The following is a 68,147-nucleotide window of genomic DNA, read 5'->3' as shown; positions in this document are numbered from 1 at the left end:
TGGGTGGGCTGGTTCAACCTCTTGGCCCCTCACTCTCAGTGGGGTTGGCCAAATGCCCTCAATCCAAACTCTCAAGAGAAATGAATCATAGCTACATTTGGTTCTTTCGCTGGGACTCTCTCTCTCTCTGATAATGCCATGCCTCTAGAGAGAAAAGTATTAGATTTTGACGCAGACCTGGGTTCAAATCCCAGCCTTGCTGTTTAGAGTGGTCCGGCCTTGGGCACTTTTTTGCATGTTCTCAAGCTTCAGTATCCAGCTCTGCAAAGGATTACTGAGAAGAGTAAGAGGCTTTTGTAACCGGAAGCACCCAGTGCCCTGGTCATGGAATGCAGGAGGCTCTCCGGACAGGGAAAAGCATCAAGAGGTCTTTATTTATTTATTTATTTTTATTTTTAAGATTTTATTTATTTGTTTTAGACACAGAGAGAGAAAGAGAGAGAGAGAGAGTTAGGGGAGGGGGCAGAGTAGAAGAGGGAGAGAGAATCTGAAGCAGACCGCACACTGAGTCAGAGTCCGACATGGGGCTTACTCCCCCAACTGCAAGATCATGACCTGAGCTGACACCAAGATTCAGACACTTAACCTACTGAGCCATCCAAGTGCCCCTCTTCATTCCATGGTTTTGTTTTTTTTAAAGATTTTATTTATTTATTTGACAGACAGAGATCACAAGTAGGCAGAGACGTAGGCAGAGAGAGGGGGAAGCAGGCTGCCCACTGAGCAGAGAGCCTGATGCGGGGCTCGATCCCAGGATCCTGAGATCATGACCTGAGCCCAAGGCAGAGGTTTTAACCCACTGAGCCATCCAGGCACCCCTTCATTCCATGTTTTGACCCACTTAGTTCTGGTGGAGCAGACACACCAGACACCATAGCCCCAACCTTCAGACTGCCTAGCACAGTGCTGACGTACAAGGCAGGTACCCAAGCAATGAGTGCTGAACAACACAGCTGTAAAACCAGCTGTTGGATGCAAAATGACCACCTTGAACTGTTACCAGTTTTGGAGGTCAGATCACTCTGGTTATCCTGTGCCAGCCATGGCACACCCAGCCGGCCTCATTCGTCAGCACCTCACTCTGCTCTTGGGGACGGGAGACACCACCCCTCTGTAAGGAGTTCACAAAACACATTAGTGCAGAACTGTATGGATTGAATTATGTTCCCATCCGAGTCAGATGTCCAAGCCCTGACCCTTAGCACCTCAGAATGTGGTTGTGTTTGGAAACAGGGCCTTTAAAGAGGTGATCAGATGAAATGAGGCCTTTCATGACTCTAGATAATGATACTGTATGTTGTATTTGAAAATTAAATGTTCTTAAATGTTCTCACCACACATACAAGGAGGTAATTATGTGAGGTGATGGGGGGATAGCTACCCCTACTATGGTAATTTCACAACATATAAGTTTATCAAATCATCACATGGTCCACCTTAAATTTGCCCAATATTATATGTCAATTAGATCTCAATAAAGCTAAAAAAAAAAAAAAGTGAGGCCTTTAGGCAACTCCAACCTGACTGGTGTCCCTATAAGAAAAGGAAATATGCTTCAATAAATGGTGTTGGGAAAACTGGACAGCCACATACAGAAAAATGAAACTGGACCATTTCCTTATACCACAGATTCAAAATGAATGTAGGACCTCAATGTGAGACAGGAATCCATCAGAATCCTTGAGAAGAACACAGCCAGCAACCTTTTTGACCTCAACCTCAGCAACTTCTTCTTAGAAACGTTGCCAAAGGCAAGGGAAGCAAGGGCAAAAATGAACTATTGGGACTTCATCAAGATCAAAAGCTTTTGCACAGCAAAGGAAACAGTAAACAAAACCAAAAGGCAACTGACAGAATGGGAGAAGATTTTTGCAAATGACCCATCATATAAAGGGCTAGTATCCAAAATCTATAAAGAACTTAGCAAACTCAACACCCAAAGAACAAATAATCCATTCAAGAAATGGGCAAAGGGCATGAACAGACATTTCTACAAAGAAGACATCCAGATGGCCAACAGACACATGAAAAAGTGCTCCACATCACTCGGCATCAGGGAAATACAAATCAAAACCACAATAAGATACCACCTCACACCAGTCAGAATGGCTAAAATTAACAAGTCAGGAAACAACAGCTGTTGGCAAAAATGTGGTGGAAGGGGGAGCCTACACTGTTGGTGGGAATGCAAGCTGGTGCAGCCACTCTGGGAAACAGCATGAAGGTTCCTCAAAAAGATGAAAATAGAACTACCCTATGACCCAGCAATCACACTACTGAGTATTTACCCTAAAGGTACAAATGTAGGATCCAAAGGGGCATGTGCACTTGAATGTTTATAGTAGCAATGTCCACAATAGCCAAACTATGGAAGGAACCTAGATGTCCATCAACAGATGAATGGATAAAGAAGTGGTATATATACACAATGGAATACTATGCAGCCATCAAAAGAAATGAAATTTTGCCATTTGCAACAATGTGGAAGGATCTAGAGGGTATAACGCTGAGCAAAATAAGTCAATCAGAGAAAGATAATTATCATGTGATCTCCCTGATATGAGGAATTTGAGAAGCAAAGTGGGAGGTTTGGGGGGTAGGGAATAAAAAAATGAAACAAGATTGGATCAGGAGGGAGACAAACCATTAGAGACTCTTAATCTCAGGAAACAAACTGAGGGATGCTGGGGGGTGGGGAGGTAGGGATAGGGTGACTGGCTTATGGACACTGGGGAGGGTATATGCTATGATGAGTGCTGTAAAGTGTGTAAGCCTGACGATTCACAGACCTGTACCCCTGGAGCTAATAATACATTATATGTTAATTAAAAAAAAAAAAAGAAGAGGAGGAAGTGTGGACAGGCAGAGCCTAGGGCTGGACCTGACCAGAGGGAAGACCCTGTGAGGCCATAACAAGAAGGCAGCCACCTGCAAGCCCAACTTGCCAACACTCTGATCACCAGTGTTTAGTTTTCAGGACCATGAGAAAGTTACTTCCCAGGCTGGCCCTTTGTCATGGCCACCCTAGCAGACTAATACAGATATTCTCACAACACTCCAATGAGTCAAGCTACATGATCCCAGATTTACAAATTGGGAAACTAAGGTGAAGACAGGTTATCTAAGCAGCTTCCCATCACGCAGATGACTAGAACTTGTGTCTTCTGGCTCCAGATCCAGGGCCCTTCCTTCAGCATCAGATCTGCCTCCTCCATGAGGTGAAAGCTCCTCTGGGCTCTCCCATTCTGTCTTCCCAAGGGGAAGGTCCAGGCCCATGGGAGAGGAACAACCTTCCTAAGTAGTATTTGATTTTAAGCAAGCCTATTGAAGGCAATGCTATCACTATGGTATATTAATCTCTTTTTCTTTGCTGTGGTTTCTCTTTGCTTTGAAAATTCAAGGAGATTTTAATTTTTGGATTTTCAAGAAGTTGGCAAGTGTTCAGTTCCCTCGAATACTCTCAGAACTACACAAAATGGAACCCCAAGCACAAGACTGTTGGGAGACCTCTGACTCTCACTTTGAATGAAACATTTAATAGACTCATAGATTTTTAGAGCTGGAAACATCAAGATTATCTGGACAAACAGAAACATGAGTGCATTCCTCAATGGCAGAATATTCTTCTAAGATTGGAAGGGTTCAATGTCTCAGCTCTCAGATAGTTAATTGTGGGAAATTAAAGGCAAAGGTGGGGTTGGCTGGGGTAGGCACAGTGACAGCTATGAGAAGAGACAGCATGACAGCAAAAGAAGGAAAGCCAACCTGACCACCAGATCCAGCATTAGCTATGGGATGAACAACCCCATGGTCCACTCTAACTCTCAAGACATCCCCATACTCACAGCTCAGTTAAATCATGAATGTTCATGATGATCTTTGGCCATCCAGAAAATTTTCAATAATACTCTGTTTACTCTGATCCTAAGGCAGGGACTTAAGTAATACATTTTATGAATAACAACAGTGATAATAATGAACATTTATGGAACACAATGTGCCAGGGTCTGTACTAAATGCTTTATAGGGATCTTCTCATTTGAGAAATACTGCCATCCAAAATGGTTTCAATTAAAAGTGGTTTGGGGGACGCCTGGGTGGCTCAGTTGGTTAAGCGGCTGCCTTCGGCTCAGGTCATGATCCCAGCGTCCTGGGATCGAGTCCCACATCGGGCTCCTTGCTTGGCGGGGAGCCTGCTTCTCCCTCTGCCTCTGCCTGCCACACTGTCTGCCTGTGCTTGCTCTTGCTTCTCTGTCTATGACAAATAAATAAATAAAATCTTTAAAAAAAAAAAAAAGTGGTTTGGTATGGGGGCACCTGGTGGAGGGGCTCAGTGGGTTAAGTGTCTGTCTTCTGTTCAGGTCATGCTTTCAGGGTCCTGCGATTGGGCTCAGCGGGTTGTGTGCTTCTCCCTCTCCTTCTTCCTCTCTGCTCATGCTCTCTGTTTCTCTCTCTCAAAAAAACCAAAATTTTCGGGAAAATGTTTTGGTGTTTTAAGCTGCAGTTGGCTGAAAAATTCTCTAGCATGGAAAAACTCGTTTGGTAAGGAGGACCCAACTCTTGATGGCTTCTGTGCCCTCTCTGTGTTGGTAGGAGCCAAGAAGACACCTGAGGCTAATTCTGCTTCTGAGCCAGTCTCCATGCAATTCCTAATGCTACACGCTGTTCTGCCTCACGGTTTATCCATGTCTCACTTGTCCTTCCGCTGGAGTCCCACCTCCCTCGGGGCAGCCTCTCCACTGCCCCGCCCCGCCTGGCATGCGCTCCCTCCTCTGAGCGCTGCAGCTCTCATTTCCTTTCCCATTCACGTTGTTTCCATCACGTGCGATCTGGTTTAGCCATTCATTTTTCTGTGTGGCTGGCGCCAGCCCCTGATGTTGGCATCACGTGCCTTGAACAATGGGCACTCTGTGCTCGAAATCCTCCACGGGCTCCATCGATGCTTGCTGCTGGTGAGATAATCACTCTTGCCACCACATGTGGATCGCCTGTCCTCTTAGACCTACCAGCTCCCTCAAGGGTGTTGCTGTGGGCACGGCGGAAACAATGTGAAAACAGTTTTCTAACTTCAGCATTGCTATATAAATGTTCGTTATTTATGGAGCATTTTGAGTAGGACTCAGTTTACCCCACTGTGCTATGCGTGTGGCTTTTCAGAAACATAACCTGTCCTGGATGATTTCCGCGGAATCTGCCTAGCTTGGATCCTGAGAAGAGCCCCACCTGCCACCCTGGGGTTTGCAGAATCAGCATGTGAGCCAGCTCTTTCTAGGCATGCTTCCTGATCCTCTGACTCAAGCTGGCCTACTCAGGTTTCCTCCCCTAGATGTAAGATTGAGTTCTCGACATGCTTGTTACTCTCTGTGAGGTACCCAGAGTGGAAAGAACCGTAAACCTTGACTCATCTGTGGACGAGTCTACACTGAAGTAGAGACAGCAGCTGTGTGGGATCCGGAATGGAACCGACTTCTAACAGCCAGGATAGGACCACACCTATCTCTGAAGATAGAAATGACATCCCCGGTTCGGTGGACACTTTCTGGTTCTTCTTTCAGGAGGCCTGGCTGTTTGTCCTGCCATCTGATTCTAGCACTTGCTCTTCTTCTAGATGTTACATCATGTTACCTAAGCTATTTTGGGTGACTTTCTTTCTTTTTTTTTTTTTTTTAACTAAAAAAGACTCAATTAAGGCAACCTATTATGATAGATACACCTGTTCTCTCTCTTCTAATTGAGCCAGTTTTTCTGAAAGAGTGATGAATTTCAGAGAAGTAATATGAGACTAGTTTATGAGACAAATGCTTTTTTCTTTGGGAAGTTACCCTAAAGGACTGAAAGATTGTCACAATATATTTTCTCAGAAATTTCCTTCCTGAGTTTGAAATGTCAAAGGAATACATTTTGTTTTCCTAAACATCCTTCTGCATTTCATAAGCAATCGTAATTAGTGTTTCCAAAATACTGAAATACAGGCCTGTTCTAGCGAGCGTGTGGGGCCTCTCCCACCCCACGATTCAAAAACCTACTTTTCAAGTAGATGCTCTTGACCTTTCTGTAACCTTTGATGCTGTCTGTTAATTGTTTTCATTCATTCAAGTCATTCGTTCTTACGGGCTCCTTCAGTTGAAAGTCCTTGTTTCCTTCAAACATATTATCTTTTTTATCTCAGTGGTTTCTCTTTTGCTGAGTCCTTAAAAATAGGTGCTTTAAGCTTTATTTTCTTCTCTTTCTCCTATCCTTTCTTTTCTTTTCTCTCCAGGTCTTCTGGGCAAATCATGTACCCAGGCTCGAGAATTCTTAAATGACTCATGGTGACCTATTAATAGGAATCCAGGCTGTTCACCGTGGGAGTCAAGGCCCTCCGGCCCTCTAGGGTGGGGTTTTTCTACTTTCCATCTGTATTTTCTGCTCCACACTCTGGCTGCGTCCTCTGGGCTGGGTGCCTTGCCATCTACCATCACGTCACGCTTTCGCTCACCCTCTCTTCTCTCTGTGGACTGGCTTTCCCTTCTCGTTGCCCATTGAAACCCTCCCTGAATCCTCAGCTGGATTTAACTGTCCTCGCCCTCGCCTCCACATGCCCACGCTTGTGCTCCTTAGTGTATTGGTTTCCTTCCCCCTGAAATCAGAGATGCACGTTCTGATCTCCTTCCTCCCTGGGTGGTTCATTCTTTGTTTGGAGGGGCAGCACTTCTTTCCGGTTTCACTCCTCCACTCACCGAGTGCTGTTTTGCAGAATTGAGTGCTGTGGTTCAGAGAACTGGATCCTGACGGCACACGACAGAGGACCAGAAACTGGCTCGATTCTGTCCCCAGGGTGTGTGGATTTACTTGGCCACAGCCAAACCCCTCCCCAGTTTTAATATTACACATCTGAGAGGGGGGAATAATAGCACTCGTGTCATAGCCTGTTGTGAGAACAGAGGGTTGAGTGGAGAGCCTGACACAAAGTCAGTGCTCTACGTCAGCTCTTGTTCCACATTAACCTGAATGCTTTGGGCATCACCGAATACTGTCCAAAGTATGTACCCCCAAGGGAGTTTGTACAGACAGAAAGGGTATTTTTATTCTTTTTACCTTGCTGGGGTTTGGATGTTTATAGATCGCTTTTAAGCTGTTATAATTATGGATTTGTTTTTTTTCAGGATCTGTCTGAGCAATTTCTTGTCCTGCTAATTTCCTCCTATCCACTCTCACTTAGGTTCTGAAACATGAATGAGCAACAGGATCCCCTGGAGGGCTTGTTAAGGCACAGATGGCTCGGTTTCTGCAGAATTTCTGTTTGGGTAAGTCTGGGGTGAGGATGAGAATTTGCATTTCTAACAGGTTCCCTGGTGATGCTGATGGCTTGGTCCAAGGACCCTCCTTTGAGAACCACTGCCCTGTGAGGACTCCGCTCCCAAATCAAGGGTCCCATTTATAGATTATTTAGGGTAAGGTTCTCTGGAGCACATGCATTATAACTTCATATAGAAGAAAGATTAGCAGAAAATGGATGACCCTTTGATGTCTAGACTTGACCGAATAATTATGCTAATAATTTGCAGGTTATTAACTCCCCAGTCTCTAAAATCTTTAAATTATTCAGGTTGGCATCTTGAGTGGAAATATTTCAATGTTACATTAGACAAGTGCTGACTTGGGAATTCGCAGGTTACAGCTTACTGTATCTCATTAGCCTCCATGCCTCATGTTGGCCAACCTACCAAAACATAAGTGTGTGTTCCCTGCTGGAATATGTCCCTGGCTTGGCCACTGATGGTCCTTCTGTCCTTCTTGCAGGGAGTAACTGATTCTCTCATCAATCACAGAGGCAGATTAGGAGGGGAGTTGGATCACGAGCCAGGAGAGATGGGATGCCCGGCGCTGCCGTCTACAAAGAACCCTCTCCTTCTCGCTGTGCTCTCTCGGGGATAGATACAGCAACCCCGAAAGGCTGAGCATGTCTGCCTCTTGGAACACAGGATTTCTTTTTTTTTTCCTCTCTCTTTTTTAAAGATTTTATTTATTTACTTGAAAGAGAGCAAGAGAGAGCACAGATCGAGAGGGAGAAGCAGCTTCTCACTGAGCAGGGAGCCTGAAGTGGGGCCTATTCCCAGGACCCCAAGGTCATGACCTAAGCTGAAGGCAGACGCTTAACTCACTGAGCCACCCAGGTGCCCTGGAACACAGGATGTCTTGAACATGAGATAATGATATTATTATTTCTACTCTGTGTGTATGCGTGTGTGTGTATGTGTGTGTGTGTGTGTGTGTGTGTGTGTGTGTGCGCGCGTGTGTGTGTGTGTGTGAGAGTACCAGGAGCAGGGAGGAGACATCAGCTTCTTTAGTCACCACAACAGCCCTCGGCAAGAATATTTGCGAGCATTCTCATCATGTAAATGAGAGCACTCGTGTTGCTCGAAGATGTTGGGTAATGTTCCCGAATCACACAGTTGGTAAGTATCAAAGCCGGGTTACAAGCCCAGATTGGGCCCTCACTCCACTGACAGGGGACAGAGGTAGAGAAGCATAGCCTTGTGTCTTATTACCAAGACAGTTCAGTGCTTGCTTTGTTCATTCTCACATTGATTAAGCCCATACTGTCCACGAATCATTATGAAATGTATTCTGAGGGATAAGAAGAGGAATGTCCCAAAAGATGTTACCTTGAGCCTTGAGTCTACTTCAGTAATAAATGAGAACTTTTATTTGGAAAACCAAATATTTGGTTCTCATTTATTACTGAAGTAGCCTGTTAATAGGAAGTATACAAGCAAAAACAATGAATAAAACCAGTAAAAAACCAATAAAACATGTTCTATTATTCAAAGAGCAGTGATTTTTTTCAGCTTGGTTTGGTAAGATCCTAGTGACCATGGGGCAGCATTAGACCAGCACAAATGCAATTTCTTATAGACCATCTTCGTTCTCCACCAGTGACTCCTTTTGGAGTTGAACCTGATTTTGTTACCAGTTTCATTCACAGCCATTGAAAATGGATTGAAGTCAGCAACTAATAACATGACAAAGTGGAAATATTAGCGGTCACATTATCTAATAAAGGAACAACTAATAGAATATGGAAGCTAAGAGGCTGGAGTAATGCCAAATTCAGTCTTTCTTAAAACCTAACACTCCCACCATCATTAAATTTTATTACAAAGATGACCCATGGGGACACCTCAGTGGCTCAATTATTTAAGCATCTGCCTTCTGCTCAGGTCATGATCCGCGGGTCCTGGGGTGAGTCCAGTATCGTGCTCCCTGGGCAGTGAGGAACTTGCTTCTGTCTCTGCCTGCCACTCCCCCTGCTTGTGCTTTCCCTCTCTCCCCGACAAATGAATAGATTAAAAATCTTTATATTAAAAAAATACAAAGATGACCCATAGTCATAATTAAGGAATTCTAAAAAAAAATAGGTAAGACAATTTGGGGATGCAAATAATCTCAAATCAGTTGACTTAAAACAAAAGACATCGAGAATTAAAAGTCCCTGGAAAACCAAAGAAGGGGCATGACACATCAGTAACTCCAAAATCTTATCAGATGCCAGTTTCCATCATCTCTCTGTGCTGCCCTCACCTTGGGCTTTGTTCCACGACTGTACCAGCATGGCTTCAGGATGATCCCAGCTGTCCCAAACATCATGTCTAGACATGATAAGGTCTGGTGTGAAGAGAGGAGCTGTCTTCCTTGCAGCCCTTTGAGTGAGGAAAACCTTTCCAAGAAACCACATCCAGCAGATTTCCCTTCAGGCCTCATTTGGCCACTGCTGAGCCAGTTCCTGATATGGGACTGCCTGGTTTGCTTTGGATCTGTCATGATTTACCTGAGTCTCGGGGTAAAACTGGGGCTTTTGCCAACATGGAGGAGGGAAGTGGCCATCTAGGTAATAAGAGTATCTGCTTCAATGGCAGGAAATGTAGACTGGCCACAAGAGATGGATAGCAAATCGCTGCATACGGTAAACGGTCCTGAGGGTAAGCCCCATGTGGATTTCTCACTTGGACTGAAAGTAACAAACAAGGTATTGTGCTTTTCGATGTCTCATCAATCACTATGATAGGCATTTACAATTCTCTGCATGCAGCTGTCAGCAGGCTTTTAGTGATTCATTTGAATAGACGCCCATAAATTTTCTGGGATCTATTTCCATTCAAATGAAAATAAAAAAGATGGTAATTAACAGGAGCTGTGGTCACATTTTCAGTAATTGCGCTAGAACCAAATTTCTCCCAAGTGGATTTTCAACATGGGAGGCTGTATGAACTCTGGGAGTTGTGATTCAGCAGAAGGTGCAATGTTCAGAGAGTCTAACCATATGAAAAAAGTACAGGTCCATAGCTGGATGGCTGGTCCTCACCTCAGCATGAGCCCTGCCATCCTGCCTGAGGCTGAGGGGCATTTCCTCGCCTTGTTTGGCTCTGAGTTAGAACTGGTCCAGGAGAAAGACTCATGAGATCTGGAAAGTGGAACACAGTAGGGACATCGCTTGGTGAGTCCTTAGGGGCAGACGAGACAGGCTCAGACCTTTCCACAAGCTCCAACTTCAATGGACACAGCAGCTTTGCAGCCCTTTCCTGGGACCCCTGCCTTGTGCTTGTGATGGGCACCAGCTCTCCACCCTCGCCTGCTGGGGGGTTAGGCTGAGATCAACGGTGGACTCTGACCTTTGGTGGCTGCTTCCCTGTGATCCACTCCTCCAGGTCTTCCAATGGCCATGAAGCCCGAATTCTGTCTTGAATGCTTTGTGCTTGGCATGGCTACTGTTTCCCTCATCAAATCCTAACAGATCGGATCCCTTTGCCTTTCCCTTTCCAAATCCACCCCTCAACACACACAGACACACACAGACACAGACACACACACACACACACACACACACACACACACTTAAGGGCTCTGTTAGTTTGACTTCACAAATATCTCACATATATAACATTTTAAAACATTAATACAAGTAAGGTGTGTTTAGAATGCTCTTCATGTATTTAGCAATATTCTCTTTTCCTTTACTAGGTCTTGGATGTGTTTTTATGAAACGACATTACCTTTGGTATTTTTAAGAGTTCCAGAGTATTCTGTTACATGGCTGCAATGCAGTTTGTTTCCTAACTATTCCCGTATTGATGAATGTAGAGGCTGTTTCCGGTATTTTGCCACTAGTAATAGGACTGCAGTGAACATTCTTGTAAGGCCCTCAGTGTGCATGGGGGCACACATTTCTGTAGGATGGCCTCTGGAGGTGCAAACAGCTTCCGCAGAACACATTCCCATTTAATATTTGATTGGACATTTATTGCAAAATGCCCTCCAAAAAGTGGCAATTTTTATCCCCTTTAATGTATCATGATTACTAATGCCTCAATCTCTTATGTAAAAAGCCAAGATAAGGGGATGCGGCCTTGCTTCTGTTGACTCCTAGAATCTTTTCAGATTCATATTTTGTATCATTCTGTCCCTTCAGTGTTCAGGGCCGATGTGCAGTGAAGTGCAAAGAGGCGGTGACAAAGAAGTTGCTGAGAACTAGATCTAGAACGCAGATCCAGCTCTCATCATTTGCAATCTTTAGTACTGAATCCATCTTTTTTTTTTTTTTAAACATTTTATTTATTTATTTGACAGAGAGAGATCACAAGTAGGCAGAGAGGCAGGCAGAGAGAGAGGAGGAAGCAGGCTCTCCACGGAGCAGAGAGCCCGATGCGGGGCTCCACCCAGGACCCTGGGATCATGCCCTGAGCCAAAGGCAGAGGCTTTAACCCACTGAGCCACCCAGGTGCCCCTGAATCCATCTTTTTAATTCCGCATTTTGACTCTCAGCCTGGGACGCTTTCAAGAAGGGATTTAAAGATAATTATTAGAAGCTTAGCATTAAGCTGAACCTTATCTAGCTACTATTTTTGAGAATTATAATGGTCCAATGTCAATCGTGGTGTGTGATTCATCTTAGTACTGAAGTCCAGGAAACGTTGCACACATTTACGGACGGCCTCATCGTATGTTGCCACATATGGTACTATGTACAAGGCACTCTGTAGAAGTCAAAGATAATATTAAGGACAATGAAAGGATAATATTAAGCTTAAGGAATTCACAATAATGAGAGTGAAGGACACTTTCTTGGGTCTTTGTGATTTGAGATCTGAGTTCCTCTTTTTCCCAGGATCACAACACTTGGACAGACATTTAATCAGTCCTTTCTTTTGTCCCACCCAGTACGATGAAGAACTGTTACAAAAAGGCTTTGGGGCCTCTATTTTGACAGGAGACAGACAGTATAAAAGTAAACAAAGTAACACATACTTGTCAGGAAGAGTCCTTCCTCATCATAAGTGTAATTTACCCTGTAAGTGCCAAAAGTAGACAACAGACGTGTTGGGTCAGAACAAGGCAATTTATTCCCCACAATCCAGTGAATGGCAGAAACACAGACGTGTTTGCACAAGTTCCCATCGCCCCAGGTCCCCTGAGGGGCTCTTGCTGACACAGCCCTGGCAGTGGGCTACAAGGGCCTGAGCTGGGCAAGGCCAGGGGTTCAACACCTGCTCATGAAGCCCACAACCAGCAGGCCAGTTTCCCTTCTCCAAGGGAGCTAACACTTACATAGGAGTCAGACTCTGGTCCCCTTGACCTACTTAGCTGGACACCTTTGAAGAAAATCAGACGAGTCGAAGGTAAATAAATAGAAATGATATAAACTGAATCACAAAAACAAGAAAAATTAAAAGGACAGAGAATCCAAGAGCTGTGGGATGGATTCGGTAGGTCTAATGTACCTGTTCCTGGAATCCCAAAAAGAGTATACAGAGAGAAGGAGGCAGAAGAAATATTGGAAGTAGCAATTGCTGTGAATTTTCCAAAGTTAATGAAGAATCCCAAATCATGTGGCCAAAGGGCTCTGAGAATACCAAACAAGGTAAATACAAAGCAAGACAGAAAACCAACCAAACACAAAATAAATAGCTTATACACCTAAGCATATCATTTACATTTCACACACACACACACACACACACACACACACACACACACACACACAGAGGCAGAGAAGATTCTGAAGGCAGAGAGGGGGGGAAAAGACCACATTACAAAAGAAGAACAAATAAAAGAATTACAGTGGACATCTTGTCAGAAATTATGTGGGCCAGAGACATCTTTAACAAGCTCAAAGAAAATAACTATCAACCCCAAATTTTACATATATTGAAAATGTGTTTGAAAATGAAGGAGAATAAAGCCATTTTCAGGTCAACAGAAACTGAGAATGCACTACAAGAAATGCTAAGGAAAGTTCTTCATGCAGGAAGGAATAGGGCACCAGACTGAAATGTGGATTTACACGAAGAAATAAAGACCACTGGAAATGAAATACATAAAGAAAAGAATAATGTTTTCCTTCTTTCTAATTGCTCTAAAAGAAAACTAGCTGTGCAGAGCAAAAATAGTAGCAATACATGATGTTTTGATAGAATATATAAAAACAAAATACACGGCCACAGCAGTACCAACATGCTGAGCAGACAGGGGAAGACCTGGAAACTTCTGAGCCATGGGAGCCACAGCCACAGATGTGGGAGGCTGGGTAATGCTGGAGGCAGAGCACCACCACAGGGCTGACTTTGACAAATATCACCCAAGGGGCGGCTGGTATGAGCTGTTACCACTTAAAGAAGAATCCGAGCTTCTGCCCGACTGTCAACCTTGATAAACTGCCGACATTGGTCAGGGAGCAGACATGGGTGAACATTGCCAAGAGCAAGACTGTGGTGCTCCCATCACTGATGTGGTGTGTCTGAGGCTGCTACAAAGTTCCGGGGAAGGAAAGCTCCCAAGGCAGCCTGTCATGCTGAAGGTCAAAGTCTCCAGCCAAAGAACTGAAGAGAAGATGAAGGGTGTGTGTGTGTGTGTGGGTGTGTGTGTGTGCGTGCGCGCACGCGCTGGGGGGTGGGGGAGTTATCTCTGTCCTGGTGGTTTGAAAGCACGTGGTAGGAGGTTCACTAAAAGCCAGAAGATGCTTAAAAAAACACCAAAACAAGTATAAATAATAACTCAATTGTGGAATTAAAATGGATAATTAAAAGTTTCAATTAACCTCTGTGACACCTAGAAAAAAGGGAAAAAGAAACAGAACAAATGGAACAAATAGCAAACAAGTAGAAACATGATAGATTTTGCGGTGCAAACATTAAAGAAAGCTGGAGCACCTATGTTAACATCAAAGCAGACTTTGGAATAAGACCTATTGTCAAGGGTAAGGAGGGACAAGACCTGATGAAGGGGTTGAGTCTCCAAGAATATGTACAGATCTTAAAGGTGTAGGCACTGAACCAGAGAGCTTCCAAATACATAGAACAGAAACTGACAGAACGGAAAGGAAAAGTAGGCAAATCCACCATTAGGGTTGGAGATGGCAACACTCCTCTCTGTAATTGAGAGAGCTGGTAGGAAAATAATCAGTAGAAATAAGGACACAAATACTATAAATTAACTCAACCTAGTTGACATTTATGAAACACTCATATTTATAGAACCTAACAGCAGAATACATATTTTTTTCAAGTGCACACAGAATGTTTACCAAGATTGGCCACATTTGGGGCCTTAAAATTAACCTTAATACATTTAAAATTCCCAAACATTTAGAAATTAAATAACATATTCATATAGGACTTGAGAGTCCAAGAAGTCTCCAAGGAAATTTTAAAGTTTTGAATTGAAGGTCAATATATCATTTTCATGTTGCGGCTACAGCACTAATGGGCCATTTACAGCTGGAAAGGCTTAGCTTCGAGAGGAAGAAAGGTCTCACAAATTGGTCATCAAAGCTTCCCCAACAAGAACCCAGAAAAGGGAAAGCATGTTAAACCCACAAACAAGCAGAAATAAGAACTTGGTAAAGATATAGACTAAAAATGAGAATCAAAGCAGAAAAACGGAGAGAACAGCAGAAGCCATAAGCTTTGAAATGACTCACATCCATGCTGAGGCACAGACAAAACACATTTCCAACATCAGCAATGCAACAGGGCACATTGGCGTGGGCATTAAAAGGTGATTAAGACTGTAGAAACAACCCACGATGCCTGTAAAACTAATAGGCGATGTAACAGTGATTTGTCAAGAAGGTGTAAAAACACACTAAAATCTGATCTTGGAGTGGATCTGTGTGGCCCATTTAGCACATATGTGGTAAACTCTGCCTGTTAAAGATTAAGAAGATTGACAGTTTGTGGTAGTTTCTAGGGGGAGGGCTTTGTTCAGAATCTTGAAGCGTTCAGGAATCATCCCGCCTCAGAGTGCGCAGTCTGATTAGAGTATTAACCCACAAATGCCATCTCTCAATGCACATATTTATGATTGTCCAAAGTGAAGGTTTTACTGTGTAATCGTGGCATCCCTGAGAAGGCCTGTCGTGGACACCAGACTACAGCGAACTCAAGTGGCCACAGGCCAGGTTGACGTCCCCCAGTGTCTCCTTTGAGGCCACGCCTCCTCCCGTGGCTCATCGCGGTGACTGAGTGCCTTGAGGATACTGAAGCAGATCTAGTCTTGAGAAACATGGGGCTCCTTTGTTGGGTGACGTTTGCTCAAGGATGGCCCGACGATCTTCTGCAGGTGTCCTGCGGGGGGGTGTAGAACGCTTCGGCTCCATGTCCTCTCCCGCTGCTTTAGGCGACGGCCGCCCTGTGAGGTTCTCTGATGGCTCTCCCAGTCTTTCCCGCCCCCTCCCTATTTCTTTTTCATACAGGCGCTTTCCCTACCAAATCCTTGCCCATTCAATCCTGTCTTGATCTGCTTTTCAGAATATCGCCATTTAAGGCCATGCTACAGACCGGAACTATTTTGGAATAGAGCAGTCTGACCTTGGTGGTGATTTCCAAGGGGCGCGTGGTAAAGATTCTCACGAAGGGGCTTCTTTAAGGGATCGTCATCCCAATAACAAATCTGATTCAGTACAAGGGTTAGAGACAGAGGTGAGAATGGAACGTCTCCTTGCGCTGGATGCCAAGTTCAGGTCACGTCCCCATAAAATTACACAGCCCTGGGACCTGGGGCTGATTGGAGCTAATGAATGGCTTGTCAAGGGGTGGGGGGAGGTGAGGAGCAAACCCATTGGGGAAGACAGGAGAAAAGTTGGAAAAACGCCTTTTCTGGGCGCCAGGGGCAGCAGAGGTGGTGTCTGAGAGCCTTCTGTCTACCTGCGGAGCCCTTTCCGCTGGTGATCCCGTTCTCCGTCGCATACCTGGATCCTCTGCCCCGAATTGCCCACTGGGACGGTGTCTCCACGCACTGCTCTCTCTGGCCTCCCTGGTCCTCTGACTTTGAGCGGGTGCCCAGGACCACAGGGTGTTTCTTTCTCCCGCTCCCTCCGGCCTCACCGTGGTGCTGGCTGCTCCTCCTCATAGTTCCCCGACACTCCTACAGGGAGCTCTCTCTCCTCACCTTGCAGTAACAGCCCCTTTCAGGCTCAAGGGCAGCGGCCCCTGGCCCCTTCTTATTGTTCCTATCCCCCAGGGGAGGTGGGGGTTGGGGGGTGGAGAGTGGGAGGGGGAGGCTCCACTGTCTCTTCCTAATTCCCCCCACCCACTCTCTCTCCTAGTTCTCCCCACCTCTGCAAATATCCCTCCTTCGTTAAATCCCTTGGCTGTCCCAACCATTTCCAGCGGGACCTGGACCAGTACAGTTGTTACGGTGGATAGGATGAGAACAGCAAAATTCCATGGCGGGCGCCGGGCAGCGTAGAGGGGGCGGGGCCAGCCCTGCCCTGCGGGGAATTGCTTTGCTCTTTCTTTACCCAATCACATTTCACAGACTATGTCCTATACAATCTGTGAGGTGGCACAAAGGAATCCAGGGCCAACCTGCAGCTCTGCCAGGGTCCTGCCCTCCGTCACTAAGCTCCAGAGCACTGAAAGCCTTGCTTACTCCAGACCCATGCGATCTTCGTCACATCGCGCCACTTCGGGGTGGATAAAATTAGAATAATACCTATACTGTAAGGTCTGTAAGTAGAAATAAAGGACTTAATTCCTGATTTATTTCCAGTAATGGCATATAGCTGATATTTCACTTACTTTGGCGTGCTTTTAAGGCTTTTGGCTTCAACTCTGGTTTCCTGTAGTTTTGGCTTTTATCCTGTTTAAAAAATGTTTCCTGTGGCCCCATTATTCCTTGCGGGGCTCTGTTTGATCTATGTGCACAGCTGTACATTCTGTATATTCTTACTGCAGCATCAAAATATTTTTTAAAAGATTGATTCATTTATTTGAGGGCGAGAGAGAGAGCAAGCCTACACCCATGGGGTGAGGAGGTAGGGGAGGGCAGAGGGAGAGGGAGGAGAGGGAGAAGTCCCAAGCAGACTGAAATCAAGAGCCACATGCCCAACTGGCTGAGCCACCCAGATGTCCCAGCAGCCCCAAAGTATTTGTACCAGCAATGTCCTGTGCCAGGTAACGTCTCTTTAAAATACCACCTTTGTTGTTTCCTTGTAAAGGATAGATCTGTTTGCAGCCAGTAACTTAGTTCATGGGAACCGCACTGTTTCCACAGATGAACATTTCAAAGAAAAGGCGATGGTAAGTAAATTAATGAATACTTGTAGCAGTCAGGTTAACGATCCCTGCACTGCTTGTAAATCAAATAAATCCAGTCACTTTAAAAGAGCCCTTGATGATTGATGACTTATTTTTTCTTATAACATCCAACAACCAAAAACGTTAAAATGCAAAGAAACTTAAGTTTCCTCTTTAACTGGAAATCTGTAATTTAGTCATCCACAGGTAATTATCAGTAGTGGTAACACCATTAGAATGCGTATCAATTTACTTGGTTAATCAGGAAGCCATCCTGTCTTCCTAATGCATTTTTAAGGGCAAAGCAATTCATCTTAAAATTGGTTGCTAGGGCAACATTTCAGCAAATTCTTAATGACACCTGTAATTAGAGAGAGGGGAAAATGTTCTGGATCTTTGAAGCCTTAGGTAGTGAAGCAAACACTTAGGTTTGAAAGGCCTTTTCCAGTTTTCCTTGGAAAAGATGGTCAAGCAGCTGCCTCTTGGAGTGGGAGTGCGGTGTTCTGCTAAGGGATGTATGAGTCCTTTGGACCTGGTGGTTTCTTGAGTTTCTTTTGATATTCTGGTTTATTCCCCATGGAACAGTAGCCTTCTAGGTAATGGTTGATAATTTCCAACTTGTGGGGAAAGTTTAGTTTTTAAAAACTTCAAGAGTGGTTGATAAAGCACAGTGGTTCTCAACCAAGGATGACTGCGGGTGGGGGGGAGGTGTGTGATAAAGATTTTATTTATTTATTTGTCAGAGAGAGAGAGTGAGAGAGCACAAGCAGGGGAACGGCAGGTTACCTACTGAGCAGGAAGGCCAATGCGGGGCTCACTCCCAGGACCCTGGGATCATTGATGAAGTTCTAGAACCTAGGTGAGGTTTGGTGGGCTGAGGTCCGGAGCCGATGACCAAGAAAGAATTCTTGAGACATCTTTGGTGCAAAATGGTGGTTTATTAAAGCACGGGGACAGGACCCGTGGGCAGGAAGAGCTGCTGCCCCGGGTTGTGAGGGATGGCAGGTTATGTACCCTGCTGTTGGGGGAAGGTGAGGGGAAGGGAGGTTGCAGCGGAGTTTTCATATGCTAAAGAGGGCCTACAAGGTGCCAGGATGTTCCAGGCCTGCCGGAGGCCTTGCCCTTGCTGCTGGATCAGTGTTGTCTTTTGACCAGCCATTAACATTAAGATCTTTGGGAGACTTTTTGGTGGGGTGTCACAATCCTGCTATCAATCGTCTTTGTTAGTGAGATTTAGGACATTTGTAAGCCAAGGGAGACTCCTGTCTAGCAGGATTGTGAGCTCTGCAAGTTAACTATTTGCTTATTGTTCATGGCAGTCAGGGCTGCCTGAGGGATGCTACACTTATGGAGGGGAAAGGGTGAAGAGGGGGGTGCAAGGCGCCAGCTCTTGCTTTGTCCTCAGCCAGCCTCCTGCTCCCTCATCATCATGACCTGAGCCGAAGGCAGACGTTTAACTAACTGAGCCACCCAGATGCCCCTCAACCCTCGGGAGATATTTGGCAATGTCTAGAGCCTTTTTTTTTTTTTTTTTTCCGATAAACATGACTCAGCAAGGATGCAGCAAGGATGTGACCAGACACCTGAGATGCAGCTGAGTATTCTATAGAGCACAGATTAGCTCCCCCACTAGAGAGTTTTCTGGTCCTGATACAAGCAACGGAGAAACCACGAAGGGCGCTCTGTTTTCCGTGAGGCCCACATGGTCCTCTCCAATCAGCTCTGTGGCAGCCTCCTGAGGACATGTCTGGAGCCAGACTGTCACTGCACAAAGCTATCACTGACTGGTCTCTTGGCCTCTCTGCTGGAGCAGGCCAGACCCGGAGTCCCTCACTGATCTGTATTCCAGTCTCAGGAAAACTCAGTGGTTTATCAGGTCAGGAAGCTTCTTGCTTTAGACTTTTCTTCTTTTAACTTGTTGCTGTTTGTTCTGAAAGGTCAATATATATATTTTTTAAGTTGACTGAAGTTAAGGAAATATTTCCTTTGGGTTTCTAAAAATTTTCCTTTCCTTCTTTTCGTCCTCTGCCCCCACCCCTCCAAACTGCTCATTGACCTTCAGTGTCTGCCATTGTCCATTGTGTCATGGATACAAAGAAAGCAGGCTTAATGGTGGGAATATATTTTTTTTCCAAATAGGGAAATCCTCATCCTATGATAACCCTCCACAGGCATAACAGTCATTTGGAAATGTTTTTGAGAACTGAACACATTGAAGGCATATTAAAAAAAAAATTGTATTTCTCATTCTCGAAGGCTCCTTTTGTTTGGGAGGAGGAAGTGGTGAAGGGCGGTCTCCAGCCCTGGGGTTGCAGGGAGCAGCCAATCTGGACTCCCTGGTGGGAACTGAGCTGGGTTTCTCCGAGGACTTGCAACACCCTGGTTCATACGGGTTCCTCTGGTGCCTTCAGAACACCGCACCGGAGCCATGAAAATCAATAAGAAAACATTTGCAAAACACTTTGTGCTCCTTGGAGGAAGGGTCTTGGAGCTGGAAGCCATATCATTATTCACATTAGACCCAGTGCTGTCATAAAACAGAGAGGAACCCGCTGAGCAGAGTGCTTTGTGATGACCTCATCTTTTTCTGAGCTAATAGCTATTAGTAACTAATAGAGCTCCATATGGATAGCTTGTCACATAGCTCATATTATCAGCCTGATGGTTTTGCCTGGGTCCCTCTTTTTGAAGCTCTAGCAGAAAAGACAGACAAACAAATTTTTAAAAAGCACAGCCTAATCCTCAAGAAAGGCCTAGCACATTTTCAATTTGATATACACTTCACTCAATTTTCAGGATTTTTTAAAAAAGATTTTATTTATTTATTTGACAGAGATCACAAGCAGGTAGAGAGGTGGGCAGTGGGGGTGGAGTGGGGAGCAGGTTAAATAAATAAAATCTTAAAAAAAAAAACTTGGAATAGTAGGACTTGCCACATCTCCTTCAAAATCTCATTGTAGTTGGCCCTTAGCATATTAGTTATTAAGAATTTATTAAAAACTCTCCGTTCAATGGAAGAGATGAAAACAGACTATAAGGTGCAAAATACACGTTAAACTTAACAAAGACAAGAAAAGTTCATGTAGATTGGAGATAGGAGAAAATAGAGAGGTACTTACCATATGGAGGAATTTTATAGCAAGTGATATCTTTGTCTGGGAAGCACCAATTGTCTTGGTGGGATTCTGTACCGATTACAAAGATTTCAATATGGACAGAAAAGATACTGTGCAGATTGCCTCCAAAGAATAAGGGGGCATTGGTCAAAACTAGGAAGGTCACAATAGCAGCAAAGTAAATACCTTGTAGCCTCATACAAGTAAGGGCCAGGTCACAGGCCTAGACCCGGGCCCTGTAGTCAGGCTAGGGCAGATGATGCTTGCTCTGGGGCCTCGGGTCCTGGAGGGGCCTCTGCAGTGCTGCTTAAGGGAGCAAAGCTTAGCACAAGCTACATGAGCCAAGAAAGTCAGAGGAAAGCATCATCTTCCTCAGGAAACCATGGATATTCATAACCTGGTCAGGAAAGGGGCATGGACAAATTTACCACTCCATCAGCAGAGAGTACTGTGATCTTAGGCAGAGTCAGGGTGAAGTTTCCTTCAAAACTAGAAGGTTAGATACTTAGAGGAGTAAGTCATCATTTGATATCATTCTTTCCTCTCTTTTTTTTTTTTTCTTTCCTCTTCATGCCTTCCTTCTCTTTCATGACCTTATTGCCAGGTCAGCTGAATTAAGCGTTTAATTATTTCCTACTTTTACATACAAAGTGACTTGAAAGTTAGCATATGTTGACCTCCAAGGTCTTTAGCAGTGAGCTGCAGGACCCAAACTCAGGCCTCTAGGGCAAGAAGGCCAGCCTTGAATTCTGAATTTGCGGCGGAGTCACTGTATGTTCCTGGGCAAATTGCTTAACATTCCCAAGTCTTCCTAATGGCTCATCTCCCTTGCAATATTGTTAGGAGTAGAGGACGTGGGTTTTAACAAGACCAAGAGGGGGCCTGGCCTATATAGGAATCTAGAAGGTGCTAGCTCTCATTACATTGGAATAGACCAATCATCTATTAGCTTGAAAGAATCAAACACTTTATTTATTTATTTATTTATTTTTGATTGAACACTTTCTTAAGTGTCAGACCCATCTGGGACTCCAGATGGAAGGAAAGTTACAAGGATGCACTGCAGAATGTTGAGAACCTTGACCGCCAAGCTCAGGGGCACTTCCAAGTTGGCTGAACTGAAACTGAATGCTTATTTAGAGGAGGTAAAGAGAATGCCAGAGCCATAAGGACTCAGGGGCGGCATTATAAGCATGGTGAATGGTACCGATCATGAACATCAGATTCTCCAACTCATGTGCAAAAGGAAGCACCAAGAGCAGAGGCCTACTTCTTCTCCACAGTATCTCATATTTACAATCTCATTTCCTTTTCCAATGCTCAGATGACTCCGATGTCACTGTTGTACGGTATAGAGGTTGGAGGGAAATTCTTTGGGATACAGAGAGGGCAGTGGTGAGACTGGGCCCTCCTGGAAAGGATTCCTTAGGTTATTAATAATTCAGGCAGATAAAGAGCTTTGCGAGTATCAGCAAGTGCCTCACTTTGCCTGATTGCTTTTCTCACCCAGGAGAATTGATATTATTGTCTCAGTCTAGACAGTTCCCTAGCCTACAACCCAGCAAGGCTGATATTATTTCCATGGGGTCAATCCCGTAAGTCTCTTTTCAGTTTCACACTGTGGAAAGAAGTAGGTGTGCGCCAGGTCTGCAACATGGGGGCCCAGACCCCTGCCACCTATTCATCACCTTTGGCCTGCTTAGATTCCATCTGGGTGTGGGCATTTGGGAGCTATTGCAGAGATGATTTCCAGGTGGAGGTGGGAGCAGGGGGAAGTGGAATCAGGGGCTCCTCCTCCTTGGATACCTGCACCTGATAGAATTTTGAAAAGTAAAGAAAACAAAGCTTATCAACTTGCAATAAGCAGCTGCAGTCCAACCCAGAAAAACAAAACAAAATAAAACACAACCTGGTGTTGTTAGGGTCCCCCCAATAATGGGTCCATGATCAAAGGAGCGAGACTGATGCAAAGTGAAGGTCAAGCAAAGCTTTATTTTGCGCCAAGCATGGAGAATCAAACTGACCTGTCAGGGCTGTCTCTCTTCCAAGAGGCGATGACCCTTCCCAGTCTCACAGACTAACTTTCATAGAGGTGGTTGAGCCTGGCTTATACATAGGTGGCCAATGAAATTGTAATACACAGGAAAAATGCACATGCTAGGTCGGCAATACCGGTGGCCAGTTGAGTTTCTATTTATCATAGTAAATATATGTGCGCCCTGCTGATGGGCTATCTCCACCTGGCCTGGTTCGCCCTTGTATCTGGGCTTTGCAAGTAAGTTCCTCTGGGAGGGGCAGGATCAATCTAAGTTCACAACCAAATGGCTCCCTCTGGCTAACCAGGCCCTTATAAGTGTCTTAAAAGCCAAAAAAGAGAGTAAAGGAAGTTAAGGATCTGTTGTAAAAAGCAGCACGGGTAGTTCCTAACCCATGCACGCATGTCATGCTCTTCTCTTTTCAGCGATCATGACCTCTTTGCTCCATTTCCCACGCTCACGCTAGACCATTCCAATGGAAATCCTATCTGGGCATCTTATCATTTCATTTCCAAACGCTTCTGAATGTCCCTCTAACACACGAGGACTCATTTATTTTATTTTGGTGTAACCCCAATGCCACGATCACATGGAAAAACAATGGATTCCTGTCTTCTAATGTCCATTCACAGTCCAGATTTCCCCAATTGTCCCATAAGTGTCATTTTACAAGTAGATTTCTTGAACCAAGATCCAAAGGAAATCCACACCTTATCTTTGGTGGATATAGTTCTTAATTTTTCCTGGTCATTTGTTGAAGAAACTGGGTCAAGTGTGTCATTTTTGGTAGAAATCACTGAATGATGACAGATAAAATGTGGATACATCCATGACTTCGAATAATTTTCTGAACTCTGTGTATTTGATGACTTCTTGTCTTACTGCTTATTGTCTATTCCTCAATCCCTGATGCTTCTCTTGGTTTGGTGCTTTCTTTGATCTGGTGTTGGAACATCCCAGGTTCTATCCTGCTGTGCCCGCTGCTCCCCTGTCTCTGTCTTATCCCCTGTGACTTCATCTTGTAGGTCTCTGCTCAAGGAGCGCATTCCCAGAGAAGCCTTAGTGGGCTTCCTTGACTAGATGCACATTCCCCCTGGTGTGTATCCATGGACCTTCATTCTATATTGTTTATCAGATGATCATCCTACTTTTTTGTTTATTTGTGTAAGTCATTCTTACACAAGAGGGGCCAAGGGAGGGGGGAGAGAGAGAATCTTTTTTTTTTTAAAGATTTTATTTATTTATTTGACAGACAGATCACAAGTAGGCAGAGAGGCAGGCAGAGAGAGAGAGAGGAGGAAGCAGGCTCCCTGCTGAGCAGAAAGCCCGATGCGGGGCTCAATCCCAGGACCCTGAGACCATGACCTGAGCCGAAAGCAGAGGCTTTAACCCACTGAGCCACCCAGGCACCCAGGAGAGAGAGAATCTTAAGCTCCACTCCCAGCATGGAGCTTCACTTCATAACCCTGAGATCGTGACCTGAGCTGAAATCAAGAGTCAGATGCTTAACCAACTGAGCACAACAGGTGCCCCTTTTTGTAAGTCATTCAATGCTTGTTTCCCCTACGGCTATACTTACTCTGTCATTTTATTACGTATTCTTGGTACTTAGCACCACACCTAACTCGTGGTAAATACTCAAAGAATATATGTGGAATGAAGAAAGACACTACTTATGAGTCATTACTTATGTCTATACAGTCCTATAAATCTAAGGAGCAAAGCAATTCACATCTGTGAGTTCCTCCACATTTAGGTTTTTGCATTCATATTACTTGAACAGCGTTATTATAGAATTACATTTTGAACCATAATGACTGCTGTTTTGTAATTTTTTTACTATGTTCAGTGAGCCACTGAACAGCATTAGTTTTTGATGCAGTGTTCAGTGATTCATTAGTTACACATAACACCCAGTGCTCATGCTGCCTTGTAATTTTGGATCTAAGTGGGTTCAGTGCTCACCGCATGTCTTTCTTCTGTCCATTCTATCTCTAGTCTTCTCTTAGCTGCTGGTTTTAGTTCCTGAGAGATTTTTTGGGGATGGCTTGTGGGTGCTATGGTCCACGACACATTTCAAAATGCCTGAATGCTATCTTCATAGTTGAATGACAGTATGGCCTAGAAGAATGACTAGGTAACACGTGTCAGACATCAGAAAGGATAGCAGGATTTCATGTTTTTCGTTGTATCACAAAAAAAGCAATATATTTCACTCACATGCCGGTACCCTTTATAATTCAAAATATTTCTAATTTCATAGTTCTTCATATGAAAACAAGGGGGAGAGTTTCCACAAGGAACTCAATAAACCATTGAGTTAAACATTTTATATATGTGTTCTCTAGCGATGATTTTTTCGTCAATATATAGATAAATCAAGTGAATAGTAAGAAGATTGAAAAATTATGTTATGGACCCAGAAATTCCAATCCTATCTTTGTATCCTAGAATACCATTCACACTCAGGCTTAAAGAACTGTATCAAAGACTGTTTCAACATTGTTTAGAAAAGCTTGAAATGTGGGAACAACCTAAATGTGGTTCATTCACATAAGGTCGTATTACAAATCAACCAGAATAACCAGCCAGAGCTAGACAGAGAAAATAATGATCAATTTCAATTTTATGTTGAACTGGAAAGAGAAATTTGCAGACGAATACATGAAGTATATCATTTATGTCAAAGCTTAAAAGCATGCAAAAGCCTACTATACATTTATATGGATACACAGAACTGTACTTATGGAGTAAATATGTGCACTTATAACTGCCAAGTTCTAGAGCTCTAGGAGTGGGAGCGTGGGGGAGGGGCTGGGGGGAGAGTGCAGGGGAAAGGCAGCGGAAATGAAGAGAGGTGAAAGGGGGCTTCCACTGTATTTGCATCATTTTGTGTCTTAAGCTCACTGATGAATATTTATTCTATTCATCTTTAAAGTTTATGCATCTTGTAGGATGGAAATATTTAACAGTAAAAAGGAAAACATGATATTGAGTAAAATTGAACCTCTGATGACTAAAATCCATCTCATTATTTTTTTAACACACACAGCAGTTCAGCAGTTCATAGAACCTGCTATTTACCTATAGCTATTTTCTTATTTCCTTCCTCCTTCTTTCTAATTCTTTTCATGACTCTTCCATACTTCTCCCCACGCAATGATGTGGCTAAAAAAATTGCATCCTATTTTTTATCTCTCTACCTGTCTTTCACTCTCCATCCATCCATCATCTGTCTACCTAGATGTATATTTATATCAAATGTTAAAAAACAACATCCAACTGAGTAAATTTTAAAGATCTTACTGGTTTTATTCAGCAATTCATGATCTGGGCAGCATTCCATCCAACAGAGAGAAAGAAGCCCTGAGGAGTTGTATAAAATGGAAGACTTTTATAGATGGAAGGGAGCAGAAATAGGAAGTTACATGGGGAGAAGATGCGGGTTGGTTAAGGCAAGGTCACTTTCCTGTAGGAGATAGCAGGCTCCATCAGGCAGATTACCTAGTTAGTACTGGTCAGGTGATTCCTGACGGACTGGTTTAAGATTCCATTGGTATGTAATTAAGTCTCTGTTTGATGGTATGGGGCTTAGCATAAGTGACTCCGCTTGGTAATAGCTGTCTTGTTTTTAAAATGAGAAATGAGAATTACTCTATTGACTTTTAGTTTGACTTAAATCCCTTTAGTTGACAGAACTAGTTCTAAAATGCTTTACACTTTGGGGCATCTGGGTGGCTTAGTCAGTTAAGCATCTGCCTTCGAGCGCTGTGTTCGGCTCCCTACTCAGCGGGGAGCCTACTTCTCCCCTCCCTCTGCCTGCCGCTCCCCCTGCTTGTGCTCTCTCTCTCTCAAATAAATTAATAAATAAAATCTTTAACATGTTTTACACTTTGAATTTGGGAAAAGATCTCCCAAAAAGGAAGGATGGGGAAGCAAAATTCCAATAAACTTCTGGAAATGCTCAGCATTGGTTATACTGGGTTTCTCAGCTCCATGAAGTCTCTTGAGTTCTGTACTGGGACAGAGAAGCTGCCAGACATCCGTGTGATCTTTTCTGGGTTGCCCAGAGGTAAGTCGCTGGCTGTTATCTTTTATGTTATTTGTCACTTGCTGATTTTCTTGAAAGAGCTCAACTTGAGTGCCTTTGTTTTGGCCTTGCTCAGCACTCCCACCCCACAATGGCCCAGAAACTATTCGTCTATCTTAGATCTTTCACCTTGTTTGGAGTGTGATAGAAGTCAGACCTTGGGGGGGGAAATGGGAGAAAATTAAATCTTGCTCAGTGTGTGGCTTTTTTCCAGAGTCCCCCGCAAGGGAGCAGCTAAATGTTTAATCTTGCTGTCTCTTTGAGGCATTTTAAAGCCAATTATCTGGGGGAGTGGATCGTTACTCCACTGCTATTTTGAGAAGAGTGAGCAAAATGTTTAGCTTTTTCTCGTATTTGTACAAATGATGTGAGTCTGGTGTTGTGGTGACTAAGCTGCTTAGGATACTTTGCACAGGTTTTGGAGATGAAATAAGCAGGTTAGAGCATGCCTTTTGTCAGATCCAAAGCAAGACATGTCAAATAGTGGCCTTGAATTCAGAATGTCCCAAAATGCTTTTGCCTAGAGCATATGAATATATGTATCAAAATTCTATACAGAGTCTTCTATGCTGGGGAAAAAAGGATCTGGGGATGGCCTGAAATTTCCCTGAGGTCAGTAATGGGGTCTTGTTCCCTACTTCCAGCAACAACTTTATCTTTTCATCTTGTGTCCTCCAAGTGCCACCAACAGCGAGCTTGGAGCCAGTCACTGAACTGGAGAGTAGAGGAAACTCACAAGTTTACCATGGCAGCCATCTTCTTTTTGTCTTCAAGAGGGCAGGGATGGAGTCTGAACTTTCTTTGTGTTTCTTTTAGAACCAAGACAGTATTTGTTCAATAAATATTGATTATGGGTCTAAGACTCTAATTTGTAACACTGTATCATGAAGCCACAATCCTTAAAAAGGTTTGATTTTGGCAAACCAATAGACAAATTATTGGAATGTTATAAAGGGTCCTGAGGTAGCCCCAAATACTAAAGGGAATTAATATAGGATCATTCCAAAGCAGCTGGGAAGAGATAGATTATTTAATAAATGGGTGGGACAACTTAAAAAAAAAGTTATAACTGACACCAAATCTATTCAATGACTTAGAAATTTAAATGTAAAAATGACTGCTAACATGGGAGATTTTTTAGCTCAAATATTAAGAGGTAGAATGGTATTCACTAGGGTAGCACATATACTAAAATTAGAAAGATACAAAGAAGATTAACATGGCCCCTGAGCAAGGATAACAGGCAAATTTATGATGTGTTCCATATTAAAGAGAGAGGGAGAGAGAGAGAGGGAGAGAGAGGTGGAAGGCCCTTCTAAATAATACTTAGAATTGGAAGCCATAAAAAGAAAACATTAATACATGAGACTATGTTAAAAACATTTCTACATGACAGAAAGCCTAAAAAGGAAAATTAGAAACCACAACTTGGAGAAAGAAATACTTGTAATGCACAAAAGAAGGATCTCATCATTCAGTATGAATCATCAGCTGACTAGTAAGAAAAGGATCTTAGAAAACATACCAAGGACCTGGATAAGAAATTTATTAAAAAACAAACAAACAAAAAACAAGAATGCTTGACTTCATTGAAAATAAAGTAAATAGAAGTTAAAATAACGAACGCTATTATTCATCTATTAGATTTATCAGAAGGTCTTGCAAGATCAGTAAATTAGATAATAGACACAGGATGGAAAAAGTCAGTCCTATACATTGCTAGTGGGAGTATAAGCCTCGCTTTCTTTAGATGGTAAGTAGGCATTACCTTTCAAAAGTACACATACTTTTAAATTTGATAATTTAACTCCTAGGAATTGATTCTATTGACAGTTAGGAAATAGGTGCATAATGAAACAAATATTTATTGTGCCACTGTTTGTAGTAAACTAACACTAGACAAATCTCAATTTTTATTAAGTAGGGGCTGGTTAAATAGATTATAAAATAAGTTGATAGTGGAATTATTGTATATTTATTAAATATCAAGTAGATCTATGTTGACCAACATGAGGCAATCCTCCAGATACACTATTTAGTTTTAAAAGATGCAAAGAATAGTGTACTACTCTTTGCGGCATTTCAAATAAGTGAGGAAATGATGAAATACTCTAAAAATGAAATTGGGCAGGTATACTTATAAGCATTTTAAGAAAACATAAACAGTAATATTTTTTATAAACTTGGATTGAGGAAGACTTTCCTAAGCAACTACAAAAGCCAATGGTCCTAAAATGAAATAAACTGATAGATTTCACTAAAAACTTCTGAATATCAAGAAGCAGCATAAACAGGGGCACATGGGTGGCTCAGTGGGTTAAAGCCTCTGCCTTTGGATCAGGTCATGATCTCAGATTCCTGGGACAGAGCCCTGCATTGGGCTCTCTGCTCAGCAGGGACCCTGATTCCCTTCTTCTCTCTCTGCCTGCCTCTCTACCTGCCTCTCTGCCTACTTGTGATCTCTGTCTGTCAAATAAATAAATAAAATCTTAAAAAAAGATTTATTTAATAAAAAAGAAATAGCATAAACAAAGCTCTCTGAAAAGGGAATTAATAACAGAAAATATGTATAAAACTGTATAAATTGTATAAAACAGAAAATATTGTATAAAAGAGACACATGGATATATCTACATATGTAAAGATCTCATACAAATCACTAAGAAAAAGAAAGGTAAAAGACCAAACAAAACAGGGTTTACAAAACCAAGTACCTACAGGGATTAGACAGGTCATTGGAAGAGATCAGTGACTTCTTGCAAGGGGACACAAGGTGCATGAAACACCTTCCATTAGAGGAAGGACCCTTTCTTCTGTTCCAGCCCATTTATTGCCATTGGGGGCCCAATGTTGTAGAGCCTTCAAATATTAAGGAGAGGCTAGAAATATGGATTTAAAAAATGTTAAGTATTCCAATTTCTAAACGTTGCCAACTAACTTGACAAGAACTACAAAATGGTGTGTAGAATGAGCAAAGCACACTTTTTCAAACTTTGGTATAGAAAAATGAGAAAAGGCTGAAAACGGGCATTCACAGGAACATAAATGGTCAAAAGAAATTAAAAAATATGGCTGACTTCAGTCAGAGAAAGGCAAGATGAAATCACGAGATATATTTTTCACCCATTGTAGTGACTGAAATTAACAAGAATAGACAATATTATGTGTGGATACAAGGCTTAATAAAATGGAAAACTGTATACCCAATTGGGAAGAGTTTAAGTGTTAGTATTTTTTTCTGGAGGGCATTTTGACATTATCAAAATTAAAATTTTAAGGGCATACCTAAAATTTTTAAGATTTAGTAATTCAATTGCTAAGATTTATTCTACTGAAGTATTTTCTCCTGTGCTTACAAATATGCATTTAGTATTCTTTGTTATATTGCTTATAATTATGAGATGTTGGAAAGTCTCATTCCCTATGGAAGGACGGTTATGTTAAATAAATTATGGCTGAACAAATTATGTCATGTCATCACTGAAAAGGATGAGGTACCTGTCTGTGGCATTGCAAGAGCCCTAAGCAATATTACATGAAAAGAGCAAGTTAGAGAACAGTATATATCATGCAATCTCACTTATGTGAAAATTATTTGTATGTGTACATGCCCATGTGCAGATAAATGTATAGAGAACAGCCTAGAAGGCTTTACTCGGACTATTGGCCGTGTCAGCTCTGGGAAAGAAGTGGGATCGATGGTGGTAACAGTGCAGTACTGGAGCATTTTTACTTTTTTCTTAGATATTGTTGTTATTTTAATTTAGATCAGATTGGCAGATTTAATATATAAATGACCCCACAGGAATATTTTAGGTTTTGTGGGACACGGTTTTGGTCACAACTACTCAATTCTGATGCCATGCCAGGAAAACAACCACAGATGATTTGTAAATGAGTGTGTGTGTGGGGGGGGTTGTGTTCTGATAAAACTTTATTGATCAGAATGGACAGTGGTTTAGATTTGGCTCCAGGGCTGTGGTTTGTCAGTTCTGCTTCAAATGCCCTTCTGTTTAGCTGAAGATGTTTATTTCTTTAGATGCTTGAATCTTTTAATAAAGAAAATGCATGTATACCTTTTGTTTGTACTTTGTAAAAATTTCTGCCCCCACCTGCATTTTTTATTGGGGAGAAAGCAAAGGAAATAGCATAAAGTTTTATTTATTTTTAAATATTGAACCAGTTTTTAAAAGCACCACTTGAGGTTTAATTTATTGATCTCACCACTGGTTTAAAAGAGCACGTTTATTGTGTACTACATTTACATATATATTTGGGTCTGTTTTCAGACTCCCTATGTTCTGTCTGAGGGCCAAACTTTGAACATTACAAAAGCTTTTACATCTTTTCTTCTTTTCCAGAATTTTCTCGACAGTTCTATAGGTTTGTCTTTCAGATTAAAATGTGTATCATGTTTTACCTCAAAAAAACCTGTTTTGAATTTTCATTGGCCTCAATTTAAGGACAGCTTATATTTTTGCATTCTTAAATTATTTCTACTGAAGAACTAGGTACATACTTCCATTTTTTTTTCAAGCTTTCAGTGTCCTTCAACTGAATTTTACAATGTTCTGCACATATTATACATCCTCCATGTTTCTTAATAAGTTTGTCCATGGGCTATGGCAGGGACTATAAGTTGTATCATTTAACAACAAGCATGTTTCCTGTAAAGACTGGCTAAAAACCATATATCTAGACTCTGTGGTAGCTGAGGTTCTGCGTGTGATGCGCGTTCTATGGAGCTGACTACCAGGGTAAAATTTAGGAAGACAGCCCTGAGAACTATGAGGAGACCCGTTTGGAAGACCAGATCTCATGGCAAAGGTGTTCAGTGGCACTGGGGTTTTCTTTAGAACCTTTCTGCAATGTGACTGGATATGCTGCTGGTAGAGTTGCTTCTCATTTTGTGGCATCCAAGTTTGGCTCCCTGGACTGTATCCTCCAAATACCATGAACTTCCTAAATTTTTGTAGTAAACTTGTTATTTTTTAAAGCAGATAGAGTGGATTCTGTTGTCTGCAATCCTGTCTGATACCCACGCATATTTCTTTTTATTATAAAAGGGATCTTGTATTCCCCGCTAGCTTCTGAATGTTGATTATATATAGGAAAGCTATTCGTTTTTTTCTATATTAAGTTTGTAAGTAGTTACCTAATATAATCTAATTCAGATTGTTTCTAATCATTTGTAATAAAATTTCTTGTTTTCCAGTCATATAATCATATCCCCAAATAATATTACTTTTGCCTCTTTTGTTTCCATACTTATCCTTAACTTCTTGCCTTCCAAAGTGCATCGACTCATAATAACATTAGATGACATTAGACTGACTCCAGATCAGTGTTAAATAATAATGGGTAAATTTTATTTACCCATTAAGACATCTGCGTCTTGCATTAATTCTGGTAATGTTTTATCAGGAAGAACAATGCTAGATCTTTCTTTGTCATATTAATCATGTGGAGCATTCACGTGTCACTATTTTCACATTCTTGAATCATAAAAAGATGCTGAAATTGGTGAAATGAAAGCATCTCAGAGATAATCATATCTTCTTTGATATTTGATATTGGTGAATTACATTTAAGACTTCTAAATCACCCGTGCCAAACAGCGTAGTGGAAAGGTTATCAGAGATTCATGACAGTCTATCCCTCCCTGTGGAGTTCTTTACATAAGGTACCACTCTGATTCATTTAATGCTGCTTGCCTTAAATTCCTCTTTGTCTGATAGTGATATCACAACCCTCCTGTGTTCTGCAGCCAGACTGGCAGAAAATCTACCATCTCACCTCCTTGCCCTGCTTGAGCTGTGGAGTCTGAGAGAATAAATTGTTTCCAAAAGGAGTCGGTCCAACTTCCCCTGATAGCTGTGTGGGGAACCACAGCCACCATGCTGCTCCCAATCTGGACCATGGTTGCCCAGGGCCACCGGAGTCCCTGAAACAGCTTCTCTGTGAGCATCACCATTCCCTTTTGGCTATGCTTGGCCCGACAGGGCCTTCATCAGCTCCCCCAAACACAACCCTAAGCCCCAGTTCTTTCAATGGAGTTCATCTATCTGAGATGCTCTGGCCAAGCTGACCCATTTGTCCCACAGACAAGATGCTTTTTCTAGGTCTCTAACCCTCTTCCAAAGGTTTTCCTTTTCAACTCTCCAAACATGAAAGGTTTCTTTCGGTCCTTTCCTTGGACCATACAGCTTGACTTTGTATTCAAACCTTCAAAAACACAATGGTATGTGTATGTTTATATTTTATCTTGGACTTTATAACTCTCCAAAGCTGGTTACTCTATCCTCTTCTCCTCCATTTCCTTCTCATTGTCAGAGTGGAGGGGGTTCAAGAGAAAAACCAAACCATGCCTAAGGGGGTGGGGGTGGGGAGAAGAAACCAATCACATGGGGGCGAGAGTGGGGGAAGAGGAGCCAATCATGTAGGTGGTAGAAGAGAAGGAACCAATCAACTTTAAGGAAGGAGTTACACTTCTCACAAACCACAATATGGTAATTAGGGCAGCTCTTAGGTCAAAACAGAAGAAAACAAAATTATGAGTTAAATTCTCTAAAGGTCACCCTTAAGTAAGGTAACTTCTGCTATAGGGCTTGTGTGTTGTTTCTTTTGTGTGCCTGTTGGTTAAAGATTTGTGATGCGCTTTTAGTTATGTGATTACCTTTGTGATTTTAAATATATTAAGATCCCTTTCTGAACTCACCAGATTTCGACAATATCTTTATTATTCTTCCTGATGAAAAACGTAGAAACTTTTTCCTTATACTTCTCACATATTCTGTTTCACCTCTCCAAGTGTGTTGCGGTGGCGTAAAAACGTACTACTCAAACATACAGAAAATGTAACTTCATTTTAAATAACTGAGCTGATTTTATTCTGGAGCGTCTATTCCCATTCAGTGATAAAAGGGGACGCTAAAATGAAGGAGCTGCAAATAATGCTAACAAAATCGAACTTCCAATATTCCAACCCTGTTCCCCCCGCCCCCCCCAAAGAATCTTAACCGGCGTCCATTCCAGGAGCATTAGGCTAATCCAATCAAAACTGTCTCTGTGGGGTGTGGTTATGGATTTAGCATATCAAACACAAGACATTTGAATGGGACATTCTTAACGTTTTAAAAAATATTGTTTATCTAAAATTTAAATTTAGCTCGGCATCCTGCATTTCATCTGGCAATCCCATTTGGGAGGGGAAAGGAAAGGGGTGGGGGAAGAGGAGCAGAAAGGAAGCAGAAAGGAAATGTTGAATTTATCAGGAGACTTTCCCTCTTCTCTTTGGGTGGTGTCCAGGCTCCTGGAAGCCTCAGTTACATCATCATGGGGGTGGGGTCTTCTGAACTCTCTGTTTATTTTCTGCTGGCTCCCATGACCGCTGCTTGAGGTGAGGTTTATTTTGTAGACTTTGGGTGTGGGTTTTGTCTATTTTGGTCCACTGACGAACTTCTGTGGCTGCAGGACTTGTGATCCATTTTCTTGGCCCAGGCTGTGCCAGGATTGCTCCAAGAATCTCACCGTTGCTCCCTGATGACTGGCCCCTCTGTACCGGTCGCATTTTTCGTCCCACCCCAGCCAGGGCACAGAGTGGGGCTCGTCACCAGGGCCTGCCCCTGCCACCGGGGATGAGAGAAGCCAAGTGGGGGACAATCCTACAAAACCACACAGCTGGTGGAAGCTCAAAGGGAGGAGGAGGTTTTGCCAAAATTGATGACAGGATTTGCCCTTTTTCTTTTACCTCCCTGGTGTAGCTCCTCCTGTGTGCTAAATGACAGAAGAAAAGAAAGATGGCGTGTGTGAACAGGCCCTCTTTCAGCCTTGCTTACTCTGCCGGTCTTTCGTGTAGAACTCAAATCTGAGAGGACTATTCTCTTTGCTTCTACAGCCAGCCCTTGTCTTCTGACCCCACCCTTTCCAGAAGGACAAATTGGTTAGGTTTTCAGAACATTGCCTTTCACTTTTTTAGAGAATCTCTTCTCTATTATGAGCTTTAGATATATATTTACTCAAGTATTAGAATAAAAACCTTTATTCTGTTGTCTCTAACCAGAGTTTCCATAAGTTTAATGACTATGTATTAGTCCAGGAAGTTAATCCAGTTTCTAGTAACTGTTTCATATTGTAAGATATTTAAATATTCTGATTTTTTCCTTCAAACTAAAGTTTGTGAATAAAGGTATTCCTGGAGCTTTGTGTTTTACTCTGTTTCCTCGTTTTGCATTTTCGGCATTGGGATTATTGTGTCAAATAAGAACTTTGAGAGCACCTTTGGTACATACAACCAAGTTGCTTTCTAGAAGGCTTGTTATATGCTAGGAAAAAAAGTGAATGTGATTAATGTTTACTGTGATAATGTTTTTCAAAGACCAAGATTGGCTCAAGCCCTGCTCTAGCCAGAATACTCCAACCTACAGGGTTGCTGATGGGGGGATGTGAATGAGGGAGAACATAGCCATTGGCTGAGACATTGGCCCTGACTTCTGTGTAGCACTCACATGAACCAGGAGAAAACTTAATGGAAGTCCTTGGCTCCATGCCCAGATCTAGATTTTATACCTCACCATCATGATGGTGGGGGAGGGGGTTTTGTACCTGCTCACAGAAAAGCAGGAAGCAAGGCTCCTGAGAAATTCTCCAACCCTGAGGTTATTGTACATGTGGCCTATCTACCTGGGCCCTTCCCCCCAGATTCACAGGTGGGGGCTCGAGTCCAGACCTGTTTGTCAGTGAAGGCTGTCTTAAGTTTCAGTAATGGGATCTGGTTGTGATCACTGGAAACCCATCCCAAATTGGGAAATGCTTCTCACCCTTGAGGAGTATCAGAAAATCCTGCTCTGATTTCATGGGTCTGGTTCTCAGATATTTTCTGCTGTTTCTCAGTGATGTCCCAGTTCATCATCTTTTAGTCTTTTAATTTTTTTTTTTTAAATTGTGTACATTAGTCACCATAAAATACATCCTTAGTTTTTGATGCAGTGTTCTAATATTCATTGTTTATGTACAACACCCAGTGATCCATGCAATACGTGCCCTCCTTAATACCCACCACCAGGCTCACCCATCCCACCACTTCTCCCCTCCAAAACCTTCCGTTTGTTTCTTGGAGTCCACAGATTCTCACCGTTCATCTGCCCCTCTGATTTCCCCCAACTCCCTTCTCCTCCCCTTCTCCCCATGTCCTCCATGTTATTCCTTATGCTCCACAAGTAAGTGAAACAATATGATAATTGACTCTCTCTGCTTGACTTATTTCACTCAGCATAATGAGTGAAAATAACTCTTTTAGTCTTTGGGAGAACTTTACTTCTATTGGTCAGTAAAGCTTCTGACATCAGCCACGATGGGACATTCAAGTTTAACCCAGGGCCTCCTAATACATTAGGCTAGACATCACACCCCTTTTCACTCCAAACTATGCTTAACTATGTGACTTAAACAATTTTACCAGAAAATAAAGTACAGAGAGCAAGCTAGTGATATAAAACAGTTCATGAAATATGGGTTCTGAAAACAGAATCCCACAAGGAAATAAAATGCTTCCTTTGCTCTCAGATTCAATAAAGTCCCCCATCTTTCGTTGTGAGCTTTAATTCTGCTTGGTCCCAGCTGGGCTGGGCCAAGTGTGAGGGGTGGAAATGCTTTGGGTTCCTTCCTTGGTTGTTGTGGCCCACAGTGGCTTATTCTGGGTCTGTCATGCCTCTTAGTGCTGTGACTTTCTCATCCTACACACCCTCCTTTTCTGGGGAGAGTCAAATAGAATCAGCCTTAGTCACATACGCTGTATTTCCCAAGCAGAAGTAAGATTCCTCAGACATAATGCACGTCATGGTGAAGGACCAACTGTCAGCAGGTTGTGCTAATGAAGAGAGGAAAGAAGGAAGGGAAAAGCTTTATCTTATTCATTCATTCATTCATTTATTCATTCATTGAAAGGGAAAGGGTTTTAAATGCAGTTTTCCAAAAGCTTTGTCAAGCTGACTGGAACCATTTCTGTTGGTTGAAGAGTCAGGAACATTCACTGGGATCCATTCAGCACAGGCACTAGGATACTTCCTTCAGTGAGTTGAGATTAGTCAGAAAGGATCCCAGAGAAGCATGTCTGGATGAGGCCACCCGAGGCCCTTTCTTAACACCAGGAAGGACCTTGCCATGCAGGTAGACATTTCTGAGGGCATTGCTGTGATGAAAGGGGTCCCAAGGTCTCTTGGCACCTTTTTCCAGCCTACATGAGCCCTCCTGGCTCCCCCTGCCTCCACCCCAACCAGCCAAGCAGCCAAGGAGGGTTTGGGAAAGAATTAAGTGCTGATGTTTTCAACCTCTGGTCACCTGTCCCCCTTGTTCACCTTGGGGTATGGGTTTTGCCTTCCTGGGGACCCCAACCAAGGGCTATATAAGAGAAGCCTCATTTTCTGAGTGGTTAGAGCATAACCCTCCTGGGAAAACTGTTGGAGAAGAAAGAGTTTCTAAACTCCCAGAAATTCTGATATTAATGGTAAAACCTGGTAGTTGTTGAACATACAGTACTCAGTTGTGTCTAAGAAATCATCCTATCTTTCTATCACCTGCAGTATTAGAAGGCAGGGCATCCCCTTCCAGTGGAGGCCTAGCCTACCCAGCATGGAAGGTGCTGTGTGCACAGACAGACCATCACCAGTCTGAGCCCAGGTAGCCACACAGGCAGGATGTGCAGGAAGGACCCAAAGGAGGCTACTTGTCTCTGCCCACAGCATATCTGAGGCAGCAGCCTAGGATGCCTGACGCTGAGACCTCATTAATGACGATTTCCTGGGGTTCCTTCCTGGGTGTGTTCCTGAGATGTGACACAGGCTGGTGGCCTTGGCAACTTCCCAGGCTGTACCCCCTGTGGGCTGTCTGAGTAGTCACTGGGAACACCTGGTGATCTTGGACACATATTTGGAGTGGTCTGAGCACTTGATATTGTGACTTTAATTTATCAGATTTAATTTAATTTAATCAGAAAAGAAATTTATTTAAGGGTGCTAGGTGGCTCCTGAATCTCCAGAAGACCAGAGAACCAGTCTTGGAAGGGAACAGCCTTGAAGTCCAGCTTCTCTAGTCGGGGGCGCTGTGGCTGCCATGTCCCACTGTATTGAGCACCTGCTGGGTGCCAGGAACAGCAATTAATAAACTTACTGAGCGCTTCATTGACTTCTGGCGCTGTAAGATGTTCCAAGATCATCTTGAATTTTTTCTCTCCCAGTCCTGGAATCAACTACTCCTCAGGGAGCTCTGATTCATTTTTTTGGAGAATGAGGCTTAGAAGCCAAAGTCCGTGTGCTTAGTGTTCTTATTGCCACTGGAGTGTCATTGCCTAGCAGATGTCTTAGCTTCTCATAAAGAACTCAGGAGTCAATCTGAAGGAGCTTTAACAAAACCAAGCTAGAACAATTTGAGCAACAAAATAAATAATGCTAGTATTAGACCATAACCCATAGAAAAAATGTGACTGTCCATAAGCCCTCACTGCTATAAATAAATAACTGAAGGAATAGAGGAGAAGGGACATCTCTTACTTATGAAGTTCTTATTGATAAATGTAGATAGAAAGACAGAAATTGAAAATGAATCAAATGAGGAAAATGAGGCAAACTTCTCAGTACAAAGTGTTACAGGAAGGACCCACCAATGGATGCTAAAATTTGACGAGATGCTGGACATTTGCATGCTCTCAAAGTATTTTCCCCCAAATATTTGCCAATGACACAGTGAAAAGCAGTAACTTTGCAATGAAGAGACACCTTCTTAACCAAGTGCTGGAGGTTAGCATCACCGGTAACCACCCTGTGATAGGACACACTGAGAGCAAGCATGCCTGGGGTATTCTGGCCCTAAATCCATTACTTCCTCCCAATCATGAGAAAACCTTTGACAAATGATCAAAACATTTTACAAAATAACCCATCCATACTCTTCAAAATGTTAAGGTCATGAACGACACAGCAGGATTGAAACTGTCACATATTGGAGGATAAGAGGAAGAAATAAGCCCTCAATGCAATGCTGGCTCCAAGAGAAAAGATACAAGTGGAAAAAGTACTAAAACTCTTGGTAAGGCTTGGAGTTTAGTTCATGGTATTCCTGGTTTTGATCATCTTGCTGTTGTCACACAAGATACTAACATTAGTGGTACCTGGGTGAGGGGTGTACTGTTTTTGCAACCACTCTGTAAATCTAAAGTTAATACAAATAGAAAGTTAATAAAAAAGAAGGAATAATAAAAAAAAAACCAAACAATATCTTTTCTCCCTTTTGGGATCTTGGCTAGTTGTACATCCTCGGGCTAGATACTTAACAGTGCCTTGGTCTGCTCATCAGTGAAATAGGGATAGTAGTGGTATCCAGCTCACTGGGTTGTTGGGAGAGTCAGTTCGAGGGCAGGGCTTAAGCCAGTGCCTGGCACATGGTGGGCACTGATGAGAGAGAGTCTGCAATTATTTAATGTTCGTGATCTGTGTGTACCACACTTGGCTGGAGTCAGCCTTTTGGGCTCTAGGAGCTCAGGCAAATTTAAGAGAATGCCGATTGCCCTACAAAAAGAACAAAAGGAAGGTGGGGCATCTCTTGGAGCATGGGGTGTTGGGGGCGCACAAGGATCCTGCCCCAGGAAAAGGTAAGCTGTAGGACATCCCCACCTAAATCATGCCTGCCCCTAGAAGTGATTGCCTGGGAGTTAAGGCTTCTTATTTAGGTATCTGTATCACCAGCACCTAGTGAGGAAACTCACACACACACACACACACACACACACACATTATGAATAAATACTTTTTAATTGATTTACATGTGAGAAATACTCTTGTTCTAAGAAATACATGGAAAAATGGTGTAGAGTATTATCTATACAGAGATTATCATGTAATAAGATAAATATCCATAAGTGGGGAGTAAAAGAAAATAACGCACCGCAATGTTAACCCCAGGTGCATGTGGGTCATGGGATTCAGGGAAGGTTGTGTTTTTTTTGGTTTTTGTGTACTTGTAATTGTTTCTTTAGTGAGGATGCATAACCATGGCAATGAAAGTATCACGACAAACACGGTTTCTCTGAGATCCTGGGCCAGCTGACTTCCTAGGAGCACCAAGGTGGTGAAGCAAGACAATGGAACTTGAAAGAACTGAGCTGAGTCTGTGGGAGGGGTGGTGCTGGGAGAAGGTGCTTCCCTCAGAGGCCCCCCTACCCGTACAGAGGGAGGGGGTGGGATCAGCAGACAGAATATAGCCTTGTCCTACCTACTTACCTGCCTCAGGGGACTTTGAGGCTGTAGGCACAAGGAAATGCCACCCAGCAGAAGGTTGGGTGAAAATGCCACCCAGCAGAAGCTCACAGCAAAAGGCTGTACCCCTCCTGAGAAATACTCCCCCCTTCAAGAAACTTCAGTTCTACTCACTGTGTTTGATTTGGTGACCATAATTTATGGAGACGTGCTTTTTTGCTGAATGATTTCTGTTGCTTTTTTTTTTTTTCTTTTTTTTTCCATTTCTTAACTTCTTGCCCAAACATGGTGGCCAAGTGCATGATCCTTTGGGCCAGGTGAGCTCCAGGAGAGACATCTGGAAGGGGCCCCTGCACTGGTTGGGCTCTGAGGTTCTTTCCAACTGTAATTCTTTAGGTGGTGGAAGCCTGAGGACCAGCACAGAATAAAGATATCTGGAAGGAGGTCCAAGTAAAAAATCTGTGGCTATTCTTCTTCTGCTCCCCCTTCATGATCATGATGGTCCTTGAGTTATGGGGTCCTCAGGATGGAGGCTGAGGGGTTCAACTGTTGTTTGGCCTCAGATGCCCTAGAGTGTCCTAAAAGCTTCTGGATGGCTCTTTCTGTCTCTGGGACATGATTCCCTTTGAAAATGTTTTCTAATTCTTTTACAACATTCCTTTCTCCTCCCCAGAGCTCTATGGAATTAAAACGCAAGCCAGTTAAATGCCATTTAAGACCATGGAGACAACAAAGCTTTGAGGGTACATGTTTTCCGTGAATCACCACTTTGAGGCCTCTTTGACCTTGTAGGGAGAGACATGCCTTTTTGATGTGGGTTCACATCGCTGTGTGATCCACATTTCTCCCCCTATTTTAAAGGGCGCCATGAAATTGGTTTATTGTTCTCTGCTGAGCTCTGTGCTATGTCAGAAGAGAGATCTAAGTGGACGTGTTGGTCTTTGAAATGCACATGGTGGGTGTTTTCATAATGTGATTGGGTACGATTGTCACACTACCAAGTTAGAGCATTTTTTTTTTTAAGAGCCCAGCTCTGTGAAGAGTGTGCTCAGATTCCTATGGTCTGTAGCAGGGTCAAGTCCTGCTTCCATGAAGTGCAGAACTTCTATCAGCCAGCTCGGTTATTGGTGCCAGGTAGTGATGGTTTAAGTCCAAACATTTATCCACGTGTTCAAGATCTTCCTGAGTAATTTCCTATTTCTTTCTCATCTTTGATTGCCCACCCCACCCCGTGCTGTCCAAAGAACTAAATGACTCTCACACACTGTTCCCTGGAGATGTCTTGGCATTCACCAATCCATCCCTCCATTCACTCATTCCTTTATCCAAGAGACATTTATCCAGGACCTACCATTGCTATGAACAAGACTGTCACAATGCCAGATTTCAATGCACTTATATCTATAACACTTTTTTTTAATGTAGTGTCCAAACTATCTCTGAGCCTGAGTGTTCTCCTTGCTTATGAGACCAATTCAAATTTCATCTCTTTGTGAGGTTCTTCTGGTTCCTTCACTCTAAATGTATGGCTACACATTTCCACCAACTCTCAACCTCAATCATGCATTTCTTTGGTAATTCGCACCTATACCTTCTGTCTTGTAAACCTCTGCCTATCAGCTAACAATCTCATCTTGTACATCATAAAGAAAACAGAAGCAAGGAGAGAATAATCTACTTTTCCACTACCAAATCTGTCAAAGAACCAGCATTTGGATAATGCTGCCTACTTCCATTGAAGGCTGGCGATCCATTTCTCACTCACGTGTTTAAGGGGTCTACTGTGGTAGTTACTCCTCCTCTCTCCCCAAAAATGAAGTTTGCTAAGTGGTTACTCTGAGCACTCAGCTATGCTACATGCAATAACTTCCAGCAGAAAATAAAACAACCCTCTCTGCCTCCACCATGTCCTCCTCAATTACAGTCCCATTTCTCTGCTCGCCTCTGGAACAATAATGCCTGGCAATGTGAATCTCTACTCATGTGTCCTCACCCCTCCCACCTTCTAGTAACACACTGGGGTCAGGCTGCAAAGCTCCGCCTCCCTGATGCCCTTCTGGTCCAATCCACAGTTGGCTCCCAGTCCTCACCTCCCTTGACCCCCTTGTAGTATTTGACGCAGTTTATTAATGGCTCCTCCTTGTCATTTTTCTCCCTTGGCTTCTTGGACACTATGCTCATCTGTCTTTCCTCCCCTTTCTTTGGCTGTTTTTTTCTAAGGATCTTGGCTGGCTTCTCTGCTCTGCCATGATTTTTCTGTGTTGCAGTGTCCTGACCCAGTTCTCTGCACTGTCCTGGTCTTGTACAGTCCTGGGGCTCAGAATACCAATTATATTATACTGACGCTTAAGTTTATATCTCTGGTCCCAAGTCTGCCTTCTGCCTCACCCATCACACCATATAGAATCAAATATTTAATACCTCTCTCAACATATTCGCTCGAATGTTTAATAGACAGCTCAAACTTTGTGTATCCCAAATGGAGCTGGTGATGAACTATTCCACACATAGTGTTCTCAGTTTTCCCTTTCACAGTAAATGGTACATATCCACTGGATTTTCAAACCCCAAACCCAAGACTTATCCTCAATTCTTCTCTTTTTCTTTTTTTTTTTAATGTTTCTTTTTAAAAGATTTTATTTATTCATTTGAGAGAATGAGCGAGTGAAAGAGCATGAGCAGGGGGAGGAGGAGAGGGAGAGGGAGAAGCAGACTCCCCGCTGAGCAGGGAGCCTGATGCAGGGCTTGATCCCAGGACCCCAGGATCATGACCTGAGCCGAAGGCAGATGCTTAACTGACTGAGCCACCCAGGCACCCCATTCTGCTCTTTTACTAATTGTCTCCAGGCAGTCAGTGGTGTCAAATCCTGTCTGCCTTGCTTTCCAAAGAGAGTTAGCATAATTGACCATGCTGCTCTGAGCCATTGTCTTTGCTCCCCAGGATTTCTACAACCTTTCTCCCTGTTCTTGTGGCTCCCAGTGACCTTCTATCAGTTCCCCAGAGTGGTGTCTGAACAGTCTAAATCAGGGAATGTGATGAAGCCCCTCAAAACCCGCAATGGCTTCTCAGTTTAGCCAGGACCTAATCACATTCTCATCCTCTCTTCTCATCACACATGCTCTTTTGTAGTTCCTCAAAGCAACCAGGCTTGATCTAGTCTCAGGGCGTTTACATGTCTAGTTCACTCTGTGTAGAGCTTTCTTCCTACAGATATGCACTCACTTTCTTTATTGAGGTCCTATCTCCTGGTCACCGTCTATGGGGCTTCCCTAACTACCCTATCCAAAACAGTATCCTCTCCAAACAAACTGCCAGTGTCATCAGTCTCCTTACCCTGTTTCAGTTTTCTTCACTGCACAGATGCCTATCATTAGATGATACATTTGCTTGTTTATTGACTGTCTCATGCCCTGGAAAGTACATTCCACGAAGTCAGGGATTTTGTCTTGTTTTCCCCTGTATTCCTGGTACCTAGAATGGGGGTCCGGAACATAGTAGGCCTTCAGTAAATTTGTTGCAGAATCTGTGGATGCTCCAGGCTTCAGTGATCTCTCTCTTTTTGCCAAAGAGCCGCTGTATTTTCAATCTTTACTCATCTGACAGTAATTGCTGCCTTATATTATTGCACACCATTCTGTCTCTGGGCAGAGAGCTCAGGGACGGGTCCACACCTCCTGCTCTTTGCATGCTCTTACCTAGCACTATGTTCTGTACCCAGGAAGCGTTAAATGTCTATCTGTTGATGTGGTAGCAACTTAGGTTTTCCTTTTGATGTCAGCATTTCAGAAAGAAGTTTCAGTAAACAAACCAAAGTCGGGTCTCAAGGAACACAAATCATGCCCCAACGGGTAAACTGAGGACTATTCTCACTACCTTAGTTTTCTCTCTCTCCCAAGAGATAAGGTGGAGAGAGTTATGAAACCAAATTCCAGCATGCTGGACCTCTCCTCCACTTTGGACACACAGACTAGTCATTCTCAAAGTGTGATCCACAGATCCCTTTCAGTGGGTCTAAGTGATCAAACCTATTTTCATAATACTACTAAGTTCTGTTTGCCTTTGCACCGTGTTGACATTTATATTTATGTTGCAAAAGCAATGATGGGTCAAAACTGCTGATGGACGAGTCATATCAATGGCACCCAAGTACACTAGAGGTCACTGTGAAAAACATTTGTATGATGAATTTACAAGCTCAAGGAGCAGCTTTTCCTTCATAGGACGCCATTTTTATTTGATAGAACGAGTAACCAATGAGTTGTTAAAATTGGGTGTCCAGCAGACACTGTCCAACAACAAATAAAGTGAGCCTGTCATTTCATGAAAAACAAGGGCCAATATTTGTTGCCAATAATAACATGCAAGCTTTTCAGTGGAAGTTAGAAATTTGGAAAACTTGGTTAGCTTTCTAGTACTTTCAGGCTTTTTGATGATCAGTGGTAGTATGAAAAACAATGGGACTTTGGGTCTTGTAAAATGAAACGAATTAACGTTTTGAAGATCTGTCTGAAGAACTCAGGAGCCAGTGTTTTCCAAATGAGCAGCACACGATGCTACCAAATAAGGCCAGGTGGAAAGACCTCTTCAAGATGGAAGATAGACCCATGATCTTAATCACAGAATGTGTACAGTTCGTTGCTATAGGTTCAGATTCCACACTGTAACTAACATTTGAAAAAGTATCACCGGTTCAGTTTTGGTGTAGTACCAAAGAAGAATATCCACACGTACTTTACGAGACTGTTAAAATGCTCCTCTTCTTCCCAACAGCTCGATTTTGTAAGCTTGGGTTATATCAATCTACTTCAAACCAAAGCAATCTACTGAACCAATTTGAATGCAGGAGCAGAGATGGGAACCTAGTTATTAAAAGAGATTTGCCAAAATATAAAACTGTGCTATTCTTCTTAACTTTCCTATTTTAAGAAATGTTATCCCCCCAAAAAAAAATCTTTTATGGGAACTTGTGGTAGTTTCTTCTTTCTAAAAATGAAAAATATATATTTTGAACGGTTCCCAGTTGTAATTTCTAATATGGCAGACATTGGCAGATGCACTCTATGTAAATGCAAACTCTTTGGAGTCCTTAATAACTTTTGGAAGAGGAAGGGGGTGTCTGAGGCCAAGGGTTTGAACACTGTTTTAGTGGATGCTCTGAGAGTGGGATCAGGAAATGAATGGGCCATACCTCCCTCTTCCCTGGGGATGGTGAGTCATGGAAGACATGCTAATTTGAATGGGAATCACTATGGGTGAGAAACAAGGCCCTGGAAGAGTTATAGATTTTCCGAGTTTTCCAAGAAAGACTGGTGTTTTGAGTTGAAATATGGTTGTTAAACCAGAGGGACCCCTTCTCCCTTTGAGTTCTTCAGGCTACTGACAATATAAATGCCCATCCATAGATCCTAACTGTAGGAGGCCAAGAGTGTTTCTCCCAATAGCCCATGTCCTTTTCTTCTCTCCCCTCTGGTTATTAAGTGCACTTGCTTCTTTGAGTTTTACATACATTGTGTTTTACTCAAAATTTCACTTCTTGGAAGCTTCTGGAGTACTTTGTGCTCTGTAGTTTTCTTTCCCCTTTGAGGGCGGGCTTCTGCAGGGCGGACCTCGTGCCTGTCCAGCTGGGTCCAGGCAGTGGCACCCCCAGCAGCCAGCTGGGTACCAGCAGATCTTCAGAATATGTCTGCCAACTGAATGAGTAAACTTTAGAGTTGCAATGCGCTTTAGGGTGAAGATGAAAATGTTTGGTGGGCTTGTTGCTTAGTACTGTGTTCTGCGTGTCATTTCCACCCATGCAGGAGCAGCTGCTTTGGGAAACACTGAGCCTGGGTCTTTCATAGGCCACATTAGAGCTGTGAGTTGTTGATCAAGCCTTAGTCTGGGAGTTAGGAGACCAGGGGCTTGTCCGGGCTCTGCCTCTAACCAGCTGAGCATCTCCAGGTGCTTCCATGTCTTCAGGTAAAGACAGAAAATGTTCTCAGGATGCAGAAACAATCACACAGACAGGGATTTTTGATCGCTCACTTGTCTGAAGTGCTAAAAGCACCTCAGTTATAAATTTGCCCTCTGAAGGGCTTTTACTTCAGAGCTGAGAGTGGTAAGGAATTTAAAGTATCTCGTCGGGCCTGTGTTCTCTAGGCAATAAGTAAGACTCGTTAAAAAGCGAAACAAGATTCGGTGAGGGACTGAGAAACTAACGCGTCCCGCCTTGCCTTCGACCAATGAGACTTATGCCTTTAGTCGATCGACAGCTTTTTACTGATCCTCACATGCGCAAGAGGGGCTAAGATGGCTCTAAGGCCTGGTCCGCTCCCAGGGTGATCAGATTCTGCAACATGCTCACCCTTTCTGGGCCTCAGTCTCCTCATTTCTAGAATGCAAAGCTAGAAAAAGATGTTCTTCCAGAAGCTTTTCAGGTCGAAACATCTGTGATTTTAGTCAGCCACGGAACCATTTCCTGCTTCTCTTAAAAATATCTATTAAAATCTTGGGAATGGTATTTAAAATAGTTTGAGATTTATCCCGATGTAAGCCCTGCAAAACTTCGTTCTTCCTCAGAAGGTGAATAGGGAGATATTTCGATAGCAGGGGGAAGAAGAGCAGATGTCTCGGAAGTGTGAAGGCCTGCGTCCGTGTGTGACTCACTCAGCATTAAGCCATCTCGAGGTAGGCACACATCGAATCCCCTCTGCTCATCTCAGAAACGCATCCCTTTCTTTACATACCGACTGATTAATTTTTCATGCTTGTAATTCCCTGGCTCAGCTTCATGCGATGACTTGACTGCTAAAGGCCTATTATAAATCCAATTATTTTTTACAAGTCCTACTCTTTTATGAGCAGCTCGGATGCATGGATGGGGTTGCTCATTAGTTCTGATGGCAAAGCCAAGGAGGGCTCCCTGTGTTCTTTCGGGCCCTTTCTTCCCTCTTCCTCCTCTTCCTTTGCCATAGTCTACCCTTCTTCCCGTGGTGCATAAAATCCGAGATCAAAATGTTTTTGAAATAGCATAGCAAAGGACTCGTGGTTTGACAGATCCCAGGGAAGAATCTAGTTTCAAAGGCCGAGTTCATCACCACCTTAAAAAGGAAAGAAGTTTAATACAAGGAAAATTGGTTCCCAGGCGTCAAGTCTGTTAGTCAAAGTAGCTGAACTTTCAAGGTCTCAGTAGGGAGGCGAACTGAACTACATCACTCTGTATTTTGAATGCAGGTTGCCACCCCTGAGGTTGATGCATGTCCACGGAAAATGTCTCTGCTTGGAAAAGAGAAAAAAAAAAGTTCTCTTTTGAACACATGTGTGACCCTCTTGAGGCCCCAATCCTTTAGCTCAACACCAACATTTTTTTCCTGTGTTTATTTTATATTCTACCCTTTCATTTAGGTTGTAAAATCTGTTATTGAAGGACAAGGACTGCGTGTTAATGGTCTTTGCGTCTCCTGTTCTTAGCCCAGTACACGGTACACAGAAAGATCTTACTGAACGCTGAATGGATGTGTTGGCTCTGTTTTCCAAAATGGTGGCTCTTTTCATGCTAAAAGGGAATGCTCATGTTTACAGTGTGGAATTTAGGCGTATTTAAACTCCCCCTGATAATTTCTAGGCACTAACTAAAGAGCAAATGCTACTTACTTGCACAGACCACTGGAGTCTACAGGATTTAGCTCCCCTGACACTTGAGTCATATAGCTGTGTTAGAGCAAAACCAAAATGGGGTGCCTAGGTGGCTCAGTGGGTTAAGCCTCTGCCTTAGGCTCAAGTCATGATCTCAGAGTCCTGGGATGGAGCCCAGCTTTGGTCTCTCAGCTCACTGGGAAGCCTGCTTCTCCCTCTGACCCTTGCCTGGTATTCCCTCTCTCGCTTTCTCTCTCTGAAGAATAAATAAATAAAATCTTTTTAAACAAAATGAAAGAACAACAACAAAATAATTGGAGTGGCCCAATGTTAGAACACTGCCTCTCATGGAAGTCTTTCCTCTTCATTGACCAAAGATTTATTGAACAGCTATTGTGTGGCTGGAACACTGCTGGGTTCCAAGGGTATAAAGTTAGTTAAGTAAGTCAAGGCTCTTCCCCACCAAACTGAGGGTGATAAACTGGGTTTGAAGAATTGAGGGGTGGGAAAGAATGTCCAGTTCAATTTGAGTTTCAGATAGACTAGGAAAAATTTTCTAGACTATTTATAGCATAGAATGTCTCATGCAATAAGGGGAACATACCTACATTAAACAATTCTTCCTAGTTGATCTAAAATTCAGATTAAACGGGGCATCTTGTAGTTTATTCCTGGGCCTCCTGCAGGATCCACTGAAATGACTGTATCAACAGGGTGTTGTCTGAGTTCAGGGGAGGGAATCTAACTGCCTGAATCAGTCCAGGAGAATTTCTCGGGGGTATTCAAATAGTAGGTATGAACTCATTTGATCTTTCTTAATAGTTACTATTCTCTCATTTTTCAGAAGAGGAAATTGAGAGTCAGAGGGTAAGTAATGTGCTCACTTAGCTAGTAAGCTGTGCTGGAGCCCAGGGAGTCTGAATTCTTATCACTTAATCACACTTTACCCACTATGCTGTACTTCTAGTGATGCTCCTAATAACCCACCGTAATAGTCTATTTATGTTATTTGATATGCAAAACCTTTTCATATCATGAGCTTATCTCTTCCATGTGACACACAGAGGGGCTTTAGAAAATCAATAATAAATCCCCTTGGCATCAATCAATTTATTTGTATTATTTATTTATTTAATCAATGAGATTTCTATAGCCATTCAACACATATTTTTTGAGCACTGTATGCCTCATGGCAATGTTGGGAGGTTTGTTGGATATAATTTTTTCCTCTGTATAAGTTGGCACAGAGAGATTAGGTAAATCAGCTTTAATAACAAATCTGTTATCTGAACCAGGTCTGGCACCCCTAGCCCAAGTCCCACGCCTATGACAGAAACCAACCTACAGTGGGTCCCTAGGGACAGATGGGAACAAATCCAAACTATGATGTGGAGATCTTAAAATTTATTTCAGGTGTAGAACTGCTTTGCTTTTTTAAAATAAAGGTTTTATTTTTATTTATTTATTTGTGAGAGAGATTGAGAGAGAGTGAGTGAGCACAAGAGTGGGGAAGGCCTGAGGGGAGGGAGAAAGAATCAGAAGCAGACTCTGGGCTGAGCATGGAGCCAGCTTCAGGGCTCGATCCCACGACCACCAGATGGTGACCTGAGCTGAAACCAAGAGTTGGATGCTTAACTGACTGAGCCACCCAGGCGCCCCAGAACTGCCTTGCTTTTCGGTCTTTAAAAACAATAAGGAATTTCCCTTTGGGAGAAAGCCTCGTATGGCAAGGGGACATAACCCTCAAGTAGCCATTGGAGTTCCCTGTGAGGACTGTGGAAACACAGATCACCGGGCCCCACCTCCAGAGTTCTGACCCAGCAGGTATGGGGTGGGGCTGTGAATTTGCCCTTGGAACTGCTTCCCAGGTGTGCAGAGGCTGTTGGCCTATGGACGACACCACGAGTGAGAACCACTAGTATTGGGAGGTGGATCTGGGAAGCTGTGAGATCAGACAGCACTCCGTCTCAGTCCCAGTGATTAGCTACGTGAACTTGGCTGAGGTATGTACCTTGAATGAGTGTCTGTTACCTCATCTATAAAATAAGGCTTTTGGAACACCTGTCACATCAATGGGCGTTCTCCAACTCCAGAAGAATTCACCCTGCACCTACTGCTGTGTCCTGTGTCGTGTTTCAGGTGGGGACAGCTGCCTCACAGGGATCTCAGGGGGTTTCTTTCTCTGGGAGGTCGCGCAGGCCCCCAGGAGGAGGATAGCCCATCCCTTGAGCAGCAACCTTCCACCCCGGGCATCACGTGTTGTCCACAGGATGCTAGCCTCCCCACCCCCAGCCCTGGAGTTTGGCCTCTCACTTGATTGTTTGCGGAGATAGATATATTTTTCATCCCATTAGTATGCTGCTTTCACTCAGCAGGCGAGCTACAGAATGCTATGTATTTGAGATTCCTCTTCTTACTCTGAGTCAACATTATCTGCATTTCACAAAATAAAAACTGAAGCCCATGAGGGTTCAGAGAAGTTAAAAAGAATGTGTCTAATTGTCATATGGCCTGGTTAAGATGAGCACTGGATGCTTGGATTTAAGGACTCGAAAAATCATTCAAAACAGTGCTTGAGGGCTGCCTGCATGGCTCAGTGGGCTAAACACCTGCCTTCGGCTGGGTTACGAACCCAGGGTCCTGGGACCCAGCCCCACATAGAGCTCCCTGTAGCTGTGAGAAAGCACCTCCCAGACCTCCCACTGCAAGAGGGACTGACCAAGGACCCAGCTGTCGCCCTCCCATTTCTAGGTCACTGCTGCCCAGATGCCCTGCTGCCCAGGACCATTCCTGCCCACGACTGAGTATGGCAGGAGAAAGCAGCCAGTTCCCTTCTGGGGAGGCACAGTGCTTTGCCAATGGCCTGTTTTGGCTTAGGAATTCCTTGACAGCCCTGGCCAGACTTTCTTCAGAGTACATTACCACCTAGGGTCCTTCATCCTGTGCTTTCCCTCCTGGACCCAGGGTCTGTGGTGTCCAGCCGCTGAAATGGCCCCATTGACCCCACCTCCTGGAATTTATATGCTTGTTTGGGCCTTTCTACACCATGCCCTAGATAATGTGTGTGATTGTGCATAAATAATGTGTTTGAATAAAATATGGTAGAAGGGGTTGCTACCTGGCTTCTGAGATTAGGTTATAATGAGACTGCATTTGGGGTTTGTTCTCTGTCTCTGTGTCTTGACTGTCAACATTCTTGTATGGGTTTTATAGTGCATGGTGTCTGCATTTCAGTACATGTGTTCAGGAGAACGAGAGTGTAAATATAGTGTGTGCTTAGACAGCGTTAGTCACTGCTGCAAACCAAACCCTTCCCCACAGCACCATAGCACTTTACCTTCCCACCACTGTTGGGAGCCCTCCCGTTGCACGAGACCCTTGCCAACTCTTGGAGTGGTTAGTATGTGAGCAATCCTGATTCGAATTACAGTTCTAGTATGTGTTTTTCTCCTACTATCAAAAAAGTCACATCTTATCTGTGTTTTGGTCTTCTAGATATACTCTTTAATGAGTTACCTACTCTAATCTTTTGTCCACTTTTCTGTTGGATTGTCTGACTTTTTCTATGTGATTTGACAATTTCTATTTGATTCTTGGTGTGTTCTGGATAGGAGTTCTTCTTCAGTGATTGGTATTGCAAATACCTTCTTCCATGCTGTGATTGAAATATATATTCTATTAATATTGTCTTTTGATAAACCAAGATTTCTTTTTTTAATTTTATTTTGGTCATTCTAAGAAATATGTGGCAGTATCCCGTTGGAGAGTAAGTATGTATGTATGTATTCTCTACACCCAGCATGGGGCTCGAACTCAAGACCCAATGATCAAGAGTGGCATGCTTCACTGACTGAGCCACCCAGGTGGTAGAGAAACAGAGATTTTTAATTTTGATGTAATCAGTTAACCAATATTTTTCTTTATGTTTCTGTGTAAGAAATTTTGCCTACTCCAGGTCATGAAGATATTCTAAATTATCTTATAGAAGCTTCAATGTTTTAGCTTTTGCATTTAGACATACAACCTACCTGAATTTGATTTTTGTGTATGATGTGAGTAAAGAATCCAATTTAATGATTTTCCATTCAGATGCATAATTAATCTTGAATTACGTAAAAAATATCATGGTTTCTGCAGTGCTCTGGAGAAACACCTTTATCCTGTCAAATATGAATATATATTTGTGGATCCTTTATACGCCCCTCCTTGCACGAATTCCATGCTGCTTAGTTACAGAAAGCATTGTAAGTCTTGCTATGAGGCAAGTCTCCTCCAGTCTCACTCAGCTTTTCCAATAGTGTGTTGCTTATTCCTGGCCCTTTGAATTACATGTATATTTTAGAATCAGTTTATTACATTTCTAAACAAACAAACCAACCCCTGAGATTTTGAGTGGGATTTCATGGGCTCCATTAATCAGCTGGGGGTGAAATGAAATCTCCTGTCTCTGAATGTGACATAGACGTCCATCAATATAGTTATTCTTTAATTTTCATCAGTGATATTTCGTGGTTTTCTGTGTGTTGAAGGAAAATCCTCATGGATTTTTTTATCCAAAGATTTTATTTATTTATTTTAAAGAGAGAAAGAGAGGGAGAGGAGGAAAGGGGCAGAGGGAGAGTGAGAGAGAATTTCAAGCAAACTCCATGCTGAGCACAGAGCCCAATTCAGGGCTCGATCCCACACCCTGAGGTCATGACCTGAGCTAAATCCAAGAGTTGGGCGCTTAACCAGCTGAGCCCCAGTCCTTGTGGATCTTTCTCGAATTTTTGCAAGTCTTACAAGCAGAAGCTCTTTGGTCTGTACTATCTTAAAAGGGTGTTTATAGAGTAAATAGCCTTCAAAGATTTGGATAATGTCATCTAAGAGGACAGGGTAAGTTTAAGACTATTCAGTAAGATAAAGGTAATATTTCTCTGGAGCAAAGGTTGGGAATGCTTCCTATCCAATATAAGAGATTTGAGTTCCCTAAACTCAGAGTTTCTATCCTATAGTGCAAGGCATCACCTGGAACTTCATGTTGCCCCTGGGAATTGTGGCTTGGGAACCTGGCTAGAGGCTGGTGCCCTGGCTGCTGTTGCATTGCGATGACTATCACACTGTCCTTTGTCTCTGATCCAGGAGTCTTCTGCCAACAACCATGCACTTGTAGAAGACTACCTTGGCTTGCAAATTGGGTACTTGCACGGGTACAACTCAAACCCCTTGAGTTGTACATCTCTTATTAGATTTACTCCTAGGTACATGAGGTTCTTGATTGTATTGTAACTTTTATAACTTTAAAAATTTCATTCTCTTATTGACTGAAGCTGATTTTGATCATAGTGTTTTCTCCTTTATTCTACTAATATGGTGAGTTACGGTGATTTGTATTCGGGTGCTAAAGCAACCTGACTTTCCATGAAAAATCTGACTTGGTTGTGATCTTTTTTATATGATGTTGCACTATATATTTTTAATACTTCGTTTGAGGTATTTTCGATAGTTTGTTCATGGTATTTTGTGATTTTCCCCCCACATCCTTCTATGACTCATTGTGGACATGTTTCTTCTGAGTTAACTTTGAGTTGTCTAGCATTGTTTTTAATCTGTGTCTAATCTAATGTTAAGCCCATCCATGGGTTCAGATAACTTTTTACTACTAGAACTTTGTATATTATTTTATTATTTCTGGATTTTTGCTGAAGTTTAGTACTTTTTTATTTTATTTCTTAAAAACCTGGAATTTCTTTTAGTTATTTTAACGTCCAAGGCTGAAAAATTGCAATACCTAGATCTCTTCAGAGTCTCTTTTGGTGTCTCTTTTTTCCTCTTAGTTTTTAGTTAAGTATCCATTTTAGGGGGTCCCTGCTTATTTTTATATACATGCCAGATACTTCTCTATATGTAATCATAGTTAAATTGGGGGTCAATGCGATGGTATCATCTTCAAGAGAGAATGTACTTTTGCTTCACAGAGGGTGAGTTCCCTTAATACAATCAAAGATTGAGCCGATTCAAAGCCGGGCTTCATTCTTTGGGAGGGTAACCTATTTCTGGCCCCCCTGGCTTTAAGATGTAGCTCTTTTGACGTTCATAAGGGGTGCTCCAATATTTACTCAGGCTTCCTGATTTCTCCAGACTCTGGACATCAGTTGTTCCAACTACCAGCTAGCTTTCACCTGCTTGGTTCCAGCCCCAGCTAGCTTTTCAACTGCTGTTCAGGAAGCTGGACATGTGGCCCTCAGTCTGCTTTTAGCTGGCATATGTCTCAAGAAGAAAAAGATCAAATGTCATGCTCATTTTCCTGAGCTTCTGGCATCTCTGGGAATGTCACTGATGTTTATTATATTTTTTTCCATTTTCCTAGTTATTCACATGAAGGGCTTGGTCTAAAATAAGATACCCCACCAGTATCAGGAATAAGTATCACACATTATCTCTTGAATAAAAGCATGAATAAGGGGGCACCTGGGTGGGTCAGTGGGTTAAGCCTCTGCTTTCGGCTCAGGTCATGATCTCAGGGTCTTGGGATTGAGTCCCACATCAGGCTCTCTGCTTGGTAGGGAGCCTGCTTCTTTCTCTCTCTGCCTACTTGTAATCTCTCTGTCAAATAAATAAATAAAAATTTTTTAAAAAGCATAAATAAAAGGTGACTTTTCTTTAAGTACTCATGTTAGTTTTTAGTAGCGTAAGATTGATAGTCTTTTTAAAAAAATATTTTATTTATTTGACAGAGAGAGAGAGAGCGAGAGAGAGCAAGGGGAGCTGCCGGCAGAGGGAGAGGGAGAAGCAGGTTCCATACTGAACAAGGAGCCTGAAGGTGGGCTCGAATCCAGGACCTTGAGATCATGACCTGAATTGAAGGCAGATGCTTAACCAACTGAGCTACCCAGGAGCCCCAAGACTGACAGTCTTTTTTTTTTTTTTTTTTTTTTTTTTTAAGATTTTATTTATTTATTTGACAGAGAGAAATCACAAGTAGATGGAGAGGCAGGCAGAGAGAGAGAGAGGGAAGCAGGCTTCCCGCTGAGCAGAGAGCCCGATGCGGGACTCGATCCCAGGACCCTGAGATCATGACCTGAGCCGAAGGCAGCAGCTTAACCCACTGAGCCACCCAGGCGCCCCAAGACTGACAGTCTTAAGAAAAGATAGATTTGAGTCTTACAACTTCAATTTTTCACCATGGGTAATGCATATTCTAAACAGTGAGAAAAAATACTATCCATTAGTAGAGTATTATCAAAGAATGGAGACCATTTGTGGCTCTCAAGCATGATAATTAGTGATTTTTGAACTATTAAATGTACAGGAACAAGCTGATATTAAGTACTCTACTCATTATTTACTCTTTGCTTTTGTAGACCAACTTTTATTTCTCCAAATGTACCCTACAACAGTTGGAGTACAAGTCAAAACAAATCTAAAAATACTCCTGTGAAAAATGAATCATATACCATCTGGTTGCTATGTTTTTGTTGACAGGAACCTGGTGATATGTATTGTGGTTTTATTTCCAAAAAAAAAAAAATGATGTGCCTTTTTCAATATAAAAATAATGTCACTAAATAGCAACTTTAAAGCATGAACTTTAAGTTGTTTTTAGCATTAACCTAAGGTTTATGTTTGCCCATATGCTCTCACCTGTCCCACTTTACAGGGTCCTGTCTAAATCTTGCATTTATGGGACGGTCTAGTGCTACACACTGAAAATGATGAAGTCTTTGAATGTAAGTGAGGTTCGGTGGGGTGAGGTCTGGAGACGACGAGCAAGAAAGAATCCTTGAGACATCTTTGGTGCAAAATGATGGTTTATTTAAATACGGGGACAGGATGGGTGGGCTGAGACACCTGCTGCCCCAGGGTTGCAAGGAGTGGTCCATTATATGCTTTCAAGTTGGGAGGGGGTCAGGGATGCTGTAAGTCTCTAAGGAATTTTGGAAGCAAGGCTTCCAGGACCTTGAGGGGCTAGCTGTTGTTGGGAAAAAAGTTATTCATTACCAGTAACCAAACCTTTGTCGTGAGACCCTTCAGTGGGCCATATGCTTGGGAATGATTGTCAACATGTATCTTGGAGGGTTTAGAGAGAAAGTTTTCAAAGGCTAGGATTGCCTTTTGCACTTAGCAAAGCCTCCAGGTGGAGAAAATTGAGTCCCTATAGGAATTGATCACTCTGCCCTTTTCAACGGCTTGTCAGTGGGTAAGGAAATTTAATAACTTCTTCTGCCTCTATTTCCCACATCAAAACTATGGCCTCAAATAGCAATCCTGGATTCCTGGACACAACTTTTTCCCCACTGAGCTAATAGGCTCAGCTCATGTAAAACCAGATGGCTTCATGTCATTAGTAAAGATTGAAATGTTATTTAGATAAATCATTTCTTTTTTTTTTTTTTAAGATTTTATTTATTCATTTGACAGAGAGAGTAGGCAGAGAGGCAGGCAGAGAAAGAGGGGGAAGAAGGCTCCCTGCTGAGCAGAGAGCCCGATGCAGGGCTGGATCCCAGGACCCTGAGATCATGACCTGAGCTGAAGGCAGAGGCTTAATCCACTGAGCCACCCAGGTGCCCCAAGATAAATAATTTCTGACGGGTGATCCAAAAATGTAACCCAACTGTTTATTTGTAAAGGACCTGCTATCTTGAATCAAGGTATGAGCTTGAATTACTTTTTGGGCACATATAATTTCCTTAACAGAATGAACTTCAGTAAAAGGAGAAAAGTAGGCTTAATTTATACTTTGAGGAGTCACATATCTTGACCATGAAGAGTGATGTCGAGCCCGTCACATGTTTGGAGCGAGACAAATCATGTCATTGATTGTAGCTCTTTGTCTTGTAGCTTTTTGATTTGAGAGCAAATTGATGATCAGTGGTGATTCCAAAATTCAGTTCGATTCTATGTAAAATGTCTTAATGATATTTCCATTTAAAAGCCCCTTTGAATTCCACAGATAAACATTTGCTTAATAATTGGAACTGTGCTGTCGGATGCTAGCAAATAGTTGGGCATAAATGATGTGGGAAGTCAGGGTTGGGATGGACTGTGGGTGTAAACCTCACACTAGATTTCAAACACTGAATTAAAAAATATAGAAGATATTTCATTATACATTTTAAAAGTTCATTTACTTAAATAATATCTGCACGCAACTTGGGGCTCGAATTAATAATTCTGAAAATAAGAGCCACACGCTCAACTGACTGGGCCAGCCAGGTGCCCCTCATTATACATTTTTAATATTAATTACATGTTGGGGTGATATGTGTTTACTTTGGGCTAAATACAAAATATGATTAAAGATAATTCTTTCTGTCCTTCATCCTTTTTAAGGTGGCTACCAGACAATTTTAAATACCACATGTGGCTCACATTGTCTTTTCTGCTGGGCACTCAAAGCATACAAAATTTAGAGAACATTCAGGAATGTAAAAATAATTTTCTCCACTTCCCAAATTATTAAAAATGAAATGTCATTGGACACAGAAGCCCCCCTTTACCAGAAGGAACCCAGCCCTGCCTTGAACACTTAAACCTTGAACCCACTAAGACCTACTTTGGATTTTTGACCTCTAGGACTGTAGGATAATTAAGGTTGTGTTGTTTTAAGCCACTAAGCATGCGATAATTTGTCACTGAGCTCGGGACTCTAATAAAAACACGGGGAGGAAACTGAGCTCTGGAAAGTGAAGGAAACATAGCCAGATCCCAGATTCTCCAGCTGAAGCCCCACGGCTTAGACGTCAGCCCCCAATTCCAAGAGCAGCAACTACTTTCCCACACACCCCCGAAAGAGTGCCATCTAAGGCCACTTTGTTTCTTCACTGCAGTGAGGAAAACTCCCTCATAGTGGAAGCAATCAAATATCAGAGCGGCAATTGGTTTTGAAGCGTAAGACCTTCTCATTTCCATTAAAAGCATTTTTGTAATAAGGCACTTTGGAAAGAGGGTCTTTCCTTCAGTAAGTAGGCAGGAGGGGAGTGAGGCTTGACAGAGAGATGAACTTTAATCTTAAGTGATTTTTGCATTCATGATTATGACCTCAGACTATGACCTTTGCTGGAAACCATGGCAGGCATCATTACACAGACTTCACGCTGCAGTCTTGTAACTTCGTCAGACACAGAGAGGATAGGAAGGGCTCTAACTCTCACTGTGTTAGTGTTGCCTTCATGGAACCACAGGCAGCTGATTGTCTGGGTAGGTTGGACGCTACTAGACAGTGTAGGGTCACAGATTTCCTCCCAAATAGTGGGAACCAACTCAACAACTGTAAATCAGTGGGGACTTCAGGCTGAAGGACATCTTTTCTTCTTTCTGGTTCTCTCCCTTCTTTCCCTGTGTGTCTGGCCTTTCTTCCCCCTACATTATATTCTTTTCTGTCTTCACATCCTGTTTAAGACGATCTCATTTGTCCCTATGGTCAGTCCTGTCCCGACGTCTCTGGAAACCCCTGCTGGCCTGCATGAGTGGTCCTTCATGTTCCACATAGCCCAAACTCAATGTTCCCCCCAAACTTTCCTTTCTCTTGTGTGACTTAGCTCAGGCAAGGGCGCCCCCATGCCAGCAGTCACTTGGGTCAGATTCTGGAGTGTTCCCAACTCCTCTATCGCCTCTCCCCTGGGCCACTGCATCTAACTTTTGGCCACTGGCAATGTCCCCCAACCCAGTCCCTATTTTTTACAACCTGTGAAGCCCCCTGGCAGGGGTGGCCAGGTCAGCCCTTTGCGATTGGGTGTGTCCTCTCTCTCCATGCCTCCCACTTCTGGTTTCCTGGCCTGTTACCAGCTTGTTTCTTGCTCTGGGGTCCTTGCTTATGCTTGTTTTGTTGTTGTTGTTGTTTTGCAAAGAATGACTGGCCTTCATTATAGGGTTTGCCAAGCGTCTTTCTCCTGATCTTTAAGACTCATCCCCAGCTTTACCCACAGCCCTCCAGCTGTCAACCTGGCCTTCAATTTGGCTCTGCAGAAAACCATAGCTCCTGCATCCTGAGCGCCCCCCCCCCCCACCGCCACGTCCCTGCAACTCCCCGTGCTGCTGCCCTGCTGTCTGCATAAAGTCCTTTGCTGCACCTGCTGGCCTGGGCGTGTTCCACTTGCAGCAGGATCTGGGGACTATGACAGCATCTGTCATGTGTGGGTTGCTCAGTGGGAGATAAGCAGAGTCATCTGAACCATGATGTATAAGGGAATTTATTACTAAAAGAAAAGAGAGCATATACACAAGTGTTTTCAATACTTGTCCTCATTATTAAATCTCTCTAGAAATATGGGAGCAGATATAGCATATATATGTATATACATATATACATATATATCTCATATATATGTATATATATACTACATATATCATATAATATAAGCTATAATATCACTTTCTTTAAAATGTGTCAGTTGTCAAAAAGTTGAAGAGAAAATGACCAATGACTAATCATTATTCAATAATGTCATCTGACAAAGAAATATTTCCTTGGAAATATTATTCTTGTCATTGCAAAGTTTAAAAAAATATGTTGTGGAAATGTGGGAATATACACAAAGAGGAGGAAAAAGTTTAATCATCACCTTGCCTCAACAATAGCTGATAGTTTGCTGATTTTTTTTTTTAACCTGGAACATTTTAAAGCAAGTCCCAGATATTATAGCATTTCACCTGTAAATATTTCTGAATGTATCTCTAATGCATGTGGACTTTTTTCTTCCCACAGTTACAATACACTCAACAAAACCAAAAATAATTCCTTGATGTATGCCTATTCTATAACACCTAGACTCCTGTTCGGCCTGTCCTGATTGGGTCAAAAGTATCTGTTAGAGTAAGTTTGTTTCACTTAGGATAAAAACAAGATGTAACACTGCATTTGGTTGACATTTTTTAAAAAGAATCTTTCTCCTTTTTGTAACATTTTGAAATACTTCCAGATAGAGGGAAATTACAAGAATAGTACAAAGAATACCTGGTCCCTTTCATCTAGATTCATAATGTGAAATATTTTGCTACATTTGCATTATCATTCTTTGTGTTTGTTCTATTTTTCAGAATGATTTAGAAGTAAATTGTCTTTTTGACCTCTAAATACTTGAGCATATTTCCAAAGAATAAGGGCTTTATCTTAAATAGCCATAGTACAGTTATCAAAATCAAAATCACAAATTTTAGCATCATTCAATACTATAACTTAATCCACAGCCCACCTTCAAATTCTGTCACTTGCCAATAAGGTCCTTTACAGGTAGTATTTTTCCCAGTCCAGAGTCCAATCTAGAATTATGCATTCAGGAGACACTTTAGTCTTTAATCTGGAATCGCCTTTCTTTGTGTTTCTTGACCTTGACATTGCTTTAGTGTACAGGACAGTTCTATGGTGGAATACCCACAATTTGGGTTTGTGTGATCCATTCATATATTTTGATTTAGGTTATGCTTTTTTGGGGCAAGAATACTCCAGAAGCAGTGTTGTGACCTTCTCAGAGCATCTTACTGGGCAGCATCTGCTGTCAGCTTGTCCTCCTACTAATTTGATCACGTAGTGAACATGGCATCTGCCACTGTTTATTTGTTTTTATTCTTTCCCCTATCAAGTTCTTATTTTTCACTTTGGAATTCATAAGTGATTTCTGGGGAAATACTTTGAGACTATATCAATATGGGGATTCTCATTAAACTTTCATCTGCTAGTTTTAGGATCTGTTGATAATTTCCTAACCCCATTATTTCTTCTTTATGTACTAGTTTGCTTTTGGTTGTAAGGACAAGATTTTCCATTCCCATTCTCTCTCTCTCTCTTTCATCTCTCTGTCCTTCTCTCGTCTGCCTCTCTCTCTCTCACTAGATGTATCTTGATAGATATATACACATATCTATCAATGGGTACTCATAGATTCTGATTTTGTGTAGGGGAGTATAATCTGTTATACTTTCTATTCATTTCAATGCTCATCTTGTCCCTGGTCTGGCTAGTGGTAATCTCTTCAACTTGGTTCCTGTGTCTTAGACCATGTCTCCATCATTTTTGAACACTATCTTACTTTCTGGTCTAGAATATTCCAGGATCATCTTGTATTTCCCCTGCTCCAGGCCTTTCTTCAAGGAATTCTGTGTAAGGACTTAACAGCCACTTTTACAGTAACATATCGCTCATCTAAACTTTTTCTAACTTGTATTATTTTAAAATTTAGCAAAAGCATCTGTTTCAAACAAAACAGTTAAAAAACAAGCTGAGAAGCATCCTTCAGTTTAATGATACTTGTTCATTGATAATATGTAGAACCTATTTTTTCTCAATACTCCGAGAATAAGCTTAATAGCTTTTATAATATAAATAATCCTGGGTGACTTTTGCCACCTTTGAATTTCTGCTTCATTTTCCAAAATGAATGGGCACTCAGTTGGCTAGATAAAAGTTACCCACCAGCTTTTCTGAGAGCTCTTTGTCCTCTCTGTGCTGACTCATGGCCGTGCAGCATGATCACCCCTCACCTGAATACGGAGCCTCCAAAGTTTATTCACTTACATCTCTGCTTTTTGTTCTTTGCAAGCTTTCATTCACATTTCTCACCATAGAAGGTAGGACTTTGTTGACTAGATCACACCATGGAAGAGCTTCTCACACTTGACTGCTCAAATGGGTCCCTTGGAAGCCTAATGGAAACTGCAGGTCTCTGTGTCCTAACCACAAGCATGTGGGAGCTGGGATCAGACCAGGAGTCTGCATTTTTCCCAGTGTTCCAGGAGTCACCGGTATGGGTGGGATCGAGGCTGGGATCACTTTGAGAAAGACTATCCCAGGACACTTTCATTTACCATGTATGTTGTAGGGGAAGGGCAGTTAATCATGGAGGACATGAAATGGTGATCCTGAGCAATTAAAAATTTTATGTTGTGGCTATTTGGGATAAGTTCATTTTATCTGTTTTAATTGCCATATGTAGATTTTGTCGGAGGAAAAGAAGGACTTCTCAAATAAAAATGGCTGGAGATTTTCTCAAGCTCGATCTGAAAAAGACAGGAAACAGTGTGCTTACGGAGAACATTTAGCACAGTGAATTTGAGATCAGAACACAGAGTGAATTCTATGTCACATCCGTGTTCCTCGAACCAAGGGTTGGGCAAATATCAAGAAAGGACGGAGGGACAGAGCTCCAGAACTCTCTCCCCACACTGTGAATGAGAAAAGTCAGCTCTTCTCATTCACTTTGCTTCCAATTTTGAATTCTAGTCTCTGAGATCCGAGGTGAACTGCAGATAAAAGAATTCTTTTCTCCTCCCCATTTCTGTGGTGGAGAAAAGTAGGGCATTACGATGAAAATGTTTAAGGACTGGACTACACTGAAGTCTTACTCATGAATCTCTTCCCTGGTTATCTGGCAATCTGTCCGGGACAAATCCCAGGCTCTCATCCCATCGCCACAGAGCAACGTTACTACAGCGTTGCTTTGTCACTAACATGTTCACTGAAATAGTCTTGCCTTTCTGACATAGGTTGGACTGTGCTTCCCTGTCCCTTTGGAGTTAGTGGTAGCCGTGTGGCTTTCTTTGGCCAATGCTAAAATGTGAGTGGAAGTGACATATACCAATTCCTTGTAGAGCATTTAAGAACCAAGGCACGATTCAGCCTTCTTTCTCTTTCTCTCTGCCATGGAAAATGGAAATGGTCCAGATAGTGGCCAGGGTCATGCAGGATGAAGGCGTGGAATAGAGTCCCCAGACAAGCCATCATGAATATCATAGCACGGATAATCAACAGGAGTGACAATAAAATCTCATTGGTTTATGCCACTGAGATTTTGGGATTGTTACTGTAGACTGTTCTGGCACGTCCTGACTGATTCCATGGTTAATGATGGTGGTTCATGGAGGCCCCTTTCAAGAATAAGGGTTTCTTTTTATTTCAGTATCCACTAAGAATAAACACATCTAAAAACTACTGTGAGTTCAACAGTATTTTATTTTATTTTAAAGATTTTATTTATTTATTTGAGAGAGAGAGAGAGAGCCTGGGAGGGGAGAAGGTCAGAGGGAGAAGCTCCCTGTGGAGCTGGGAGCCCAAAGTGGGACTCGATCCTGGGACTCTGGGATTATGACCTGAGCTGAAGGCAGTTGCCTAACCAACTGAGCCACCCAGACACCCTTAACAGTATTTTAAAATGCATTTTTATTTCACTAAACATAACATTTACATGTATTTGAAAACTAGTAGCAAATCTAATGACTAGTAGTCATCTGTGGTGAATAATGCATGGTGAACATACAGATTTGAGAACCGTTTGCAATTCTGGATCTCTGGGCATCAGGTGAAATAAGTGTAAGCTGGAAGACAAAAGCCAGAAAAGTTTGGAATTTATAGCACTGCCATTATAAAATCATATGACTTTGAGGTGGGCAATTTCCTTCCCTATGACTTCTGTTGTTTTGTATTCAAAGTAATGACATCAACTGTCCACTCCATTTCATGGGTAATTAAATGATAGTGTGATAATAGGAGTTTTGAAAAGAATTACAAACATTATTTTTAAGTGGATAATATTATTTGCCGTCCCAAGTTTGTGTGTCTTCAAGTGACATTTAATCTTTACCTCAAAAAAAAAAAAAAATGCAGAAGGAAAATGATTTAATGGTAATGCTGTTACAGACTAAGTAGATGAAGGCAATTAGATTCAAGTTCATCTGTCCTTTCAAAATATTGCATCAGGCATCCAAACTCAGTGTCCACATTTGAGAATTTCAAAGGGGGTGAGCAGACACTGAACATTATTTCAAGAAACGAAGGAAGAGAAGCAAGTCAAAGCACAGGGTTTGCCTCTAGAATCAAAGCAAAACAATCAAGACAAACATTAGTGAAATTTGCTAGCAGAGATTAATTAAATACATGTAAAGAGCAAAAGTGTATTTGATCTTTGTGTGAATGGAAATTATGAATGGAAAATGTTAACACATTCACACAAAGAAAGCAATTAGACCACAGATGAAAATGATCTGGGAAAAGCTAAATTTCCGCAGAGGACAGATTTCAGTTCCTATCCTCTAAATCCTTGGCTTCTTGAGGATTGGCCAGAGTTCTGGCAGGGACAAGAAGCCCTCACTGTTGCTTGGTGAAGGCCTGGAAGGCCAGAGAGAGTGCATGTGCCTTCCCTTCCTTGGAATTTCTGTCCACCTTCCTGACCTGTGTCCCAAATGTCAATCCTTGTTGACAACAGTGTGATAAAAATTCATACATTTCACTGAACCCACACCTGGATGTACATTTGGACGGCATGGGAGCCAGAAAAGATGAGTGAAAAACCCGAGCTCATGATCTGGAGAATGGGACCAAAGAAAGGCAAGAGGGATTTGCACCTGCCCAGGCCTGGGCCAGCTCTTTCCAGCTGCGTGCTCTGGGTCAGCTTTCAGCAGAGCCCCTCTAGCTCTCCTTTCCCTCTCGGTGCAGTCATAAAACCAGAAAGCACAGGTGGTGTGGCACAGGTTCACCCTCATGACCCTCTCTTAGAGCTGAGCTCTGATGCATGACTGCCACCCAAATGACACCTTTTGCACCTTTTGCAAACCTCAAACTTTTTCAGATGGAGAGAGGCACTAATGTCTGGACTCAGCCCTTTTGAGCTTGCTCCTTTGGGTTGACCTTAAGGTCTCCAATCACATCCCCATGAGCCATTTGCTTATATTTGGGGTAAAGTTTTGGGTCTAGAAGAAGTGGTCCTTTGTGTCTATGAGATATCTTTCCTTTGCCAAGTGAGCTCACGGGGCTTTCCTCTTAACCTCTCAGTAATTCCCTACAGGGAGTTAGCTCACCCATCTGTCCTCCTTTCTACCAAAATCACAGTAAATGTACTTCTCCCCAAGGCTGGCATTTCTATTTCCCGTCTGGAACATGTACACCAACAGATGGCCCTGCAGGGGGTGGGATGGGGGCAGAATGTGTTTCCAGGGCCTTTGAGAATTCGGTAACACAACGCGGCCCAAACAGAAGGCTTTATTGCTTCTCTAGACCTTACATCTCTGGGTGTTAACCAGCTGCTTTTCTCACAAACAAACACCACATGGCCAGGATTATTATGGATGAAGGCCTTGACTTTTCCAAAATCAGTGTCCGTTTTTGAAGAAAGTGTACCTTATTTTGACTTTACACGATCTTGAGTTAACCTGGTCTGAGGGTACGGTCGATTTCCTTTTGACTGTGACTCCCTCTTGGCAGCCTTGGGAGGAATTGAGGTCAATCAGTGTTCCTTCTTAATGACTCAGCTCAATTGTCTTTGTTTTTAGTGAGATAAAATATGGAATTCACCATTTTCACTGCTTAACAGTAAGTGTGTAATTAAGTGACTCCTGTTTCACAATGTGGTGCAACCATCACTACCGTCTAACTCCAGAACATTCCCAACCGGTCCCAGAAGCCCTTTGCACACCATGGATGGTGTGCAAATACCTATGGATGGTATTGGAACACTTGGGTGGGGGGCAGCCCCAGCTTGAACCAAAATGTGATCCACTCTTTCCCTCTGGTAGGACAGAACCACCAGAAATCTACATAAGGACAGAGGTGTCTGGGGAAAGAACTCGGCTAACAGCAGGGAGACTTGGGGGACGGCTGGTCCAGGCCCTGCGCTGAGGTACGAGTTTGTGCAAAGGGAGGAAGAGGGCCACCCTCTGAGCACAGCCTGACACTTGCTGTCCTTGTGGGCCTCTATCTGGCCAGGATGCTGCAGGATGGAGGGGAGCTGAAGGAAGAGGTGATCCAAGCACACACTGGGGCACAGGTGGGACCAGGGAGTCCACCAGGAACAGACATGAGCAGGAGACACAGCCTCCATCCCCACTGTGGGTCCATTCAGGGTCAGCCTGCCATCAGGTGCACAGCAGGAAACAGGGATGGCTCTGGGAGACTCTTCCAAGGAGCCCAAAGCAGAGGCAGAGAAACTGGTCCCTGGGTATCAAGTGACAACACAGCAGTCTTGTGACCCAATGCCCTAAGACCAGTCTCCTCAGGAGCAGGACCCTTTCCTGGGTGATGGGAGGCCCTACCTCCTACTGGTTTTTTGCTGTTCTTAGTGACCACAGGAGCCCATAGTAGGGACGGAATGGTAGAGGAATGTATGTCTGAAGGCGTGAAGGAGTTAGCAATGCTTCAAAGGTCAATGGATGAATGAGCATTTCTCCTGTCTCCTTTAGGCATGGGGAGGGGAGGACAGGTAGCAGTGACCTGTACATCCTCATGGGGACCCCCACAGAGAAAGGCAGCACAGTCAGAGAGTGATGGGTGCTCATAGGCACACATTGCTGGCCAAGGAGCTTTTTAGATCTCTCCTGTGGACAGGATCGTCCTTACTTACTGCAGGGTTTGGGACCCTATAGGGTCAACTTGCACACCCAGGGGACAGGGTGCTTTGGGTCTCCCACTGGTTGGCAGGACTGGGATTGGGGAGGCCATGTGGGATGAGGCTGAATCCCCAAGTTCTGGTCCCTGCTTGGCCCCTTCCAGATGTGTGACTTAGCTTCTCTGTGCCTCTGTCTTCTCAGCTGGAGAGGAAGATTTCTGAGCATTTGGTGAGGATGGAAAGTGCTTAGGCATGTGCACGCTTAACTGTGAAGGCTGGCAGTTATTGGCACACTATTACCCACTGTGACTACCATAGGCCATCAGCGGGAAGAGGCAGGACAAGGTCAGAGAACTACTAGGACCTACTGGCTGGAGGGATGCTGATGAAAGAAGCAGGGATGGAAGAGTAAGGAGCTTGGTCACCGCTCCCATTTCTCCAGCCAGATTGTCAAGCCTTCCTCCCGGAGCCCCAGGGCTCTGGGATCTAGAGAGAAGATGGCTCAGGGACAGAGACTCTGGTTTGAGCTGGAGATGGCAGCTCGAGTGCTCCCGGCAGGATCATGTGCTGAGTCCTAGACTTGGTCCTCCGATATCAGGGGCAGCGGGGGCTCCATGGGGATGGAGGAGATGGTCAGGGGTCCATTGCTGTCACTTGATGAGGGAGACAGGGGGGTTCTAGCAGAGAGGGACTGTAGGGGAGATGGGGAAATACTTCAGGGATATGGATAAGGCCCAAAGCAGGAATTTTCCCTGCTTGGGCGTAGCTATGGCCAAAGACTATGGTAGGAATGTAATCTAAATAGGTTGAATTTAACCTCAGGCTGCTGAAACCAAGAGAAACCTGAATCACTGTGTTGCTAAGCTGGGTTTCTTCAGTTCCCTCTGACAGACTCTGAGACAGGGCTGATGTTACAGATGGAAGGAAAGGGGCAGGCTGTGCCAGTGAGGGGCCCTGGGACCTCTACCTTCCCACCTCTTGTGCCAGAGGCAGGGGACGGAGGCTGTTCCTAATCCCCGCTCTGGGCTGTCACCTGTAAAGGACACTCATGACTAAAGATACAAATGAGATTTTTTGGAAGAATCAGACTATTTTAGAATAGGATGTATATGTTAAATGATTATAACCCATTAATTATCATAAATGTAAAACATAGCTTCCCTGAATGGCAAAATATGCATGATAATTTACTCCGTGAGTCTCAATGCCCCCAAAAAGCTTTGATCCACTTGAAATGTACTACTTCAACATGTGAAAAGAGTAGAGAAACAGCGTTACTACTAATCTGATAAATTATTCAAGAAGCTAGAACCCTTGGGGTGCCTGGATAGCTTAGTCCATTGAGCCATTGGTTTTGGCTCAGGTCATGATCTCAGGGTTGTGAAATCACACCCTGTGTTGGGCTCCATGCTTGGCTCAGAGTCTGCTTGAGAGTCTCTCTCTCCCCCTTCCATTGCCCCTCCCCCTGATTGTACTCTCTCTCTCAGATAAATAAATCGTGAAAAAAAAAAAAAGGAGCTAATACTTTTAACTCTAACTCTGATGATTTCTAGTTTCATGTTTGTGGGTTTCAAAAGCCATTTCCTGATTGAAAACTTCATGTTGTATTGTTCCCCTACATTTGGGGAGTGAGCCCAAATGTCCTTTGTGGGCTTCTCTGCTTTCTACCCACTAGAGTCCAAGATGGTACAGATACAACAGGATTGTTCTAAAGGAAAGAAAAAGAGAGAGACAAACCAAGGAGCAGACTCTTATTTGAGGGGGTTGGGAAAGGGCAGAGGGAGAGGGAGAGAGAGTACAATAAGCAGGCTCCATGCTCAGTGTGGAGCTAGACATGGGGCTCGATCTTATGACCCTGAGGTCATGACCTTAGCCAAAATCAAGAGGCAAATGCTGAACGAACTGAACCACTCAGGGACTCCAAGAAGCTGACTCTTAACTAGAGAGAACAAATAGTTCTCTCTAGTTAAGAGTCAGAGTGGGGATGGGCGGCAGGGTGGGTTAAACAGGTGATGGGGATTAAAGGTAGACTTACTGCGATGAGCCCTGAGTAATGTACAGAATTGTTGAATCACTATATTGTACACCTGAAACTGATATAACACTGTTAACTGTACTGAAATTAAAATGAAAAACTTAAAAAAAAAACACAAAAAACCACAACGCCTACCCAAAAACCAGAAAGCCCAGGATTGCTC

The 68,147-nt window shown here is 42.9% G+C and overlaps 1 non-coding gene across 1 annotated transcript; it reads left to right on the top strand.

Annotated features, from left to right (window-relative positions):
* Positions 1–27,961: 27,961 nt before the first annotated feature.
* On the top strand, positions 27,962–28,068 carry LOC131808691 (U6 spliceosomal RNA). The gene has a single exon (XR_009344899.1). It is a non-coding gene; the product is annotated as a U6 spliceosomal RNA (small nuclear RNA).
* The last annotated feature ends 40,079 nt before the right edge of the window (positions 28,069–68,147 follow it).

This window comes from Mustela lutreola, chromosome 9 (genome assembly GCF_030435805.1).
Source record: "Mustela lutreola isolate mMusLut2 chromosome 9, mMusLut2.pri, whole genome shotgun sequence".
NCBI lineage: Eukaryota > Metazoa > Chordata > Mammalia > Carnivora > Mustelidae > Mustela > Mustela lutreola.
This window is presented reverse-complemented; position numbering and strand designations above follow the sequence as displayed.